At 36.8% G+C, this 72,089-nt stretch overlaps 5 protein-coding genes across 5 annotated transcripts; 2 read left to right on the top strand and 3 right to left on the bottom strand.

The window, feature by feature from the left end:
- Positions 1-12,409: 12,409 nt before the first annotated feature.
- LOC115979357 (probable xyloglucan endotransglucosylase/hydrolase protein 33) lies at positions 12,410-14,335 on the bottom strand. Its single transcript, XM_031101380.1, has 4 exons — positions 13,853-14,335; positions 13,659-13,759; positions 13,179-13,387; positions 12,410-12,934 (listed from the first exon to the last, which is right to left on the bottom strand). The coding sequence occupies exons 1-4, from the start codon at positions 14,079-14,081 to the stop codon at positions 12,538-12,540; spliced, it is 936 nt and encodes a 311-aa protein (XP_030957240.1). The 5' UTR covers positions 14,082-14,335; the 3' UTR covers positions 12,410-12,537.
- Positions 14,336-33,375: 19,040 nt separating this feature from the next.
- LOC115982664 (U-box domain-containing protein 19) lies at positions 33,376-35,832 on the top strand. Its single transcript, XM_031105331.1, has one exon. It carries the CDS (start codon positions 33,414-33,416, stop codon positions 35,502-35,504), a length of 2,091 nt encoding a protein of 696 aa, XP_030961191.1. The 5' UTR covers positions 33,376-33,413; the 3' UTR covers positions 35,505-35,832.
- LOC115981215 (probable serine/threonine-protein kinase PBL1) lies at positions 35,787-38,407 on the bottom strand. The gene is made up of 4 exons (XM_031103382.1): positions 38,377-38,407; positions 38,164-38,279; positions 37,842-38,057; positions 35,787-36,029 (listed from the first exon to the last, which is right to left on the bottom strand). Exons 1-4 carry the CDS (start codon positions 38,405-38,407, stop codon positions 35,787-35,789), a joined length of 606 nt encoding a protein of 201 aa, XP_030959242.1.
- A 479-nt stretch (positions 38,408-38,886) lies between these two features.
- Positions 38,887-41,679, bottom strand: LOC115981214. The gene is made up of 2 exons (XM_031103381.1): positions 41,585-41,679; positions 38,887-40,126 (listed from the first exon to the last, which is right to left on the bottom strand). Exons 1-2 carry the CDS (start codon positions 41,677-41,679, stop codon positions 39,451-39,453), a joined length of 771 nt encoding a protein of 256 aa, XP_030959241.1. The 3' UTR covers positions 38,887-39,450.
- Positions 41,680-53,063: 11,384 nt separating this feature from the next.
- Positions 53,064-56,806, top strand: LOC115982660 (equilibrative nucleotide transporter 1). The gene is made up of 2 exons (XM_031105323.1): positions 53,064-53,781; positions 55,788-56,806. The coding sequence occupies exons 1-2, from the start codon at positions 53,235-53,237 to the stop codon at positions 56,516-56,518; spliced, it is 1,278 nt and encodes a 425-aa protein (XP_030961183.1). The 5' UTR covers positions 53,064-53,234; the 3' UTR covers positions 56,519-56,806.
- Positions 56,807-72,089: the final 15,283 nt, after the last annotated feature.

Below are 72,089 nucleotides of genomic sequence, written 5' to 3'. Positions count from 1 at the left end.
AACCTTGACCGCAATAAAGTAAAGTTGGTAAAGCAAAGTATAGCTAGTAACCCCCAACGTAAAAAACCAAAATAAAAGGTTTTTTTTTTTTTTTGGAAAGCCTGCAGCTGAGTTCTACATCAAAAGTTTTTTATGGACAGCAAAAGATGTTAGATACATGTACGTGCTAGTACTGTAGTACATTAAATATCTTGTCATTTTATAATTGATTACGTGACATGAGTTGTAATTTTGACTAGAAGGTGAGTTGTAACTTTTACTAGAAAGTTCACTATCTTTCATGGACAGCAAAAGAAGTTAGTTACACGTCCGTGCTAAGCCGATGTGGCATTTTTTGCCAACTAATCACTGACATTGCCAATAAAATTTAGACACGTTATCATCTCATTTAATTTTTTAATATTAGACATGTCAACCTTACAAATTGTTTGCCACGTAGACATTTTTCGTTAATAAGTTAACGGTAAGGACCAAATTAACTGTATGTTAAAAATACTGTTGTCAAAATGTAAGAACCAAATTGACCATGACACCAAAATGTAGTGACCAAAGCAGTATTTTCACCAATAAAAAATGATAGTATTGTGCTACAATGCGATCTCAAAAATGAGAGCGCACTGTAGCAATATTGCAATTTTTTTAGCATATGCAATCTTTGATGGAGCAGGTTTTTGGGTTATAAATGCTAAAAAAAAAAAAGCATCTTTTGGCATATGCAATCCTTAATGGGAATGCTCTTAGTATTACAAATTTAACTATATAGGTCTAATAAATTAATGTATCACAAATCACAAAAAGTAATTCAAATAATTATTTATTATTTTATTAAAGTGTCACCGTGAGTTTCAGTTAGCTCAACTGGTAAAGTCTCTAATGGTTGTATAAGAGATCTAAGGTTCAATCTCTGCTTATCAGGAGCGGACGCCATAAGTTGAAACTCTCTCTCAAAAAAAAAAAAAAAAGTTACACCAATTATATTCATGATTACATTAGTTTGTAAGATTTTTGTACTAAAATTTATAACAGCTTTAGCATTTTCTCAAAAAAAAAAAAATATATATATATATATATATATATGTTGTAGGGACACAGTTTTGGAACCCAAACCCCTATCTTGTGAAGTCTTGATCCAAAAAGGCCCAACACAATGAATTTTGTAGAGTATGGGTTAAAGAACTAGGTTTAGATAAGTTAGACAGAGGCTTACATGGGATAAAGGTACACATGGACAGGAACAAAAGCCATTACATTGAAAGATCTCACGGTCCGAGGAGATTCAAAACTTAATTTATGTATACAAACCAGTACATTAGGATTTCTTTGCATGCCACAGTATTCTGCCTTTCTTTTTCTGCCCCCCCCCCCTTCCTTATGGGGGTTTCTATACATTTATATAGGCTCTTCCTTATCATCTGGGTTTTACACTTGTTAATCATCAAAGCCTCCACTTGAGCACCCATCCCATCAGACACTTCTTTCAGTCCTTTGTGAGTTATGGTAGCCAAGGTAATACTGTTCAGGGGTCTTCTCCACATTAATGCGGCCAGGAAAGTAGTTGTAGTGCATTCAATGTGGCGATGGCAGTTTTTGCTTAGATATTTTGTGTTTCCTTCCTTTTCACGTATTTAGGGGGTGGGTTTCAGTGGCTTGGACGTACATCCGCTCTAGATTTTCAATGTCTGAGGAGAAATTCCTCCTCGGACCTTTTTTCTTTGTTTCCAATGATAGGCTTAACATGAATCGCCTAAGCCACGTTGTCTCCTCGGACAGGCTGGAGTCCTCGGACGGGCCCAAGGCCCACCTCGTTACTTTGGGCCATAGTCCCCACAATAGCCCCTCAAAACTCCAGTTTTTATCTCCTTCCGAGGAGAAAAGCGGGGTTTTGACTTTTTTAAGGGATAAGATCAATTAGTTTCCGGTTTGCACGTGTGGGGACAGTTGCTTCTGATGTGTTACAAATTACGAGGCGCGGCTTATTACTCCAGGCGGCTTTATGTCTCCCCCATCCAGTAGCAAAGCGCAGATCTAACGGCTAGCATTCTTTCTAGAACTTTGGGCGGGAGTGACCTTCCCTTTCCTCCCTTGCTATATAAGGCCCTAGGGAAGCTCTTTCTGCTTTTCTTTTCTAATAATACCCAAGTCCACCAAAGAATCCCAGCGCTCAGTTTTTCATCAAAGTTCTAGGCCTTCGAATTTTCGTGACTACTCCAATGAGCAACCTTTCTCTGAAGAGATCTCTGAGAACTTCAGAGATTGTTGTAAGGATATTTGTAAGTTCTATCGGTTCGACTAGATAGGTAGATTCAAGTGTCTAGTAGATACTCCGGCTGCCATGGAGGCCTTTAGGGCAAAGTACCACATCCCACAAGGGGTGGTTTTGGAGTACTGTCCTCCAGAGCGAGTGCTAACCGATAGGGACGTGGGTCAAGTCGTCATTCCTATGATTGCTTTTATAGAAGGAGGAATGACGCTTCCCATGCGTAATATTACCCGGGACTATTTGCGTAACCATAGGTTGACACCGCACTAGTGCGCTCCCAACTTGTTTAGGGTCTTAGGCAATATAGATGTCCTGAACGAGCGGATGGGTTTAGGCCTTACATGGCATGACATAGTTCACTTGTACGAGTGCCACCATCTCGACAAAGCGAGGTACTACCTTAAATCTCGGTCCGAGATCATTAGGCTAATCTCCTGTCTTCCTAAATCCAATAAGAGTATGAAGGATGACTTTCTTATTGCCTCAGGAGAATGGAGCGATGGTCTTCATTGTCCAACTCGAGCAGGAGATCCAGGTGCGGTGCCTTTAGGATTAATTCCCTGGGAAGGGGGTTTAACCCTTTAGTTTTATTTTCCTTTGATTGAAGATTCAAAATTTTTATAATCTTAACTGTAATTTCCTTCTCGGTCGTTTTGCAGATAGAGCACACGTCGCTCCTCGGCTGAGGCACGTAAACATTCAGGCCTTGAACTATCTTTTGAGGTCAGAGATCTACGTTAACGAGGACGGACAACTTCGTGCGGCTCATTTGATTTTGGGTTACGAACCCTTGTCCCGCGCTTTCCTAGACGTCGGCCATTCCATAAGAGCTGGTAGTCCGAGGTTGGCGAGGATCGACGTGTCGAAACTGAGGTTTTTGGCTTGAGACGATCTTAGGCTAGTCGCTTTACCTAGTATTCAGAATCCTCAGCCAACTGCATAACTACTTCCACAAGATAATCCCGAAGTTGCAGCGCGTGTTGAAGAAGAGACTGAGTCATCTCGTCTTTCTCTTGAGGAGGAGCTAGATGAGTTCTACTTTAAAGAAGACATTCCAAAAGCTCCCTTGATCGAGCTTTTAGACGTTGAGGGAGAACAGGATAGAAACTCCGTGGTCGGCGCCCCTTTTATTATTGCCTGCTCGGACGACTCTTTAGACAAGGAAATGGACAACATGGCCTCCAACAAAGGAAAAAGTTTGCGAGAGCTAATGGCTGCCCGAGGCAAGGGCAATCATTGAAGGCGCCTGCCAAGTCCTAGATTTTTGTCCTTCCTCCTACTGCTCCACAAATCCCTACCGATCTCGGCTTGAAGGCTAATCCTGACCTAAAGAAGAAAAGGCCAGTTGAGTCCCTCGAGGACAGCGAGGTGGGTCCTTGCCAGGGGGGTAAACAACAAAAAACGACTCGGGAGCACCGGGACAAAAGGGCTCCCTCTGTGGAGAGCCGAGAAGAGATGGAACGGGCTGAAGTACGTGTGCCCCCACGCACTTGGAGCCCCCAACTCGAGGTGGACAGAGCAGCGATTCCCTATAACGCTTCAATCCGAGAGTATAATTGGGGCCGAGCAGGCTACATTGCTGAAGCCTTGGAGCAGCCTGTTCTCCTTCCCAGGGATATGGAGGCTTACAGGCGATTTTCACAGCCTAAACTCTTCCTATCCTTGAAGAGAGATCTTGCGATGGTAAGGCAATTCACCCTCTTATTGGTAAGATTATTGGATCATCTCATATTTTAACTTGTCATCTTCTCATTTCCTGAGCAAATCACTCAACAAGTATTTGTGGCCAAGGAGTGGTGTCGCAATAATCGTAAGTTAGCTGATGTCGAAGCCCTCTCTCGTGCTGAGGTGGAGAAGGCTCTAAGAGCCCTCAAGCAGGAGCACTCTGAGCTATCTGAAAAGCTCAAGGAGGCTGAATCAGGCCGTAAGAGTGCTGAGGCTAGATTGAAGACTGCTGAAAAACAGGCCGAAGATCAATGCCAAAAATTGTATGTGACTGAGACCAACCTTGCTACTGAAAAGCAAGCTGTGTTGGATCTCAAGGCCGCGTTGCAGAAAGCCCAAGAAGAGGTCCGGCTTGCCAAGGAAGCAGTTCAGCTAGTCAAGGAAGCAACTGAGGCCGAAAAAATGGCTGCCTACCAGCTTGGGGCGGAGGAGACTGAGGCAAGACTCTCCGAGGAGCTGCCAGAGGTATGCAAGGATTACTGCAGTATTTCATGAGCTCAGGCTCTTAATGCAATAGGGATACCTGTAGACTCTGCCTTGAGATCCCTGCCGATACCACAGAAGCTTCCGAGCAGCCAACGGTTGTTCCTGATGCCATCCCCTTAGCTGAAATTGCCGGGGGCTCTAGCCAGGTCGCCGTTCGGGTCAAGGATGTGGAGGAAGAGAATGGTAAGGACAAGGGTAAGGGAAAGAAACCCTCCTCCAAGGCCAAGGATCTAGCTAAGGAGACAATCACTGAGGCTGGGGACCATGAGGCAAATCCAAAAGCCAAGGATGTTCCTCCTCCTCAGTTAGAGCAAAAAGAAAGCAACTGAGGCCGAAAAAATGGCTGCCTACCAGCTTGGGGCGGAGGAGACTGAGGCAAGACTCTCCGAGGAGCTGCCAGAGGTATGCAAGGATTACTGCAGTATTTCATGAGCTCAGGCTCTTAATGCAATAGGGATACCTGTAGACTCTGCCTTGAGATCCCTGCCGATACCACAGAAGCTTCCGAGCAGCCAACGGTTGTTCCTGATGCCATCCCCTTAGCTGAAATTGCCGGGGGCTCTAGCCAGGTCGCCGTTCGGGTCAAGGATGTGGAGGAAGAGAATGGTAAGGACAAGGGTAAGGGAAAGAAACCCTCCTCCAAGGCCAAGGATCTAGCTAAGGAGACAATCACTGAGGCTGGGGACCATGAGGCAAATCCAAAAGCCAAGGATGTTCCTCCTCCTCAGTTAGAGCAAAAAGAAAATCCTCCTGCTGAGGCTTAGCTCCTAGGGTTCCTTTTATTATTACTATTTTTCTTTTATTTCGGACGGAAGTTGTATTGCCTTTTGTTCTTTTGCAAAGACTTCTTATTGTACTATTTTGGTTATTAATACAAATGCTCTCTTTTTTTTTTTTTTTTTTTTTTTTTTTTTTTTTTTTTTTTTTTTTTTTTTTTTTATCTTTATGATTGATGTTGATGGAATTTCATTATATTGTTCTAAGTCAATGTTACTATATCTTTAGTTGATGTTTGCAACAACCCTACCGATATAAACAAATGAGAAGGGGCAGGACCGTGTAATGAACTTAGAACAATAGATGCTATCATGCAAGACTGTGAACATACCTTAGAATTGCATAGAAGTCCTGAGTTATTAATTTCCCCTAAATCTGTGGTCCGAGGAGCCATGCGGGACTTAAGTTCTGTTTAAAACTTGGATAGATGTCATAAGTTGTTAATTTCCCCTAAGTCTGTGGTCCGAGGAGCCATGCAGGACTTAGGTTCTGTTTAAAACTTGGATAGATGCCATAAATTGTTAATTTCCCCTAAGTTTATGGTCCGAGGAGCCATGCAGGACTTAGGTTCTGTTTAAAACTTAGAAAGATGCCATAAGTTGTTAATTTTCCCTAAGTCTGTGGTCCGAGGAGCCATGCAGGACTTAGGTTCTGTTTAAAATTTGGATAGATGGAAGTGAGTCGACAAATGCGCGATGATCACGGGATACAATACAGGCATAGCTGTTTTCATTAATAATAATATCTTTTTAAATTATTTACATTCCATGGGCAAGGTACAGTTTTCTCGTCTAGATCTTCTAGATAATAAGCACCTATTCCTACCACTGAGGTGATGTGATATGGTCCTTCCAGTTGGGTCCCAGCTTACCCCAAGAAGGGTTCTTGGCACTGCCAAAAAATTTTCTCATCACGAGGTCGCTTGGCCCTAGTGGCCTTAGTTTTACATTAGTATCGTACCCTTGCTTTAACTTTTGGTGGTAATAGGCCAATTGAATCATTGCCTTTTCTCTTTTCTCCTCGGCTAAGTCTAGACTTCTCCCTAGTAACACGTCATTATTTCTTGGGGTAAAAATGCTGGATTTCAACGTTGGGAAGCTAGTTTCCAAGGGGAGCACAGCTTTGGCCCTATAAGTGATTGAAAAAGGAGTTTCTCCCGTTGACCGTCGCAACGTGGTTCGGTAGGTCCATAAGACGTGTGGTAGTTCTTCCACCCATCTTCCCTTTGCATCATCCAGTCTCTTTTTTAGCCCGCTCACTATGACCTTATTCACAGCTTCGGCTTGCCTGTTTCCTTGGGGATAGGCTGGAGTGGAATATCAGTTTGTGATTCCAAAGTCGCAGCAGTATTTCCTGAAGGTTTTATTATCAAATTGAAGGCCGTTGTCCCAGATGAGGGTGCGAGGAGTCCCGAAGCACGTAATGATGTTTTTCCAAATGAACTTCTTTGCATCCACGTCCCTAATGTTGGCTAAAGTCTCAGCCTCTACCCATTTGGTGAAATAATCAGTGCCAACTATTAAGTATCACTTGTTCCTTACTGCTTTAGGGAAAGGGCCAACAATATCCAAACCCCACTGAGCGAACGGCCAAGGACTGGAGAGGGGGTTGAGGACTCCTCCCAGCTGGTGGATATTTGGGGTGAATCTTTGGCATTGATCACACTTTTTTGCATATTCTTGAGCCTCTCTCTGTATGTTTGGCCACTAGTACCCCTGGGTGAGTGCTCTGTGTGCTAGCGATCTTCCTCCCGTGTGACTCCCACAAATTCCCTCATACAGTTCTTCAAGCTATGACTTTGATGCCTCTGGGTGCATGCACAGTAAGTATGGCCCAGAGTAAGAGCACTTCTATAGCTTGTGGTCCTCTGACAACCAAAACCGAGGAGCATTCCTCTGTATCTTCTCAGCCTCCAATTTCCCCTCGAGTAATACATCATCTTTGAGGAAGTTCATTATGGGATCCATCCAGCTCGGATTCCTTCTGACTTGATGGATCCGAACTGTATCCCTTTCGATTGTACCTGTCTTGCATAAATCCTCAACAAAGATCATTCGTGGTAGATCCTGTGCAAAGGACGTGGCAAGAGTGGCCAGCAAATCCGCATGTGTGTTCTCGCTTCTAAAGATATGTGTCAAATTAAAAAATTCAAAGTCTGATTGCAGGCGTTTGACTTGACCGAGGTATTCCTGCATTCTCGCATCTCTAGCCTCCAACTCGCCCCTCACCTGGCCTACGACCAGTCTGGAGTCTGAGAACACTTCAATTGCCTTTCCGCCCATTTTTCGCACCATGATCATTCCTTGTAGCAAAGCCTCATACTCGACTTCATTGTTTGTATCCGAGAACCTAAGTCTTAATGACTTTTCAATGGTAATCCTTTCGGGCGATATTAGAACTAGCCCTACCCCAGATCCTTTTTGGTTTGCCGCACCATCCACATAGACTTTCCATCACAAGGCTCCTTGTGCAGAGATTATGCCAACCGATTTTCCATCCATGTTTTCCTCCTCGGCTACTGCTTCTAAAGAGGGTTCAGCAAATTCAGCGACTAGATCCGCGAGGACTTGGCCCTTGAAACAGGTTCTAGGCATATATTTAATATTGAAAGCCCCTAGAAGCGTACTCCACATGAAGATTCTTCCTGTGTAATCGGCGCTTCGGAGCACCGATCGGGGAGAAAGTTGAGTCAGGACAATGACCGTGTGTGCTTGAAAATAGTGGGAAAGTTTTCGCGTGGCATGCACTACTGCAAGAATTGCCTTTTCCAATGGTAATTAGCGCACTTCAGCTTCATGTAACGATTTACTTACATAATATATTGGTCGTTGTATCCCATTATCAACCCGTATTAATACCAAGCTTACAGCGTGGAAGGCCACTGCTATGTATGCAAACAGAACCTCGTCGGCCTCAGGACTAGACATGATGGGTGGCCGTGACAGGTATTCTTTAAGTTGTTGGAAGGCTAGGACAAAATCCTCGGACCATTCAAATCCTTTTCACTTATTCATCAAGAGGTAGAAAGGTCGGCACCGGTCTACAGATCGAAAGATAAACCGATTCAATGCTGCGATCATTCCAGTGAGTTTCTGTACTTCTTTTGGGTTCCGAGGAGCTTATAGGCTATTAATTGCTTTGATTTGGTCCAAGCTTACCTCTATTCCTCTATGAGTTACCATATAGCCTAGAAATTTCCCAGACCCGACCCCAAATGAACACTTAGAAGCATTTACGCGTAGCTTGTGCTCCCTTAAGATGCCAAAAATGCCTTCAAGGTCTTTCACTTGCTCGGACACCACTTTACTTTTTACTACCATATCATCTATGTAGACTTCAATAGCCTTGCCTAGTTGTGGTTTGAGCATTCTGGTCATCATCCTTTGGTAAGTTGACACTACATTCTTTAAACCGAAAGGCATCACCTTATAGTGGTAGTTTCCAACGAGTGTCATGAACGCTGTTTTCTCCTGATATTATAGAGCCAGTGGTATCTGATGACAACCCTGGAAGGCATCCAGGAAGCTCATTCGGGGGTGGCCTACAGTCGCATCTACCAACCAATCTATCCGAGGCAACGGGAACGGGTCCTTCGGGCACGCCTTGTTTAAGTCTGTGAAGTCTACGCAGACTCGCCACTTCCCCGTCTTCTTTCTTACCACCACCGTATTTGCCAACCACTCGGGGTAAAAGACTTCTTTGATAGCCCTTGCCTTTTTCAGCTTCATCACTTCATCCTTAACAGCGTCGACATGCTCTTTCGACGGGCGTCGGGGTGGCTGCTTCTTTGGAATAAAAGATGGGTTAATGTTTAGGTAGTGACAAATGAGACTAGGGTCAACCCCCGAGCATCATAGGCGTCCCATGCAAATACATCAACATTCCTCCTCAGAAACCCGATCAGTTCCCCTTTTTCTTGAATAGGTAATTCTGAGCCGACTTGGAAAAATCTTTCTAGATTATTGTCAACGGTAACCCTTTCTAAACTTTCACATTTTATCTCCTCAGCTAGTTCACTGACTTGTGCTGTCGAGGTGGTTGATTGCTATAAATTCTTCACAAAAGCCGAGAACTCGGCATTGGACAGGCGTGAGATGGCGGCCACCATGCATTGCCTAGCCATCGCTTGATCTCCACCAATCTCTTCCACTTGGCCCCCCGACGGGTATTTTACCTTCTGGTGAAGTGTAGAAGATACGACTCCCAGGGCGTGGAGCCAAGGTCTGGCTACTATGGCCGTGTAGGGTGAGTAGGCGACGACCACGATAAAATCCACCTCCACCTCCACCACCTCTGATCCAGTCTGTATGGGCAATTTGATCTGCCTTTTTGGTATGACAGTCTTCACTTCGAAACTTATAAGAGGAGAAGTCATAAGCTGTTAAGTCCTCAAGCTTTAGGTTCAGCCCCCTGTATAGATCAGGGTACATCACTTCCACAGCATTGCCCGGATCTACTAGTACCCTCTTCACGTCGAACCCTCCAATCCTCAATGTAATTACCAAAGCATCGTCGTGAGGTTGGATAGTTCCCATCTTATCCTCGTCCAAGAACCCCAGCACTAGTGAGTTTCCCTTTTTAGATCTTTTGGACTCCTTCTCACCATCCTCGGCGGGGAGCCGAGCCACAGACAACACCCCGGAGGGAAAAGAGCCGGTCCTCCCTGGAGCGGCGAAGATGACGTGTATCGTCCCTATGGGAGGTCTCAAAGATACATCTTTCCGAGGCTCTTGAACTGCCTAGCCCAGATGACCACTTGAGGGGTGTAAAAGGTGTCGTAATTTTCCTTCTCGGACTAATTGATCTAGGTGATTCCATAGATTCCTACAATCCTTGGTGGTATACCCGTGGTCTTGATGATAAGGACAATACAGGTTCTAGTTGCGCTTTGAGGAGTCTCCGGCCATTTTCTCGGCCATTTGAAGAAAGGCTCATTTTTTACTTTCTCCAGAACCTGTTGCACTGGCTCTCTGAATACAACATTAATCGCTTGCATGTTGGTTTGTCCAGCCTGTCTCGAAGAATCCCTTCTCGGCTGATTACTGTTATATCGTTCCAACCTATAATCATTCCCTTTGGAGGGGATGATCTTCTCCTTTCCTTTCCCTTGTAGCTGGTCCTCTTCCACCCTTTTGTATTTGTCAATCCTGTCCATCAGTTGGCGAATGCTGGTGACGAGTTTACCAGTTAGAGACTTCCTTAAACCGTGCTCAGTGGGAAGACCACTTTTGAACGTGCTGGTGGCGATGTCATCGTGGTTTTCATCCATCTCATTATACATCTCCCAATACCTATCTGAATACGCCTTTAAGGTTTCCCCTTCGTGCATAGACAAAGATAATAACGAACTTAAGGTCGAGGGACTCTGCTGTTTGTAATAAAGCGAGAGCAAAAAGTTTAAGTGAGCTGCTTATAGGAGTCTATGGAGTTCGTCTTTAAGCTGTTGAACCATCTCATCGCCACGGGCCCCAAGCTGGACGGAAAAACTTTGCACATCAGAGCCTCATTTTGGGAATGGATAGTCATTCTTTAGTTAAACTGGCTCACATGCTCTACAGGGTCTGCTCGGCCGTTGTAGATGGTAAATGTAGGTTGATGGAAACGCCGAGGTAATTTAGCCCCTTCTATCCTGTGTGCGAAGGGTGATCTGGAAATCTGATCCAATGCTTTGTTCATGGCATCATTACCCAAACCCTTACTAGATGGGCTCTTATGTCTCCATTCAGGACGCGATTCCTTTTCGTAGGAAAAGGTTTCACTTGGGGGAGTTCTTGACCTCCGCTTGTAACTGACATCCTCTTCCTCGTTAAAGGATGTGTCTGAGCTAGAAAGGAACCGCCTTTGCTGTGCATAGCACAACTTCTTTTTCAGGTTGTCTATCTCTTGCTGCATGGCCTGATAGTTGTTTTGCCTTTGGGATATACGACTACCTACTTGGGAGTGGCTTTGGCTCGACTGAGTAGTATGTACACTTCCCTCTCGGTTTCTTCCATTGCCTGGATTTAGCCCAGGATCAGGAGGATTATTTTGCCGCTGAGGCCCAATAGGTTCTGTCTGCTGAGGGTCAACTTGGCGTGGATTTTCTTGGTGTGGACTTGATCTTGCCATGCTTAACTGTCGTACTTACTGACACTCAAGTTCTTCCCACAAACGGCGCCAATTGTAGGGACACAGTTTTGGAACCCAAACCCCTATCTTGTGAAGCCTTGATCCAAAAAGGCCCAACACAAAGAATTTTGTAGAGTATGGGTTAAAGAACTGGGTTTAGATAAGTTAGACAGAGGCTTACATGGGATAAAGGTACACATGGACAAGAACAAAAGCCATTGCGTTGAAAGATCTCACGGTCCGAGGAGATTCAAAACTTAATTTATGTATACAGACCAGTACATTAGGGTTTCTTTGCATGCCACAGTATTCTGCCTTTCTTTTTCTGCCCCCCCTTCCTTCTGGGAGTTTCTATACATTTATATAGGCTCTTCCTTATCATCTGGGCTTTACACTTGTTAATCATCCAAGCCTCCACTTGAGCACCCATCCCATCAGACACTTCTTTCAGTCCTTTGTGAGTTGTGGTAGTCAAGGTAACACTGTTCATAGGTCTTCTCCACATTAATGCGGCCTGGAAAATAGTTGTAGTGCATTCAATGTGGTGGTGGCAGCTTTTGCTTAGATATTTTGTGTTTCCTTCATTTTCATGTATTTAGGAGATGGGCTTCAGTGGCTTAAACGTACATCCGCTCCAGATTTTCAGTGTCCGAGGAGAAATTCCTCCTCGGACCTTTTTTCTTTGTTTCTAGTGATAGGCTTAACATGAATCGCCTAAGCCACGTTGTCTCCTCGGACAGGCTGGAGTCCTCAGACGGGCCCAAGGCCCACCTCGTTACTTTGGGCCATAGTCCCCACATATGTATTAATAGAAATCCAACTTAATCATCAAAGTGAATTAGCCCTATTAAAAGATAATAAAAAATAATGAATTTTAAATAAAAAATTATAATATCGAACATTAACTAAATAAATATTATTTAAATGATATTTAAATATTAAAGGGCACATTTTGTTTGATTTCTTACCGTTGTGCTCTTATTTAATGTGACAATGCCTTCGATGTTATGATTAACTTTGACTTTGTGGAGAACAAAAAGAATAAAGAGAGAGTACCATATAAACATTTTGGTTTATTTGATATCTATCAGTAGTGTTCTTAGTGTGAAAATGCCTTTCAACGTTATTCAATTGCACTTTCACAAATGAATAAATAATAAATATGAATGCCAAAATATCTTTTACTTGCACTCAGGTGGCAGGACCTTAAATCTGGATGTATCTTTACAATAAGAGTAGAACATTAGCTTCCTTCTTGCCCAGTCCATTGCTTCAATCTGCTGCTTTGATAGCTTAACAAACTCTGGTCCCTCAACAGGGTCATAACTAGAAGTACCAGCCTTAGAACATGAAGAAACTGGAGCCGTTGGATTCCATATGCAGCCACTCATTTCCACATTCGCAAAAGAAACTACAAATGGAGCATATTTGTAATTTACTGGGTATTTTCCTCCATGAGTTGCCCACTCTGAGCCATCCCAAATTGTTGCATAAACTGACATGGGTTTTGATGGATAAACAAAAGAGAAGGCACTGTTGTGAATAAACTCTCTTACAGGTATGTTGTCCACTAGAAACCTGCATTAGGTATGTTACAATATCAGCTAAAATGATTAAATTCATCATTTTCATAATAGTTTTAAGCTTTTGGGACTCATAATAGGTGGATCTGAGTTTGAACCAAAAGTTCAAACTCTCACATGTTGTGCTCCACTTATTAAAGGGAAGTCTAGGCTCACACGTGAGACGAAATGTTAGAATAATGGTAATAAACTTGCGCGCAGGCATGTCTGTGTATGTAAGTGAGTTTTGATTGTCTTACACTGTATGATAGCTGTTCCAGATGATGCTGTATTGATGATGCTGCTCTGTTGGGTCAAACCAGAGATAGAATTTCTCTTCCCTTCCAGTGCTTACACTTCCATTAGCGTATATATTTGTTTGGAAGGCCCAGTCGTTTCTTTTATCATGACCAAGCAGCTCTATGTCAACCTCATCATGGGTATGAGGGAAAGTATCTGCATTTGACAACTGAAAATTCCCCTTTCTAGTCAACATATTTGGATACATATTCTCATGTTCAAATGGATGCATTTTGTACACTGCAATCATAGCCACATGTTTAAAATAAATACATGCATGCAAATTGAAAAAAATTATGTCTAATGTACAATTCTATATGCTAAGGCAGAAGATGTTACACATACAGTTTGCCTTAGGCATGCAACATGTACAATATTGCAGTCAAATGTGATATGTTGCATTTAAGTGCGACTTCTTGTATGTGAATGAAAGAGCTTACATAGAAGGCTACTACAACTCCAGATGAGAGACCAGATGGCAGCTTAATTGCAGCACTGAAGAATCCATAGTAATATTTGTTTTTTGAGACCAATCCAGCTCCTATAAAACAACATAAAGGGATACACATTAGAGCAAATTCTGAAAATACAATTTCATGTATCAATATAAGCCATAATATTTAAAGGACTTTACCTGATGTTTTGTCAAGAGCAAGATTGGCCATGGAACCATTACTGATTAGCTGGATGTTTGAGCCTCCAAAGGACTTAGAAAAGCCTTGATCAATTGAGACATGTGGAAAGTAATCTGTTAAATGTGCAACACTTGGAGGCGAGTAAGGTCTACTATGTGAAGACACCAATATGGTCATGCAGAAGACTAAGAGACCTGAATAGAGTATTTTGTCTTGCAGAAAAGCCATTCTTTATTGGATAGATGCAAAGAAAATATGAATAGTTGGGTTATATATTGAGAGTTTTTAGTTAGAGAGGTTCAAAATCATGCTTAGTTGTTACTAGCTGGCTCTCTCTCTTTGCCTAGTATGTCTTTCAGTAGTTACTTTGGATCTTAAAGACAATAATGATTAAGAACAATCATGTGGGGGTGACTCTGAGAAGTATGGCAGGGCTTGTGGGGCTGCCTAAAAGTTAGGGGCATGACTAGACAATTACTTCATTGATGGGTTCCATACTGCTATTAGTATTACCTTCAAAGTCCATTGAATATGTTTCCTTTCTAGTACTGCGTGTGGACCATAAGCTACGTATGTCCACGGGTTGGCATGGGCCAAAATGAAAACAGATTTTTTGTCTGTAACTGGTCATCCTATGCCAATGTTGCTGGCTTATGCACACCAATAAGCAAGCACCACCACTGATGTCAAGTCCCCATCATTTTGATTCAATTGATAGGTTTTTTTTTTTTTTTTTTCAATTAAGAGTGTTGATTTTTTCCATGAATATTGACATGATCTGTTATCATTGAAGTAACATCATTTTAACTTCAGTCAACCACAGCAATCAAAACAAGTTATGCCAATAATTGTAAAATACAATCAAATCTAATTGACACATGTTCGGGTCAATTGCATATAATTTTTTCTTTTATTTGATTTTATACTCTCTATTTGTACTTCTAATTAAGATGTTCTTTTTTATTACTTCTATTAATGTTATTTTTCGTCTCCTTAACTTGAATCAACTCAAATTTTCTCATTGGTGAAGTAGTTGTTCTTTTTTCTAATATGAATAAACCATTCAAGAGACTCCATCATCTTTTTACCAATAAGGGTTACTTCTATCTTAAAGTGACTCAAGTGTTGTGAAAAATATTATATTTAACTATTTTTATTCCCTCCTCCCCCTCTTTTGTATTTTCCTTATTTTGTCTGGGTATTGAATGAGGCATGTAGTCATGTAGAACTTACATTCAATTAGGTGGGGAAACACCTGAAATTGACTAATTGGTTTACAAACTTTATTATGGTAAAGAAAATTTCATACAAAAAAAAGCTGATACTGACCAGCAATGTCTATTTCTTTTTATTGTAATGGTCAATTTGCCAGTAGATTTCTAGCTGGCTCCGAGTGATATTTGATATGACAACTAACAATATTGGCATCTAGTGCACCGAAAGTCCTTGGAAGTACCCTTAATATTTATGGTATTATTAATATTAGTGGTTTCCATCTGCCAAATTCTGTTTAGTAATTTGTCACTTTAAAACAAATTGAAGACAGCAGATGATCTTGAAAATCTTGGCTAGTCTGTCAAATAGGATGGTGTCTGGGGACAATTTGCTATTATTAGCTGGTGAGAGTGCCTAGAAGAAGATAGGAGAGGATCTTATCTCTCAGATGCATATGTTTTTAGCTTCTGATGTTAATTGTTGTCAATATAACTTCCTGAACCTAACACAACTTGCAGTGTAGCACACTGTCTTGCATAGGAAACACACATGCATGGATGTGCACATGTGCAAGTGGATAAAGGGCAGTGAGCCTGTGAGTGTAGTCATTACACATAAAGCTTTTGGACAAATCTTATCAGAATTGAATGGTTACTGTGGGAGACTGGGAGGGGAATGTAGCCATTACCAGGGCCGAGATCCAAAGGCCCGAGAAAGGCATAAAGAAGGTCTGGAGGCCTAGTGCAACCAATGGGTCCAGAGGCCCACTCCAAAGTATCCCCCTTCGAAGGTCCAAATCAAAAGAACAATGTTCCCTGGCCTGCATGGCTTAAGTAACACTGGGTTACCTCAACCACAAGCAACACTACGACCGCCAAGGAGCCGAAAGGGGTAGCAACTGAACAGGCAACAGTTACCTGTGCATTAATTAGGCAACCCTATCTAACTTGAGTGACATTTATTACTAAATGACCGAAGTGCAACATTCACAATATTTTTTACAACAAATCCTAGATTTTAAACTAGAAAATATCGCCATCAACAATAGGCTGTAATAACCTACTTAATTAGTTGTAAAAGTGTTGTGAAAAATATTGTGGACGACGTTGCATTTTTCTCTATTTTTTTATTTGTTTTTCATCTAATAAAAAAAATTATTTTATTTATTGATTATAAATAATCCTATTGGTTAAAATTTAGGGGCCTTTTTTTTACTTGGGGCCTTAGGCGGTTGCATTTTTTGCTCCACCATAGAGCCGGCCCTGTTACCTGTGCATTAATTAGGCAACCCTATCTAACTTGAGTGACATTTATTCCTAAATGACCGACTTGAATAGCGTCTCAAACCTAAAATCTCACTCAAGTCCACGGAAGGAGAAAGAGACACCTAATGGAACAAGTATCTCTCTGCCACCATCACCACAACCAACCTACTGAGAAGGGGACTCCTCCACAATAAATAGGAAAATACCCCTATCTAAGAGGGAATTTGGAAAATAGGGAAGTTAAGTGCATATTGTATTAGTAAAAAAAGAGTGAACCTGTAATAATCTGAGGAGAGTTATAACCTTAAATTCTTGTGTTAATTTCCACATTCTAATCTATTTCTGCCTTCCTTTTATCATCTCTTGGTTACTTGTTTTCTTGAATCTTTTTCTTTAGTTCTCCCATTGTCCCAATTCCAACAATTAAATTGTGTTCATCAAAGGTTCCTATGGCCCACCTTGGAAGTTTTGACTCGCATAGTTACCAAAGTCTTTAGAACCTAACAAACTCCCCATTTGACAATCCATGACAAAACACAACTAGAAACTCAAAGTTTACAAAGAAAAGCCCTTTACAAAACAAATGCTCATAAAACAAACTCAATCCTAACTACTATCCATCAGTTGCAAGTGTAGACAGTAGCTCAATTGAATCAACCTGTATATTTCTTGAAACACTAAATAAAATGCATAACCGTATGTGTGGAAAAATACAAGTAAACAAAATAAATTCTTGATTTCAAACAATACACAATAAAGACAAATATCAATGAAAAACTCATAAATATAAATCAATAAACAGTTGAAAACAAGAAACATATAAAGCAATAAAAGTAACTCCCCCTAACATGAATATCCCAACAAAAATATGGCAAAAGCTAAAAAGATAAAATACAATGTGAAGCACCTAGATACAATCTAAACTCCACAAGCTCCAACCAACAAAAATACTCTCCCCTTGAAGACAAAAACTATACAGGGCTCAAATATGTACTCCCCCTTTTTGTGACGGAATGCCAAAGGGCAAACAAAATCCATCATCAAAAGGGAGGTGGCGGAAAAGATCGTCTAAACTATGCCAACTCTGCGCGCAAAGCACGGATCTCATCGAGCACGTCCACCAAAATCTGTCCATGAGCCGCCTTAACGGTCAAGACATGATCCAACGTACGTCAAATGTCTGAATCATCCGAAGTAGTCGGTGGAGGAACATCAACATCAGCAACAGCAGCACCGAACGTCTCAGCATCATCAACACCTGTAGAAGATGGAGGAAGGGGAACAGCACCAGATGACACACATCTAGGACGCGAAGGAGCAACTCTCAAGTAAGCAGCCCTCTGCTGAAGAAAGGTGACACCTATGGGAGCAACAACATGAACAGGCTCATCGGAAGGAAAACCATCTAGACCCAAAAACAGCAGAATCCTATGAATGAAAATAGGATGAATAAGCGCATGCCCTACGGCAAAACTCCTATGAACCTCGTTCAAAGAAAAAAGGAACAGATGAGGGAAACTGATAGACGCACCATAAACAAACGCATACAAAAACACACATCGCTCTAGAGAGATGGTGTGGAGATGAGAAATAGGCCACAACGAATGACACGCTATCCTAAAGAAAAGATAGGCAGTCTCGGTAAGCTCAGCGGACATGATTCGAGGATCAGAACCCCACTGGATAGAAGACCCAGTGATGTATGACATGACAACATCTAAGGGAGGAGACTCATCATAGGGATAGTCAGGCTCCCGAACAACTGGAACCCCAAGAGTTTCAACCACTACCCAAGGGGTAATGGTGAACTCAACACCTTGTATCCAACTCCTAACAAGAGTGTTGGAATCATAGACGTGGCAAGAGAGATTCGAGAAGAACTCTCTGATCAGGGAGGTCGGGAGTGGATAATCTATCTCTAAGAGAGACAACCAACCTCTAGACTCAAAGTTAGCCCTAATGGCCGAATCAATCTCATCTAAAATCACAGCACGCTCAGCCCAAATCATACGCTTACAGTTCAAAGTCTCAAAGGCCTCTCTACTTTTATCATTCCTAAATACCTTACTCCTAGAGGGAAACTCAGAGGAAGTGGAGGGGGTCCTATGGGCTCTAGTTTTCCTAGGCATGGTGCTAGGATAAGGACCAAGATACAAAGCAAAGGAACAAAACAAAAAAAACACCAAGGGCAGACTGCAAGTTAGCACAAAAAAAATATAGAACAAAAATCTATATGATGCATGAACAAATTAAATGGCATGATGCATGTCCTAATGCAATGCAATTAAGTTCAAATTCACAAAATTGGCTTGAACATAGAGTTTCTAACACAAAAACCCCAAAATTTTGAAAAACCACTTGATCAATTTGAAAGAAATTGACTAATTGATCATCATACAAGATAGATTTCAGAAAATAATGACCAATTACATCAAATCAACAAGCCAATTTCATCAATTGAACCAAATTTGAACAAAATCCCCAATTCGGGTTAATTACAAGCCCTAGAATTTTCAATTCCTCAAAAACCACAAAATTGATCAAATTAAACCACAAGGATCATGATTATAACATCCTAGAACAAAAATCCAATGATCAATTTCACAAAATACGGTTTGAATCATCAAAAACCCCCAAAATATGCTAATAAGTCCGAAAATAACCCTTCAATGCATGAAAAAATGCATGTAAAGCATAAAATAATTGAAAAAGAGAGGGTAATATGGACATACCGACTTATGGAGAGAAAAACCTTACAAAAAGATTGGCCGAAAACGACAAAAAAATCTCTGTGGAGCCTTGCCAAGTCGGAGAGAAAGAATGTTTTGAAAAAATGAGAGGAACAAGTCAAAACTGATATTTTTAAAAACCTGATTCATGAGTTTCGATTGTTCGAAAATTAGTTTCGATCGTTCGAAAATCAGTTTCGATCGATCGAAAGAGACAGAGGCTCTTTAAAAAAATTTAAAACAATTTCAAAACAATTTCGATTGATCGAAAATTAGGTTGGATCAATCGAAATGGGCAGAGACTCACAAAGTTTGAGAAAAAAAAAACACAGTTTTTGAAAAGACATTTAGGAACAACTCAAAGCATTGACATGAGGAACAAAATGCATGAGTATGTAATGATATGATTTTCAAAAACAAGAATTTAAGCCCAAATTTCCCAAAGTTAAAATTTCTTGCATTCTCCATAAATTTTCAAGCATCAAATCAATTTTACAGAAAATTCAAAGTATTTGCAAAACTTGGTCGGTCAGACCATAAACACACACAATAACATGTACAATATTTAGCAAAGAGTAACTTGTGTAGTGTGTGCAACTAGCAAAAACTTGAGATACATGTGAGATGATATGTGAATAGCAATCAATCACAAAGTCTACAAAATTCATCACATAGAATTTAAAAGAGACTATCACCTAAAGAGTTACATCATATAACTCCCACATCTCCTAGATCATAAGCTTGCAATCATATAAATTTCTTAAATTTTGCCTCATAATATACATACCAATTTTAATTTATTCAGAAACTTATTAAAAAGCCAGGATAATGTACACACCAATTTTAATTATGTGATTTTGGCATCAAGCCTAATAGTACACACCAATTTTAAGGATTAAGCAATTAAACCGAGGCTACACCTTATGTTCTTTTTGTGCATGTGCTACACTTTTTTGAACACAAAATCTTACGATATGCACTAAGGTGTTCATGATTGGCTAGTGAACAGTGATGAGATGGTTATTTATGCCTTTCTCTAATAGTTCAAGTCCAACAATCAAAGACATGTGACTTCAAGATCAAGACAAAGTGATCAAAAACTATAAACATTTCCCACACAACATGCACTACAAAGCTCAAACTAGTAAAGTGCAATAAAAGAAGCTCATCCAAGCTAAATAAGGTACAAAAAAAAATGTTATGTGAAAATAAATTGACCAACCTTATTCTCAAAAACCAAGAAAATAATAAAAAACACAATTTGCTTCCTTTTTCTTCCCTTTTCCTTTTTTTTTTTTTTATTATTAAAAAAACACCTAGAATGAAATGCATGAATGTTATGCAATGCAAATCCTAGAAAAAAAAAAAAAAAAAAAAAAAAAAAAAAAAAACAAAAAAACCAAAGAATAATGGTCACAAAGGGTAGAGCAATGAAGTACAAGGACTAAGAAGGCCAAGACAGATCAGGGACACAGAATCACACCAATTACTTGACAAAGTGTCTCAAACTTACTTCTATCAAAAGGTTTGGTGAAGATGTCGGCATTCTGACGTTCAGTAGGAATATACTCAAGACACACAATCTTTCTTTCAACAAGATCCCTAATGAAGTGATACCTAATCTCTATGTGCTTAGTCTTAGAATGTTGAACAGGGTTCTTAGATATGTCAATAGCACTAGAGTTATCACAGTAAACAACCATGGTATCTTGGGATATCCCATAATCAGTTAAAACCTTTTTCATCTAAAGAAATTGTGAGCAACAACTTCCAGCAGCAATATATTCTGCCTCGGCAATAGACAATGACACAGAATTTTGCTTTTTACTCATTCAAGCAACGAGATTGGCTCCAACATAAAAACACCCACTAGTGGTGCTTTTTCTATCATCAGTATTACCAGCCCAATTAAAATCAGAAAAACTAGCTAGAGACAGATTAGATTCTTTACTAAAAAATAATCCATAATCACAAGTTCCACCAACATATTTAATGATTCTTTTGACAGCATTTAAGTGTGAAACTTTAGGATTAGATTGAAATCTAGAACAAACACCAACACTAAAGGCAATGCCAGGCTGACTAGCAGTCAAATATAGAAGGCATCCAATCATATTTCTGTATAATGTAACATCAACAGACTCACCTAACGGATCATTTGTTAGTTTTGCATTGGCGGCCATTGGTGTTCTGGCATGTGCAGCATTGTCCAATCCAAATCTCTTAACTAGATTCCTTGCATATTTTGCTTGGTTAATGTAGATCCTTGAGTCCGTTTGCTTCACCTGTAATCCTAAGAAATAAGTTAGTTCACCAACCATACTCATTTCAAACATAGCCTTCATTTCATCTGCAAAAGAATGGGTAAGAGAGTCATTAGTAGCACCAAAAACAATATCATCAACATAAATTTGAGCTACAACAAAACTATTCTTATCCTTTCTTATAAAGAGAGTAGTGTCTGCAAATCCCCTTTTGAAGCCATGCTCAGTGAGATATGCAGTCAATCTATCATACCAAGCCCATGAAGCTTGTTTCAAACCATACAGAGCTCTCTTCAATTTATACACATCATCCGGTCTATGAGGGTTAACAAAGCCTTCGGTTGTTCAACATATACTTCTTCTTGCAACATTCCATTCAAGAAAGCACTTTTGACATCCATTTGATATTGCTTGAAGTTCAGATGACTAGCTATAGCCAACAGTATCCTAATGGATTCCAATCTTGCTACCGGTGCAAAGGTCTCATCAAAGTCAATCCCTTCCACTTGTGTGTAACCTTGAGCAACAAGCCTTGATTTATTTATGATAACAGTGTCATGTTCATCTGACTTGTTCTTAAAGATCCATTTAGTTCCAATTATATTTACACCCTTTGGTCTAGGAACTAATTCCCACACATTATTCCGAACAAATTGATGAAGTTCTTCATGCATAGAGTTTACCCAATTAGCATTTTAAAGTGCCTCATCTATCTTTTTCAGTTCAAATTGGGACAGATAGCATGAGTGTGTAATTACACTTAAAGCTTTTGACCTTTCATGTTATCATTCAGACTTCCCAATATATTTGAGGAGGGATAATTAAGCCATACTCTAGAGGAAGGACCTTTAACTAGAGATATGGATGTACCTTTCTATTCTGATGAAGGACTAAATTCATGTTGAGCCTGTTGAGTCTCATGAACTGGAATGGATGGTTCAGGACTTGATGGCACAGAAATTGCATCATTCAACACCATTAACTCCTCATCACTGTGTTTCCCAACATAATCAACAAGAAGTGAGTCATTAACCTCCATAGACTTATCTTAAACCGAAGCAATACTTTCTAAATGTACTTCTGGACATACTTCATCATTAATCACAACATTTGACGATTCCATGATAGTTTTGGTTCTCAGATTATACACTCTATATGCTCTACTAATAGAGGAGTACCCTAGAAAATATCATTTGTCACTCTTTGCATCAAATTTTTCTAAGTTCTCTCTATCACGTAGAATGTAACAATCACTACCAAATATCCTGAAATACTTAACAACCGGCTTCTTTCCTCTCCAGAGTTCATAAGGAGTCTTCTTGGAATCAGGTCTGAAATACACCCGGTTGAGTGTATGACAAACAGTGTTAACTGCTTCTCCCCAAAAGGATTTTGGCAACTTTTTATTGTGTAGCATAACACGTGCCATCTCCTGAACAACCCTATTTTTCCGTTCAACTATTTCATTTTGTTGTGGTGTCTTGGGTGAAGAGAACTCTTGATGTGTGTCTTGTTCATTGCAGAAGGTAGCTAGCTTGGTATTCTCAAATTCTCTTCCATGGTCACTTCTAATCCTGGCTATCACAGTATCTTTTTCAACCTGTAATTTCTTACACAGATGTATCATCTTCTCAAGAGCCTCAGCTTTATCTTTCAAAAGCACAACCGAAGTATATCTGGTAAAATCATCCACAACCACTAGAATATATTTCTTTCCTCCTAAACTCTGAACTCGAGCAGGACCCATAATATCAATGTGCAGTAACTCCAGAGGTCTTGAAATTTGAACACTAGCTACAGACGGATGTTTAGATTTTATCTATTTACTTATCTGACATGATCCACATATGCACTTATCTATCTTCTCAAACTTAGGTAAACCAACAATAGCATCACATTTGGAAATCTTTTCTAATTGCTTATGACTTGGATGCCCCAACCGTTGATGCCACAAATCAACTTGATCAATCTTTGCACTAAAACACTTGTTACTTATGCTTGGTGTCAATCCATAACAATTGTCCGCTGTCCTTACACCAACACACATACAGTCACCTCCTCCATCAAGAATCTCACATTCATACATAGTGAAGAGAACATTCAGTCCATTGTCGCAAATCTGACTGATGCTGAGTAAATTTGCCTTCAGTCCATCAACATACCAAACATCTTCAAAGACCGGTAACCCTGGAATGTCCACAGTTCCAATGCCTCTGATCACAGATTTGCTTCCATCTCCAAAAGTAATTGTCCCAATCTTTCCTTCAAAGAGGGTCTTGAATAATCTTTTGTTTCCTGTCATATGCTTGGAACAACCACTATCCAAATACCAAAGACAAGAATCACGTGCCTTTAAGGCGGTTAAGGTAGTATAACACAAATAATTATTATCACATATGATAAGACCAAGACGTCCAAGGAAAGATTTAACAAAAACAACAAGCGACAAATACACAAAGTAAGCAAGTTGATAAATAAGCAAAAAGAATTTCCAAGAATCTATAACAACAAGGGTCAAGGATCATCTCAGTGATCAAAAAATCAACAACAAGAGAGCAACCCGCTCTGATACCACTTGATGGTTTTTAGACCCCTTAAAACACAATTGAATTAACCTAGGTAATTATCCAAATTGTTACTTAGTCCAATTTAACAAATCTAGGTTATCACAATCACAGAAAACATATCATGCAAAGCAGCGGAAAGATAAATAACACAAAGATATGATCACCCAGGAAACCAAACCGGTAAAAACCTGGGGAAGATTTAACCTAACTATCTTCAAGGTAAACTTGAATCCACTATCTTGAAAGAATCAAAGTTCATACAATAAGACTTACAAGCCCCCACGCTCGACTTCTTATTGCTACCCACCAGTAGAACTTACTAACACGACCACGTGCAAACTCCAAATCCACGGACTCCTTCTTTCTTGGATTCACCACCAGATACAAGCATACCCGCTTGTGTTTCTTTAAGCTTCAATGGCAGCAACTGAGTTGATCATCAAGGTGTAGATAAAATCTCTTCCTTAAAAACCCTAAGTTTGTGTAAAGGAAAGTTCCTTTAGATCTCACAAGAGATTTACACACACTAGAGTTCTAAATACATAAAAAACCTAAGTCTTTAGAACCTAACAGACTCGCATAGTTACCAAAATTTGTAGTTACAAGATTTGGTATTTTCAATAGTATGAAATGTTTTTGCTTCCAATAAATTCAGAATCATAAGAATAAATTTAGGCATACATCAATTTGTGTATTACCTTAAAGCTACAGAAACCCTGCGATGTGACATGAATGTGGTCAGGAAGCTCAACATGGAGTACGAGTTCAACTAGGAGAATCCCAGATTTTCCATCAACACGTGTTAATCCTCCATATGATATAAAAAAAAATAAAAAATAAAAAGGTTAACCATTAGAAAGTCGAGGTATACTGTCTCTTTCAAGCTAAATGGAATTAAAATATGTGATTCTAACTGCATGGAAACCATTTAAGTCACAATAATCGAAACTAATTTATTTCTTTGAATCGAAACTAATTTATAAAGAAAAAAATGTAGAACACTTTGGTGTGGAATTCTTTTAAAAGCTGCAGTGTCCCCAAGCAGATTTAGAAACACTTTTTGCAGGACCTTTTAACGTTTTGTTTCCTTGCTGTTTTGTTTTTGTAAAGTGCATCCACATCTAGGCCGAAAGGTGATGAGTCATGAAAGGTGTGTGAAGCCTGATTTATTGAATTTTTTTTTTTTTTTAATTGATGAATACATCAATTGTGTGAATTTAATTTTGCTAGGAGTTCAAATCAACATGTCCAAAAGTGTTGTCCGTACAAATATTTGGGGCATATATTTGTTTATATTTACGTGCACTTTAGATACCTAGATCCTTTATTGTAATTTTTCACATGCCTGTGGCACAAGTAATAGGGGATAGGGCAGTATATTTATATTAATGATATAGGTAGCTTCATTACATCTTTTTTTCTCTTTCTTTTCTACTGTTCACGTCCCATAAATCTTGGGTTGGATTTCTTGTTTCCTAACAAAAGGGGCAACTGACTTCTGTTAGGAAACAAAAATTGTAAATCATAAGGGTATCATTAAGTATATTCCAGTATATCATAAACAACAACAAGAAGTATTTATAGTAGATCTAATCATAAACAACAACATATCATAAATTTCCCAGTTGATTGTCAACTTATTGCAACCCTCCTCTTCTCTAATATATTGGGCCTTAAACCTAAAATAAAAGGCTTTTAAATCGGCTCCTATACCCTTAAGCATATAATTAAAAACATCAAAATATAACAATATACCCTAAAAATGTAAGTCTTAAACCCTAATCCTCTTTTTTTTTTTTTTTTTTGGTTACTAATCCTCAATCTTTAAAGTTGAATAAATATTATTTTAAGAGTAAATACATCTCAAATTTTCTCAATTGAAAAAGGTATATGTTTTAATTAATTTTGAACTTTAAAATATCTTTACTAATAATTCTTTTATACACTTTTTTTTTTTTTTTTTTTTGAGAAGATGGGGGAGGAAGATTCAAACCTTTAGACGTCTCCAATGAAAATACAAAGTAGTACTAGTTGACCTAAAATTTGTTATCTACTAACGATTATATTAACCAAACCAAAATAGACATTTGACGTTTAGAGATAATTATTTGAGAGTCGAGACTACACTAGCTATTTGCATTTCTACCAATTCTAGTCAAAAGGATAGGTGAACATTTTCACCAGCATGTGACTAGACTAGTTTATATCATTCCCATATAATTAACTATCAAATTATCAGAAGTGTGCATCAATTTTCACCATGTATTGTTGTGAAATTGGAGTCCTCACCTCATAGCACCTCATCAGTTATCAAATCTCTAGCACATGCAGACACTTGGATATGAAAATATGGGTTTCTTTCAGGACCAGATAGTTCTTCAACCTCACTTCAAGAATTCTTATTTTGGTTGGACAGATGGACTTGAGTGGCAGAGGTGTAGAAGGCCGTACTACTACTAATGATATCATGGATTTTATGATACGAAAGTGATTTGGCCCAGCTTTGTGACCCTTCCAGTTTTCATGTGGTTGGTTTGTTACATCTTAGTTGGATTCAATGTTGCGTGTACTAAAATCGTTAAGATCGTGACATATGATCAATAATAAACACGTATCATCGTCTTAATAAGATCCGTGTACAAGAGCACTCGACCCATGCTTTGCGTGTGAATTAATGGGTAGTGCACTATTGTGGTGACCCACAACTTAACTCATTAGGCTGACTCTAATAATAACTCATTCTGGCCCATTCCCTTGTCCTTATCTTCCCTTTGATTCTTTCCCTTTCTCTTCTCTTTAATGAAATAGGAAGCTTTATTCACAAACTAGACTTCATACGAAGTGAAAAGTGGGGCCAATTCAATTGCAAGGATCATTCATACCACAAGTTTTCCACACTTAGTTGTTACTTGTAAGCAAGTCTATAGGACTTAGCTTTCGGTAAGATATTGTGGATCTCAACTCGTCATGTCTGAGACTTGAGAGAGGAGCCTTCTGTAATCATTCACAATAACAGGAAATTATGGGAGTAGTAAACGAGAACAACATTTTAAAGTGATGTTTCTAAATCCCATATTTCCCAATAGTATATTTAGACTAGTGGTTTTCATCTACCAAATTCTGGTTAGTAATTTGTCTCTTTAAAAAAAAAATTAAAGACAGCAGATGATCTTGAAAATCTAGGCTAGTCTGTCAAATAGGATGGTGTTTGGGGACAATTTGCTAGTATTAGCTGGTGAGAGTGCCTAGAAGAAGATAGGAGTCAGGAGAGGATTTCATCTCTCAGATGAATATGTTTTTAGCTTCTGATGTTAATTGTTTTCAATATAAACTTCATGAACCCAACACAAATTGCAGTGTAGCACACTGCCATGCAGAGAAACGCACATGGATGTGCACATCAGCACATGTGCAACAGTGCAAGTGAATGAAGGGCTGTGAGTGAGTGTAGTCATTGCACGTAAAACTTTTGGACAAATTTGATCGGAATTGAGTGGTTACTGTGGGAGGGGTTTGTAGCCATTACTTGGGCCGAGACCCAAAGGCCCGATAAAGGTTTGAAGAAGGTCTGGAGGCCTGGTGCAACCAATGGGTCCAGAGGCCCCTCCTAAGAATCCCCCTTGGAAGGTCCAATTCAAAAGAACAATGTTCCCCACCTTGGCTGAAGTAAGACTGGATTCCTGGCCGAGGAGAAACCCGAGAACCACAGCCATCCCAGCAACCGCTGCCAAAAGGGGTAGCGGCTAAACATGACAAAAGTCACCTCCACATTAATTAGTCAACTTTACCTAATTTGAACTGCATTTATTACTGAATAACCAATCTGAATAATATCTCAAATATAAAATCTCACCTAGATTTATAAAAATGAGAAAAGACACTTGATGAGACAAGTATCTCTTTGCGACTATCACCATAATCCACTAAGAAGGGTACTCCTCCGCTATAAATAGAGCAATACCCCATCTAAGAGGGGATTAAAAAAAAAATAGGAAGGTTAAATGTGTATTTTATCGGTGAAAAAATAATGAAACTGTAACAATATGAGGAGAGTTATGACCTCGGATTTTTGTATTAATTCTCATATCCTAGTCTACTTCTATATTCCTTTTATCATCTCTTGGTTACTTTGCTTGAATCTTTTTCTTTAGTTCTTCCACTGTAAACTAATTTTCCCAACCCCCAACAAGTAAATTGTGTTCATCAAAGGTTCCTAGACCCCGACCTTGGAAGTTGTTACCCGCACAGTAACCAAAATTTGTAGTTACATGGTATTTGGTAGTAATATGAAATATTTTTGCTTCCAATAAATTTATAATCATAAGAATAAACTTAGGCACACATCAATTTGTATATTACCTTAAACCTACAGAAACCATGCGATGTGACATGAATGTGGTCAGGAAGATCAACATGGAGTACGAGTTCAACTAGGAGAATCCCAGATTTTCTATCAACACGTGTTAATCCTCCATATGATATAAGTAATAAATAAATAAATAAACAGGTTAACCATTAGGAAGTTGAGGTATATTGTCTCTTTCAAGCTAAATGGAATTAAAATATATGATTTTAAATTCATGGAATCCATTTAAGCAAAAATAGTCGAAACTAATTTATTTCTTTGGATCAAAATATAGAAAAAATGTAGAACACCTTGGCAAGGCCGGTTCAAGGTATTGTGAGGCCTAAGGTGACTACTTTAAGTGATTTCTATTCTTATACTTTGAATATTAATAGAATATTTATTTAACTTTTGGTTTTTTTTTTTTCATTTAAAATCAATTTTTTTAAAAAAAAATATTACAAATTAAAACGAACACATCGCATTACTCAATAACTATACAACTAAAATAAACACTATTTATTGAATGAAGTAACCAAATACTTAAAAATTATGATTGAAAATTTTAATAAAGTTATATATTTGATATCTCTAAATAAAATTTGAGTATAAATTTATTTACTAGTGTAAGATTAATGAGTTCTTTTAACATTTATGTGTGAGAGATTAAATGATTGACCTATTACTACCACACACCCTTTATGTGATGGTTACTCCACAAATATAAGTGCTTGTAAGGTGTGGGGGTAAAGGCCGGGATTCAAGTCTCCAAGAGGGAGCTTCACACACATATACACTTAAATTATGTTAGAGTAGAATTCTATCTTGTATCAAAAAAAAATTATTGACCTATTCAATGAAAACATTTTTCTTTAACAGGTTTTTCTTTGATAAAAACAAATGTTTAGGGCTTAATTAATACTTCCATTAATACAAGAATATCTCTATTGGTAAAAATTTAGGGGTCTTTTTTAATTTGGGTAGACGATTGACTATTTAGCTCAGCCATTGAGCCGGAAGGTGACCTTGGTGTGGAGTTCTTTTAAAAGCTGCAGTGTCCACAAGCAGATTTAGAAACAATTTTTGCAGGACTTTTGAACCTTTTGTTTCCATGATGTTTTTTTTGTAAAGTGCATCCACATCTAGGCCAAAAGGTGATGAGAGGTGTGTGAAGTCTGGTCTATTGAATTTTTTATTTATTTATATATAATTAGATCAATTGTGTTAATTTTATTATGCTAGGAGTTCAAATCAACATGCCCAAAGTGTTGTCCGTACAAATACCTGGAGTATCATGTTTATATCTAAGTGCACTTTATTGTAATTTCCCACATACGAGTAGCCGAAGTAATAGGGCAGTATATTTATATTAATGATACAAGTAGCTTTGTCATAATCGTCATCATAAGACTACAACAACTCATAAACATTGCCCTAGTTTTTGGAGAACCATGTAAATCTAAGTGTTTGTGTGCATAAGCTGATCTTTCTTGCTCTTTGTTTTCTATTGTTCGCATCTCAAAAATTTTGGGTTGGGTTTCTTGTCTCCTAACAAAAGGGGCAATTGGCCTTTGTTAGGAAACAAAATTTATAAATCATAAAGGATATCATTAAGTATATTCTAGCATATCATAAACAACAACAATAAATATTTGTAATGGATTTATTCATAATAGAGTGACTAAATTTTACCGTTGACTGTTAACTTATTGCAACCCACTTCTTTTTCCTTAACATGATGGGCCCTAAACCTAAAATAAGAGGCTTTTAAAAATGGCTCCTAAACCCTTGAGCATAAAATTAAAAACATCAAAATGCAAACAATATAGCCTGAAAATTGTAAGTCTTAAATCATAATCTTCAATCTTTAAAGTCAAATAAATATTATTTTAAAAGTAAATACATCTCAAAATTTCTCAACTGAAAAAGGTATATGTTTTGTTAACTTTAAAATATTTTTACTAATAATTTTTTTATACATCTTTTTTTTTTTTTTTTTTTGAGAAGATGGTGAAGGAAGATTCAAACTTTTAGACATCTCCGATGGAAATATTAAAAAGTACTATGTGACCTAAATTTTTTTAGCTACTAACGATCATACTAACCAAACCAAAATAGATCTATGATGTTTATAGATAATTATTTGAGAGTTGAGACCGCACTATTTGCATTTCTACCAATTCTAATAAAAAGGATGGGTGAACATTTTCACCAACACATATGCTTAGACCTGATTTAAGAATGTTAATGACTAGACTAGTTTATATTGCTCCCATATAATTAACAATTCCGCCGACACCAAAAACCGATTGGTGTCTTGGTCTGATGATAAAAAGCTATTATTAAGAGCAGACACCATAAGTTGAAACTTTCTCAAAAAACAAATCAATCTAATTGCACAATTTTCACCATGTATTGTTGTGAAATTGGAGAGTCCTCATAGCATCTCATCATTTATTAAATCTCTAACACGGAGACTTGGATATGACCATAGGGTTTCATTCTGGACTTGATATTTCTTCAACCTCACTTCAAGAATTCTTAGGAAGGGTATTTTGGTTTAAGACAGATGGACTTGAGTGGCAGAAGCCGAGAAAGCCATACTACTACTAATGATATCATGGATTTGATGATACACGAAAGTGATTTGAGCCTCTTTTGGACCCTTCTACTCTTCCAGGTCCATTTATTGCTAGCTTCCTCTAGTTGATTTGTTCTTGGTTTGGGTTCAATGTTATATGTACTTAACTTGTTAAGATCGTAATATGTGACCAAAAGTAAACACGTGTCATTATCTTAATAAGACAAGAGGCCTCGACTTTGCGCGTGAAGTAAGGGACTCATTATTGTGGTGGCCCCCAACTTAACTCATTAGGCTTGACTCTAATAACTCCTTCCTGGCCCAATTCCCTTGTTCTTATCTTTTCTTTGATTCTTTCCCTTTCTCTACTCTTTAATGAAATAGGAAGCTTTATTCACAAACTAGAGTCCATATGAAGTGAAGAGTGGGGTCAATTTAATTGCAAGGATCATTCCCACTAAAGTTTACACTCAAAAAGAATTGGATAAGCCAAAAAAAAAAAACACCATACCACAAGTTTTCCACTCTTATCTATAAGACTTAGGGACCGTTTTGTACATGTGTTTAAACACATGTTTTCAGTTTTTAAACAACATTACACGTATTTTTACATACTTTTTCACCTACACACATATTTCCAAAAAATACAAACAACATTATTAGAACAACGTTACCAAATGACCCCTTAACTTTCGGTAAGATATTGTGGATCTCAACTTGTCATGTTTGAGACTTGAGAGAGGAGCCTTCATGCAATCATTCACAATAACAAGAAATTATGGGAGTAGTAAACGAGAAAAGCATTTAAAAGTGATTTTTCTAAATCCCATTTGTCAGCCGGTAATTACCAGCCGCACGAGTTCCTAATAACTTATTTGTATAATATTTATCAAAATATATTATTTTTATGTTTAATGTGTGACAAAATGTTATGAGATTCACTTAACCAAAAAGTTAAAAATTTTGACCTAACAGACACTTAACCCGACAAGTATTTACTATTTATCAAGAAGGAAATTTTTTGTATTCAACAACACAAAAATTGCCATGTATAGCAACAGGAAAACTTTACATTCAGTTAGCAACAAGAATATAAGGATTTGCAGTGAAGCAAAGTTAGTAACCCCCAACGTAAAAAACCAAAATACAAGGATTTTTTTTTTTTTTTCTTTTATGAAAAGCCTGCAGCTGAGTTCTACATCAAAAGTTTTTTATGGGCAGCAAAAGAAGTTAGATACATGTCCGTGCTAGTATTATAGTAGTAGTACATTAAAGGTCTATTTGGTAAAAAAATTTGAGTAATATTATTTGTTTGAAATATGTGTGGATAAAAACAATACATGAAAATATATATAATGTTATTTAAAAATTAAAAACAGTAGCTAAATTGAGCCTAAATATCTTGTCATTTTATAATTTATTATGTGACATGAGTTGTAATTTTTACTAGAGGGTGAGTTGTAACTTTTACTAGAAGGTTCACGATCTTCTTTTTTGGCTGAAGAAGGTTCACGATCTTCTTTGGACAGCAAAAGAAGTTAGATACATGTCCGTGCTAGTACTGTAGTACATTATATATCTTGTCATTTTATAATTTATTACGTGACATGAGTTGTAATTTTGACTAGATGGTGAGCTGTAACTTTTACTAGAAAGTTCACGATCTTTTATGGACAGCAAAAGAAGTTAGATACATATACGTGCTAGTACTGCAGTACATTAAACATTTTGTCATTTTATAGTTTATTACGTGACATTAGTTGTAATTTTTACTAGAAGGTGAGTTGTAACTTTTAGTAGAAAGTTCACGATCCTTATAGCAACTCATTCTTATCCCTTTATCGGTGATAAGATTGTGAAGTTTTATCACTCGAAGGTCGTAATAAGCTGTCAAATATCAACCAAGTCCATAGTTTTTCTTTCTCTCTTTCTTTTTTAGATCTAAACATATCATTGATTACTATTTTGTTTCCTTTATCCTCTCTCTTCTGCACCAAACACATCATTTCAAATTAATCCCGATACCCAAGATATAAATGCCAACACATGCAATGCAACACCCCCACACACACATGACATGACAAATCTTCACATTTTCCTGCCTTTCTTTCTTTGTACAAACTGGACTTTCTAAACTAATATTTGACCAAATGCTAGCCATATAATATCATTGCTTCACATAATTGTCAAAACTTCAATTCAAATAATTGGCCACAACCACAATAATAATACCACTACAAAAAAAAAAAAAAAAAAAAAAAAACACGCAAATTTTGCAATAATTTCACGTTATTTCACACACTCCTTGTCGGCTACCACCTTTCACGTACCTTCACAAACACGAGCCCATCCCATACTTATCGCACCACGTGTCACTCTACTGTCACTCTCAGAACCTAGCTACGAAGCCGCTTTCATTTTTCTTCTGCCACGTATCACATTTCAATGTCAAACTCTCCAAAATACCTAATCTTCTGACACGTGTCCCTCTGATCTCCTCTCCCTCTATATAAACCCCCCAAACCCAAACAAAATTTAGATATCAAAAATCCAAAATCCACAAAAAAGAAAAAAAAAAGACTATATTTGTTCACATGAGCCAAAAACAAAACGGGTCGGGTCGACGGGTTCTTACATACCCGGCTGTACATCCCTGCGAGTCTATTTCTCCAACCACACTCCTCAACTCCTTAATCAATCTCGCCCACTTCATTTCATATTCCAAACCCGAATCCTTCACCACCAACAACCGAAACGCACGCGAATCGGTGCGACAAATCCGGATCCTCCATATTTTCCTCTCGGAGCTACGAAACTCCCACCCAAATCTTCCCGACTCGTTGGTCCTGGGCCTCTCGGAGCTCCACCTTACTTTCCAGAAGCTCCAGCACTTATTGCAAGACTGTTCTCGCAAAGACGCTCGGCTATGGATGCTAATGAATTCGGAGCGGGTCGCGAACCAGTTCCGACTCCTGACCCGATCCATCTCAACCGCCTTGGAAGTTTTACTCGTTCCGTTAGAGACAATCGAGCTCTCACTCGAAGTCATGGAGTACGTTGAGTTAATACTAAAGCAGACGAGGAAAACACCGTACGAGGTCGAGCTAAACGATAGGGCAACGATGAACGATGTTTTGTCGGTTCTGAGTCAGTTCGAGTACGAGGTTGTTCCAAACAAGAGTGTCCTCAAAAGGGTTCTCGATTATCTAGGAATCGTGACGTGGGGCGAGTGTAACAGAGAAGTGAAGTTCTTCGAGACAGAAATCGCATTCGAATCGACGAACGAGAAGAGAAAGGTCTGGTTTCTCAGCAGTTTAATGTCGTTCATGAGTTACTGTCGTTGCGTGGTTTTCGAAGTTGTCGAAGGCAACGAAGCCACACCCACCCGACAATTCAGCAACAGAGAAACGATCAGTGAGTTGCTGCGTTCTGTGAACTCGGACGATTTTCGGTGTCCGATTTCACTCGAATTCATGGTGGACCCTGTGACATTATCAACTGGGCACACCTACGATCGAGCTTCGATTATGAAATGGTTTAAAGGTGGGAAAAAGATCAAGACTTGTCCCAAGACGGGTCAGAAGTTGGTTGATTCAGAATTGGTTCCGAATTTGGTGCTAAAGAGGTTGATTCAGCAGTACTGTTTGGAAAATGGGATTCCAGTCGCGGCGGAATCGGTGTCAGGTCGGAGGAGTCGTGACGTGGCGGCTGCGTCGGAGGCGAGGAGTTTGGTGGCTGAGAGGGTGATGAGAATGGTGGCAAGTTACGTTGTGGAAAGAGTTGAGGTTGGAACAGAGGAAGAGAAGAACAGGGCTGTTTATGAAATCAGGGTTCTTTCGAAAACAAGCGGTTTTAATCGGGCTTGTTTGGTGGAATCCGGCGTGATTCCTCATTTGTTGAGGCTGTTGAAGAATGTTTCGACACAGGAGAATGCTATTGCGGCGTTGTTGAACCTTTCGAAGTGTTCGAAAAGCAGGGTTGTGATTGGGGAATGTGGTGGTGGGGTGGGATTGGTTGTGGATGTGATGAAGAAGGGAGTGAATCTATCAGTTAGGCAGCATGGTGCTGGTGTGCTGTTTTACCTCGCGTCGGTTGAGGAGTGCCGGAGATCGGTGGGGGAAAATCCAGAGGCAATTCCGGGTTTGATTGAGTTGATTAAAGAGGGAAATGATCGTGGGAAAAAGAATGCATTGGTGGCGATCTTTGGACTGCTTTTGCACCATGAAAATCATTGCAGGGTGGTTGCGGCTGGGACGGTGCAAGTGTTGGTTAATCTCTTGAAGTGTTGTGATAGAGAAGATCTTGTCACGGATTCTCTTGCAATTCTAGCAACTCTTGCAGAGGAACATGATGGAACAGTTGCTATTTTGCGTGGTGGGGATTTGAATTTGAATTTGATTGTGGCGATTCTTGATTCTGATTCCTGCACTTCAAAGGCAGGAAAGGAGTACTGTGTGTCTTTGTTGCTGGCTCTATGCCTAAATGGTGGCGCAGATGCGATTGCTCTTTTGGTAAAGATTCCTTCTCTTATGGAATCGTTGTATTCCCTACTCAGTGAAGGCACATCTCGAGCAAGCAAAAAGGCCAGTACTCTCATCAGGGTTCTACATGGTTTTTATGAAAGTAGACCCTCTGGCTCAATGAGTCCAATACTTCCACAAGAACGATTCGTTCACGCATGGTAATCCCCACTTTTTTTTTCACGTTCCAAAAGAAGAACCCAACTTTTTTCGGGTTTTCTTTTATTATTTATTCTTTTTTAGCATCTGTAAAATGTAAATACATACCCTTGCTTTTCTTTCCAGTTTGATTTTTGTGGTATTAGCTCGGTTTTTAGAAGGGCTAATAGCTATATGAGCTTCTGTATTTTTTTATGAAGCTTTTGTACAAAAGTAATATTGTATTCAAGTTCTTTTTTCCAGGTTAATACCGATAAGATTGTGTTATAGTGCTGTAAACGTTGTCCATTATAAGTTTCGATCTCCATTGAATGCAAGACTAGGAGATGTAAATGACTTGACTTGCTTTGAAATTTCAAATGCCTTTTCTAGTCCTGAAACCACTTGCTCCATTGATGGCCTTTGCTGCTTGAGCCCTGTGCACGAGAATGCTAGTTTTAGTATGAGCTCAAATCCTTCCACAGAGTACTCCCCATTAAGTTTTGGATCAGCTAATTGTGTTATATCACCACCTCTTGCGAGGAATCTAGCCTGAGAACCAAAGAAATGCATATGAGCGTTTGGAAATTGTTAGAGATATATATTAGACATATATTAGCCCAATGTAATAGGCTCAAGCCCAGTCCTGCTTGTACTAGTAGTTTAGGGTTTAGTCGCCTATATATACTCATGTTAGGGTTCATTGTAACACAGGAGGTTATTGTACTACACTCTTATATAATAAAGATGTAGCCCTTAAGGGATTCCTCCGTGGATGTAGGCCATCAAGGCTGAACCACGTAACCCTCGTGTTCTCAGTGTTCCTCTTCTATGCTTTCTCTTCCGCATCCACTCTAGCATATACAACATGATATAACACATCGCATTGTTGCTAATAATATTTAACATGGTATCAGAGCTAAACTCCGTTCTTGGCATCAAACAAAACATCTCTAGCAAGCAAAGAAGATTCTCACGTGCATACCACCATCTGAAGTCACACATGTTTCTCTGCTGGATCTAGAATCCATGGCATCTCGCAGCCACCGTGGCGTAGTGCTGTGTCCAAGATCCACAAACTCAAGCAAAGTCAGGACTTAACTTATCAGATCTGTGCACATCAAGCCTTCGCCTGATGAAACCAACAAGACATACGTGCTCCACGGCAAATCGCGGCCAAAACCCAGAAACCCGACCTCCAACGGCAGCCGCACGCGCCACCACGCGCGACCAATGGCTCCTGGAACTCTCACACGCGCCGCCGAAGATTCTCGACTCCCAGCCCGGATCTCAGTCACACGCGCCGCCAAGCCGGCCTTGTCGTCCACCGATCCACTTGGCCTGAGAATCTGGTAATCATACGAGCTCTCACGCGCCTCCACGCGCCGCAGTAGCAACCTGAAAATCTCTCACGCGCCGCCATAGATTCTTGACTTCTAGATCGTCTTCTGGACGCACGCGCCGCCCTGTCAGCCTCCTCGTCCGCCGATCTACGAAACCTGAAATTACGGGCCTCAACCGAGATTACACGCGCCTCTGGCATCTCCTCCACGCGCCGGTGAACATCGCACGCTCCTGCCAGGCGCCGGAAAACGACCCAACCCGGACCACCCGGATCTGACCCGTGAGCACTTTGACTGTTGACTTGACTCTGGACCAGTTGACTTTGACTTTGACTTTGACTTTTTGCGTTGACCTTTGACCAAAAGTCAAAATTTCCAAAAGGGCCTATCTTGCTCAGTTTTTCCCGTAGATTCCGATTTTGGGCTCCGTTTCTGCATTTGAGACTCCGAAATTAGTCAGTTGGCACATTCTTCATTGTGGTTTCTTCAAAGGCATTCTTCAAGGCATCTCCAAGTGATCTTCTCATGCTTATCCAACCTCAAGCCTTCATCGAGCTTCCGCCTAGAGTTTAAGGGAGGGTGTTAGAGATATATATTAGACATATATTAGCCCAATGTAATAGGCTCAAGCCCAGTCCTGCTTGTACTAGTAGTCTAGGGTTTAGTCGCCTATATATACTCATGTTAGGGTTCATTGTAACACAGGAGGTTATTGTACTACACTCTTATATAATAAAGATGTAGCCCTTAAGGGATTCCTCCGTGGATGTAGGCCGTCAAGGCTGAACCACGTAACCCTCGTGTTCTCAATGTTCCTCTTCTATGCTTTCTCTTCCGCATCCACTCTAGCATATACAACATGATATAACACATCGCATTGTTGCTAATAATATTTAACAGAAATAAACAAGTGTTTGGAAATAAAACTTTCAGAAACAGATAGAATGCTGTTAATAGATAGAATGTTGTTTCTCACCATTTTATTTAGAGACATTGTTCCCTTTGAATCTAGATTAATTACCCTCTGCCCTGAGAGAAGCTGAAGGAGCACTACCCCAAAACGGTAAACATCACCTGAAGCATTTACATGGTGGTTTTTACGGTATTCAGGGTCAACATAACCAAATGTTCCTCTGACTTCTGAGCTAACATGGGACTGATCCACCTCCATAACTTTAGATAACCCAAAGTCTGAGAGTTTTGCTCGAAAGTTAGCATCGATGAGAATGTTTGTTGGCTGCAAATACAACATATGATGAGAACATTAATGGAATGGAGTAGAAATTTAAGTGAATGGAAGGGGGTGGTGGGTGTCAACAATGATTTCAATAGGATAAACCTACCTTGATATCACGGTGAACAATGCAGCCTTCTGGGTAAGTGTGGAGAAACCAGAGGCCCCTAGCACCATCAATTGCAATCTCAACTATTTGTATCCATGAGAGAACTTTAGCTTTTCCTGTTGTGCATCAGTTTCACTGAATGGCTATTTATGCAATGAAAATGGCACCAAAAAAAAAAACAAAAAAACAAAACAAAATCATAATTAAGTAAACGTAACAAACAGCCACTCTGAGAGGTTGCCATTGTGGCACAGCTCATAAACTAGGAAATATTCATCATGATTCTCACAATAGCCTATCAATCTTACAAGGTTTGGATGCCTGACATGAGAAAGACTTGTGACTTCCCTAACAAATGTCTCTACATGTCCATCGTTGATTATATGCTTCACTGCAATACGCTGACCATTTGAGAGCACGCCTTTGTATACTTTTCCTGGAGGAATTGCAAAGAGACATCAAAGTTTACCCCTCTAGAAGATAGAGATTTTCCATCTTCATGCTCCTCTTGTGTTGTTTCCTAATCTGTGTTTACCTTAAGGCTTGATTGCATTTGAACATTGAACCTTTTACATAAACAAATTGGCATTCAGCTAGAGTACTAAAAGGAAGCACTTTTTCATTCGACGGAAAGAAAAGCAAGGGTATGTATTTACATTTTACAGATGCACTTAGATTGTCTGTTGCTGAATAAACTTCCTTAGCTGATAACTTATGACAGGTGGAGTCCTCAGAGTGTATCAGTTGATGCTGTCAAAGAAAGCAAGAAGGTGAACACTTATCTAGGAAAAAGAATGCAAGATGGGAAGAATTTACCACTGTCATACATTGCAAGGTGATTACCATAAATTATTGTCGATATTTGAGATGTACTATTATTTCTTGTTGGGTATCTTTTTTTAGTCCTGGATCTAAACAAGATGCATGTTACTACGAGAACTATTACTGCAACTGCCACCACACCAGCAATTAGAATTGAGAGACCTGTTTATCATTGGGAATATGATACAAAATTAGTGAATTCCACAGAAACTCAAAAACAAACAAGGCTATGATTACTGTTGTCAATGAGGAGTCACCTGTTCTGGGCTTGATACTACCACTAGCTGTGCCTCCTGCTTCATCTGCAGAGGAAAATGGAATTGATCAACTAGATTTGATCAAGAAGGTGTAAACAATACAATGATGATTTATTAAAGGATTGATAGTTAGAAAGAAAAAGGATATGGAATTTTGGTTTGATTCATAAATTGACTAGGAAAATCAATTAGTAGCATATATCAATTTTCAATCCACTACACCTTTGGAAAGAACGTGCCCTCCAAGGCAGCCATAAACCGCGTCAATCCATTTCGTATCATCAATCTTATTACTTGTTAATGTTACCAATGCTGCAAACCTACAAACATCAGCTTCAAGCTTTGTCGATTCCCTTCCACTGTCTGATGCTGCAACAATCTCTTCCCACCCTCTCAAACAATCACAGCAATCCTGACTTGATGTTCCATCTGAATTCGAAAGTTTACAGCCTTCCCCGAAAATTTTCAATCTATTTCCTAGCTTAGTATCAACATCTGTGACAGCATAGTCAGGGCACCCGCCAGCTCCACTGGTTAGCTTTTCAATGCCACAGTCCGAAATACTTGGATCTCTAGTCTTCATTGAATTCAAGCACTTATTCTGCTCCGTGGAGTTTAAGAATATTTGTCCAGTTTGGTTGGCCTGACGCCCTAATGCATCCAAGTAGTCATCAAAAAATACACTGCAACAGTTGTTGATAAGACCACCCCAATTGCTTGCTTCACAGTTTGAGTTGTTCAGAGGTGATGAGAGCAGAAGGATGCAATCAGTAACTGGAGTTTCAGAAAGCAGAAGGATGCAATCAGTAATTGGAGTTTGAGAAAGCACAGAGTTCACAGTTGAGACAAAGGAAATCCAGATTATGCTTGGCCATGTGGGTGGTCTTTACTCGTAAGTGAGAATTATTCAATGAAAGAAAGCTTAAGGATGAGTTACTATAAGTATGCAATCTTTGGCACATAAGATGACCACTTAAAAATAAAGGAAGTGGATATATGAAGGAAGCTTCAATTGGAGAGACCAGATATCTGTCTGTGTTTATGAAAGGACGTTGAAAAGTTCAAAATGGGGTATTGCAAATTGGAATGGTTAACAATATCTGAGGGAATGAAAAAAAAGGGATATTGGAATAATGAGTAGGGGTTAGAGACGCTTAAATATTTCATTCATATTTAGCAAAAAAGAGACAGATTGAGAGACGTATAAGTTTCAAATTTATTATGTATAACTGAGAGAGAGGGTTTCTTGGATTTACTTGGGCTAGATATTGCAGAGGAGGCAAATGGCAATGTAATAACATCAATTTGTATTCTATGTAATTGTAATGTTAGGAAAAGAATAAAAATAAATTCTTGGGTGTTAGAAGGAAAGCAATGTTTTATGTATAATATAATGTATTATTAGTGCTCATGCAGGCTGATCAGAATACCTTATGAATATCTTGTCAAGACATGGTCCAAATAAGGCATTATTAATGACTTTTTTTTAAAAATTTTGCAACGTCAATTTGAATCTGATTAAAGAAATGGTGATTGCCGAACGTGGAACTAGGAAAACCAATGACATTGTTAGCTTATGGTTGATTAATGCAAAGCAATAGACAAACAACTTATAAGCCGGATATTAACATTGTTTCTGCTGATTCTGTTGGTTTTAGCAGTGTTTTCTTTTTCTTTTTCTTTTTCTTTTAATTTTTTGGTTGGGAGCAAAACTTATGTAAAGAATTGTTCAATTAGTTGGTGGGCCTTATGGCCTGCTCGTAGTCATGGGCCTGGTTCTTTTAGTCATGGCCTCACTCACTCTCATGGACTTTGCCATTTTGGATTTTTTTTTTTTTTTTTTTTTTTTTTTTTTTTTTTTTGAGAGGGGGATGTTTTTTGTTACTCTTAAGTGCATGAGTGAGCTAAAAGTCTGTGGGGGCATTTTCAGTCTTTTAATCATTCAATTCTAGATGCTTCCTGCCTTTTGAGCACACATTTTCTTTTTATTTTTCTTTTTTTGCGAGGTAAGTGCGGGGGATTGAACCCCTGAGCAATAGGTCATTAGGAAACCTAGGTACCAACTCGCCTACATGGCGATTGAATCCCTGAGCACACATTTTTCTTTTTCCTTTCTTATCCTAAATTATATTGTAAAAAATGTTACATACATAACATTTCTCATATATTAATAAAGAAAGATGACTATAGTTTTGCCAGAATGCCAAAACTAGAGTGTAAAATTGCTCATTGATTGATTTTCATGGATGAAGGGAACTTTAGTGCCAAAGGCAACAAACACTTGTCATGTTATTTGATCGCAACAGGCTTGAAAAAACCTTTGGTTCAACTAGTATTATTACATTAGAGGAGGTTGGTGAGCTAAATGTGGAAGAATGTTAGTTAAGATTGGAAGTGGATGCAAGTTGGGGTAATCGTTGGATTGTTTGGTTTCCATTGTTCAAATAGCTTGAGAGTTAACAGCATGCTGATCATGTTGAAATTGCAATGGACTTTGAGATTTGTACATTATGCTATGCTTAGAGTGGGACCTGGGATCATTGTGTATATTCTGCATGCAGAAGAAAATGAGTAACACAATGACACTTCGAAAAGAACTTAGAAGGGGAAGAGAACATGTGAGGGATTAGATGAAATATCTCAAAAACTTATTTTGGAGGTTTTAGATCTTGTTGGAAGGAAAATTTTCGCAAGATTCCAAAAACAATATTTTGAAATATCAATAAAAAATATCTCGGCCATCGTATTGGATATGCCAAAAATATGAGATTGGATTTATCGAAAAATATAAGTCGATCGGTTAGTGAGAGATTTTTGAAATTCGAAAAATACTATTCTTATATAATGATTAAGTAAAACAAAACTTAAAAGCTTTGTAATTTAAGTGTTTAACTAACTTTTTTGATATTTTCAATAATGATATTTGATGATGCCGAAAAATCACCAGTAAGTCTCACTAGTAAGTCACACGATCTTCACATACTCGAAACAATACCTGCACAACACAAAAGAGAAGACCTAATAGAGAGCACCGGTGTGGTGCCGGTCAAAAACCCTCCGAAAGTCAAGTTAGAACTTCTTACAACTCTAGAATATCAGAACTAGGCTGAATTATGCATACCTTGTTTTCTGAGGGTCTTTGGGTTTTTATAGTAGTATAGAACTGACTCTATTTCTTGTGTAGGAAGGCGTTTCCTTATAGAGAAGATTATCATTAATGAGCGTATATTACGGAATCCTCCTCATATTAGAATTCTATTCATATTGAGACTCTATGAGTTAGGGTTAACCGTTAGATGCAAGTTATTTCCATTTAGGATTCCTTGGAGACTACTGAAACCAGGTGGATGCCACATCTAGACCCGTCCACCTTGTGTCCATACACTTTGGATCTGTCTACCATCAACCCACTATTTCAAATCCATCATCCATACTTTTACCCTCTTCAATATTTTTCAGAATTTAAATATTCTCTCTTAATTATAGAATTTAAATAAAATGGGTAAAAAAATTTAAGAAAAAAGAAAAGGAAAATAAAATTATAAATAAATATTATACTAATAAAGAAAATATTTTTTAAGGAATAAAAAAATAAACACAGTCATGTAGTGGGTCGGATGGGGTCCATTTAGTACCTGAAGTCCGATTTTGTTCAACGCTCAAGACTTAAGTACAAAATTTAGGTGTTATTTTTTAAATTTTTATTTTAAAATTTTGTCATATAAATTTTTTCTCATAAAATAAAATAATATTTTTTAATTAAATAATCACGATCTTATACAAAAAATAAAAACTTTAAAAAATAACATTTAAAATACTATACTTAAATTTGATTCTTATCCAATTATATTCAAGTTGCAGTTGCAGATTAACAAAATATAATAAAAAAATCTCCACGTCCCTTCAGCAGTTCACTTTATTATTGCTCCCCAGCTAGTTGCCTAGTACGATGTCTGCCGCTTTTACCTATTTGGATCTGGCAAGTTGCCAATAATTAGTATCCATCGAGATCCAGTCCGATCACATCTCTGGTCAATCTCTGGTCAAAGCCCAACATTGTTAACATTTTCACGATAGATAATATGTGTTAAATGGTTGATAATTCTAATTTAAATCTATAACTTATATTATTTATTTGACTACCTGTAATAATTAATAATAATTTATTATTTATTGTAAAAATATTATGAATAGTATTTTTCGATACCTAATAGTTCATTTAAATTGAAAGGAAAAAAGAAAAGTAAATTAAAGTTAGCTTGAAATTAATATAATGTCCAACCGACTCTACTTTATTCTTCCATGCTCTCCTCTCTCTTCCTCAATCTAAAAAGTCATGACGGATGGATTCACTTTCCACCTTATTCACAATATTCAAAAGAACTACGTCATTTCATCAGTTCATCTCCAAACAAACAAAACAACTAAACAAGTAACAAGTAGACCTTGCTTGCACGTTTCACAACCACAAAACCCGTGCAGAGGAAAATGAGCAACACAGTGACAACTTAGCAAAGAAAAATAAAACACGTTTTAAATAACATGTGGTGATTGAAGAGACCAAGATATATAATTTTTCTTAAGAGTTTGTCCTATTGTGGCTTGAGGAATTTAAAGCTAAAATGTCTCTTTATTCATGAGCTGGTGTGGTTAAACGTAGGACATAGCTGTGACATTTGCCAAGGGTGCCCTGCCCTAAAGAAATTATTGGGCCCTGTTACAAGAAAGGTGGATACCAATATCACTCCGCTCGTGGTTCTTGGCAAAAATAGCCATATAGCACTTTTTTTGCAAATTATGTTGCAATTTACCACTATTTCAAAAATATAAAGGTATCTACTACTTTTTGGGTATTCGAAGTTAGCGAAATTGAGTTTTCCATGATATTCGAGTTCATGGAATTGAGTACCATGGAAAAATTTTCCAGCAAATTTGAAGGTATATTTTTTCAAAGAACTCAAGTTTTTGGAACTCGAATTTAATGACAAACTTGAGTTTCAAAAATGTGGTAAATTTCTACATATTTTCAAAACAATGTTAAATTGCTAATTTTTTTGCTAAATAGTAGTAGACTAGTAGTGGGCCATTTTCGCCACTACCAGTCTACTACTATTTAGCACATAAAAGGTCCACCACCCTACCTTAGGAGCTCAACAAACTTATACCAAAGGACAAAAAATTTCTCATGCCTAACCCATGAACAGATGCAATGTCTTGGGTGTCGGGAAGTTTCAAATCTCGCAAGATACTTTAACGTGCCTTTTTCTTTTTCTTTTTAAACCCCCAAGATACGAAGAATCGAGGATACTAATCTATATATATAATAATAAATAAAGCAAAGAGAAAATCCAATTAGATTTCAAATTGAAATTCAATTAAAATCTAATTTTACGCCTCGTGTTCCATCTAATATAAATTTTTAAATTTTTGTGCCAAGTAAGTTATTCAATATAAAAATTAGATTTCAATTAGAGTTTAATTTTGCGACATGTGTCCCATTTAATCTAAGTTTATTAATTTTTATACCAAATGAATTAATTTAGCATAAAAAACAATGAGTCCAATATAAGTAAACCATAAAATACATAATTTTTAAATGATTTTATATTTATGAGCCTTTTTTTATAGAACTAAAAATAATTCAAGTTTATAAGTCATCTCTCTCTCTCTTTATATATATATATATATATATATATATATAAAGTTATAAGTCATCTATTTATATAATAATAGGTAAAGCAGAGAGAAAATTCAATTATATTTCAAATTGAAATTCAATTAGAGTTTAATTTTGCACCACGTATCCCATCTAATATAAGTTTTTAAATTTTTGTACCAAGTGAGTTAATTCAATGTAAAAATTAGAGTTTAATTTTGTGACATGTGTCCCATTTAATCTAAGTTTATTAATTTTTATACCAAATTAGTTAATTTAGTGTAAAAAATGACGAGTCCAATATAAGTGAACCATAAAATACATAATTTTTGAATAATTTTACATTTATGAGCCTTTTTTTTCATAGAACTAAAAACAATTCAAGTTTATAAGTCTCTCTCTCTCTCTCTCTCTCTCTCTCTCTCTCTCTCTCTCTCTCTATATATATATATATATATATATATCAAGTTTATAAGTCATCTATATTTGTGTGTGTGTGTGTGTGTGTGTCCCATCTAATCGAAAATTTTTAATTTTTGTGTCAAATGAGTTAATTTAGTGTAAAAAAACAAGGAATCCAATATAAATAAATCATAAAAAATATAATCATGTATCTAACACTATATATAAAATTAGAGGAAGAGAGAGTTTGAATGATTTTATATTTATGAGCCTTTTTTTTGTATAACTAACAACAATTCAAATTTATAAGTCATCTATATATATATATATATATATATTAATAGGTAAAGTTTAGAGAAAATCCAATTAGATTTTATAATTGAAGTCCAATTTTGCGCCATGTGTCCTAAATTATTTATTTTTAGAGAGAGTTTTATTTCTTAATTATGGAGTCAAATGTGAGACCATATCATAAAAATCCATTCAAGTGAGTTATTGTGTACAAAAACCAAAGAGTTTAGATTTAATGAACATAAAAATATTTTAAAAAATGGACAATTTACATTTTCTACCTAATAACATTCTTACAAGACTTTTTAAAGAGTTAAAAAAAATATAAGAATGACTATCAATAATATTTAAATTATATATGTAAGAATTATATTATGTATCTTAATGTGTATCTTTTAAGTATATCCATGCATATGCATAGGGTTACAAGCTAATATCTTATAATATATCACTACAAAGATATATTTTTTAAATTATAAAAAAAAAAAAAAAAAAAGAGCCACGTCTCTCCTATCTAAACTCTTCTCTATTATTGCTCCCAGCTACTGCGATGTTGCTTTTTTAAGAATAATTCCATAAGTACAATATTTTTTTTAGGGTTTTACACTTTTACTAAAGTTTTAGTTATAAGTTGTTATTAGTTCTTGTTTAAATATGTTATTGGTGTGCGTCAAGGCCAATTCAATCTAGCGCACATTCAATACATTATGAGGCATAAGGTGAAACTTTTAATCGGCTTTTATAATCCTAATTATTAATTAAATACTATTGTAGGTATGATAGGCTCAGTAGTATATATCTATATATATGTTGGGCCAGGGGTCCAATCCGAGGACATCTAGTAGTCCGAGGACGGGTAAACGCTGTCATGGAAGTTCGCATTAGTGAATGAAGACATAGGGTTTGGTCGTGAGGGTCCAGGAAAGTGGTCTGAGGAGGAACGTCTCCTCGGCTAAGCAAAGTAGAGGTCAGAAGGTGTGATCTGCCATTCAGAACAATGTTCCGAGAGATTCTATTGATAAGGATGCACATCATGGAAGTACAGGACAAAGGGGAACTATGAAATATCTAAGAGAAAGCTTCTACCACTGCATTGAATACTCTGTAACTAACTCTCTGATCGCATTAATGTGGAAGTGATACTTGAACAGTAATTTTCAGTTTTACAGCTACTCCCAAAGATTTCAGGAAGGTGCTAATGGGACAGAGATCAACGCCAGTAACCTGATCTACACGTGGAGGGTGGAAATGAAAGGAGGAAGATAGTATAAAAGAGAAAGAATACCCTAAGGGAGAGGGATCAAAGAATTAAGAGAAAAATACTGTAGGAACAAGAACTAGACTTGTAACCAAATTCAAAAGAGATATATACAAGAACTAATCTCCTCGGATTGTGCCGAGGACGATTTTCTTTGGATAAAACTAGTTTATATTTGCTTTCTTATCATCTGGGCCAACTATAATTGTTGTCTAATTCATTAGAACCTAGTTTTCCAACCTATTCTCTACAAATTCATTGTATTGGGCTCTTTGGGCCTAAATCATTTAACCCTTTGAGCTCAAGGATCCAAACGTGCCCTTACAACTATTTATTTGACTTTTTATTTCATATACATTTTTTTTAAACTGTTCCTTTTTTTTAGATGTAAAATTGCTAATTAATCAAGTTTTGGTATTTAGGTTTTATTTACATCTCTTTCACAAGTTGTTAGGAAAACTTTTCATTATGAAATAGTTTATAGTTTCAATTGAGTTGGATTTCAATTGGCTAAATATTTTGGGAGCCTTCTTGCAAGTGGGGGGAATAAAATGCAAAACCCACCTGTATATTTTTTCTTTAAAAAAATAATTATCATTTTACAATTTCAAGACATTTTTATACAATCTTGGTTGCCTTTTGCTTATGCAATAGGGGTGCCTTAAGAGTTAAGATCCTCTTATTTTTTTGGAACAAGTGGGGCCTTGAGTTGCCCCTTGTAGGGGTGTGCGCAATTCGATCGGCTTGGTTATTTTTCAAATTTGTTATTGAACCGTGTGAGAGTGCTTTTTTCTTTAGCACAGGCCCAAGGATCCTGGGCCAAATAGTTGTATTTTGGTGGACTGGGCTTGGTTCACCGCAGCTAAATGGGGGCTGATTACGAACCAAGTTGTGCGCAAGTCACATAAATCTCCTCAAGGCAAAAATGCGATTCCTCCTAAGCAATAAAATACCATTATAAGTGTTTTAGTATCATAAAATGACCATTTACTCTTACAAAATAAGTAAAATAGATGTTCATAATATTCACAATGAGAAAGAGATTGAAATAGAATATTTAAGGCTTATCTTTTATCGTATAAACATTTTAAAGAATTCCTTCACTTGGTACCCCGGGCGTACTGTCGTGGGATCCCGGGACGTACTGTCGTGGGATCCCGGGGCGTATTAGGCCTGTAAGAACCCAGAATCTCTGGTTCTCTGCACTATACAATCTTTCTCCATGCTTGTTATGCAATGGAGTTTTGTCCTTTCCTTTTACCTCTATAGGTCCTACACAAGAACAACTATACAATGCACATATCTTCAAATAATTGTTAGTTTCTTAGATTAGGATATATATATATATATTAATACATATACATATATGTAAATGAATTTCATGAGAATGATTCAGCCACGAGGATCCTGGCCCCAATTCTCACAGACTTATGCTTTTGCACAAGACTTGTGGGATTTGGAACTCAAGTCTGAGTGGCTTTGCTTGGGCAGGGACTCAGCTTTACAAGCAAGAATATATATGTATTGAGCAGCAAGAAGCAGTAAAAAAATATGCAAAGTAATTGTTAGAAATTCTCAAATCAATATGAGATATTTCATTATTTTTCTTGATTGTGAATTACAAATGTGCTCACTAAGACGTGATACAAGGTTCAAATAAGTTCAAAAATTACAGACTTTGATGGCTATTCAAGCCTCTAAGACTTACAAAGTTTGAATCCTTTTGAATCCAAGTATGTGCTATAGTGGCTGTTTCTGGGATACCGGGAGACATTCCTCTGTTTTTCTTAAATTTTACAGAGTTCTAATGACTCTGTTATGATATTCTTCCTACTGAAAATCCTTCCCCCTTTCAACATGGGTTTTCTCTTCCTTTTATAGTGTGTTTTCTAGGGCTCCATGGTACTAGTGATTTCTCTCTTTTGCCCCTCAGAGCTCGTGCTGTGACAGTTGCTCAAGGGCTGGTCTCTTCCATTTTTTCTCATAGTTTTCATCTTTTATTTCTGTTTCTCTAAAAGTCATTTGCTGACTTTCCATTCCGGGGCGTCCTCAGCAATTAGCCTTCAATCTCTCTTCTTTCAAGGTTTCTCATTTTTCAGACTTAGCTGTCGGTGTTATTTCCTTGTTGTCATTATTCCCAAATAGTTGGAATCTTTTACTGTTGGGTTGAAAGTTCTCTTCCAGTTGCTTCTACGTATGATTTTCTCATTCTTGGTTCTTTGTGGTACAGCTCCTTTGTTCATGAATGTTTGCTTTATACTTTCTGATTCTTTGCTGCACCAGTGGGTACTTGAGAAGGACATCTCTGTTCTTCATTTCTTGTATTTCGTGGTACCTTTCTTGAGTTGTCTCAATCCTACAGTAGCTGTCCTACATTACCTGAAGATCCCGGGCGTCTGGCAGCCTCTGGGTATCCCGGCTCAGTTCTTTCACTAAATTTTGCTGGACTTTTTAATGACCTTTTTACTGGAAATCTGAACATAAATAGGGCCTTAATGTTGATTCTTCTTGCTGCTTGAATTGGGTCTTCTTTACTTTTCATGGAATGTGAAATTTTAGCCTTCAACAAACCGATAGGGATTGGTTTTGTAATAATTAAAACCGATGCATACGGATTAGGGTTGGTTTTCAAACCTATAGCGGTGCGGTTTAATCGGTTTGGTCAGTTTGATTTGAAACATTAACAATCTATTTTTATTTTATTTTTTTATAAAAAAAATCTGTTTAGTAGAAACTTTATAAAAAAAATCTGTTCACCCAAACAATATAAACTATTAACCAAAACCCAAACAGTATAAACTGTTGTTGAGGTCTAAAAAAAGGTCATAGTGAAACAAGCCCAAAAAAGAAGAACAAGTCAAGCCCAAAAGGAAAAATTCAGGCTAAGCCCAAAGTAATAGATACGGAAGACCCATGAGGGAATAAAAGAAAGGCCCAGAGGATCCTGAAGCCCAGAAAAAGAGAGGCATCCGAAAAAAAGAAGAAGACCACGGTAAAGTATAAGAAGCAGGGATCCTCAGGAACCATCAATAAGCACGGATCCCTTCAGGCACAAAGAAAAAGGAAGACTGGGACAGATTGACAGAAAGAAGACAGAAGAAGAAAATAAGAAATAAAAGCAAAACGCGAGCGACCTCTCATGGCACAGACAGAAAAGGCCTCGGGGAACCAGGACAAGGAAGAAGAATGATAACAAACGACTTTCAAAAATGGCAGAACAGGATTCCGCCCAAATAGGAAAGAAAAGGGAAAAGAGGAAGACGCTAGAAATGGGGATGCCGAGAAGGGCATACCTCAGCACGTCCCGAAGAGGATGGCCAACCAGAAGCTTTCAAAAGAATCAGAACCGAGAGAAGGAAAGAATGAGAGAAAACGAAAAAAGGGACTTACCGAGACGATGGGGACAGGACATGCTCTGTTTGCAAAAGAACAAAACAGGGGAACCAACGGTTTCCCGGGAAGCCCAGAAAACTCCATTATAAAAGGAGGGAATGGGTTGTGAAGAGGGCAGCGAGAAAAAAAGAAAGAAACACAAGAAAGAAGAAATTCTCTAGGAAAAACTATCAGAAAATCTGTGTAGAAAGAAAAAATACTAAGGGAAAAACAAAGATTGCTTCCCGGTATCCTGTAAAAGCCACTATTGCACCTACTCGGATTCAACGAGAATCAAACTTTGCAAGTTTTGAAGGCTGAAATAGCCATTCAAGACTGCAATTTTTGAGCTTAACTGAACCTTGTATCACGTCCTAGTGAGCTTTCTGTAATCCAACAGATAACGAATTAATGAAACATTGCTTCATATTTCCCAGGATCCCCGCAGCACTATTTTTTATTGCTTTGCTAATCCTGTTTCTTTCCTTCTGAACTTACCTTGTTAATTTTTTTGGCACTCTTCGATATCCTTGTTTGTCATTTTTTTTATATTGTTAGGAGTATTCTCTGCATCCTACTTGATTCTTAAACAGCTCGTTAGCTGCGGTGAGTCAAGGCCCGGTCCACCAAATCCTCCTTTTTCATTTAGGCCCGGGATCCTTGGGCCTAAGTGTCACGAAAAAGGCACCCTCACAACTGTTACTACTTACTATATATCACATTTTAGTGGATACTATCATTTCATTAACTAAAAAACATAAAATAAAATAACGCTTTTATAAACCAAATACAAATAGGTAACAGTAACAGGGGGGAATGGAACTTAGTATAAACTATAAACTTAGTAACAATATCAATATTAGTATAAACCAAATACAAATAGGCAACCCATAACAGTGTTAGTAACTTAGTATAAACCAACTTAGTATAAACCAAATACAAAACAATTTGTCCACTTTTTGTATAAACCAACTACAAAACACTGAAACAGTGTTAGTATAACTGTATAAACATACAAAATACAATGGACCTACGGCTATAAACGAATAAACCTTACTAGTGGTTTGCCTCGGTGAGCGGCGGTGACTAGCGAGCACCTGCTCAGGCCGGTAAGAGAGAGAGAGTTAAGGACCTCTAAGGCTCTGAGGGTGAAAGAAAGAATATATAGTGAGGGAAAAATCTGGAAACCTAGCAAAATAGAAAATACGACATAGTTTTGTACTTTTGTTTTTTTTTTTTTTTAATTTTTTTTTTACAACACCCAATACAACGTTGTTTTGTTAAAAAAAAATTAAAAGACATACTCGAAATGGCGTCGTATGAAGAACGGACCAAACCTTTGAAAAGACATGCTTCAAACGTATCGGTTCAGTTCGGTAGGGGCTCGGTTTTGGGCTCTCTGATCTGATGAATGCACCGCACCGACATCGAAAGTCCATTTAAGCTCTAATCATCGGCATCGGCTCCATTGGTCGGTGGCAGCAGCGGTGTGGGACAATTGGTGCCAGTCGATTGGATCGATGACAGCATCTCTATGCACACCCCTAGCCTCTAGTGTGTGTAGGTTGGATTGGGCTAGTTGATGGAAAAAAAAATTATCCAATCCACCCATCGACGTACAAAAATGGTGTGTCAGGTGAAAATTTGGATAATTCAAACTTGGCAGATTAGGCAAGTTTAGAAGGATAGTTTTAGTTATGTGTTGTATAATAATTTTTTTTTTTACCATTAACGGACAAATATAAAATTATTTCCTCTAAATCCTATAACCATTAAAGGACTTGCAACAAAAATATAAATCATTAAAGGAAATCATAGGAAGTATCCACTTTCTCTAAGATCAAAGTATACATGTCTTATGGTACGAGTATTTTTCTAACTTTTTCTCAAAAAAAAAAAAATTTAAGCATATTCACATCACTAATGCTTACAAATATGTTAGATAGATAGTATCACATTTTCCATATTACACCTGCGTAAGTCATAGAGTGGCAGAGCTGAGGTGGATTAAAATCCATGTAGAACTTGAGTTTTAGAGACCCGAGTTCTAGTTCTTGTAGTTCTTCCTAAACCAAACCAAAACACAACCCCACAAAGACCCAAATCCATAGTAGAAGAATCTAACCTAGAAGGAGTAACTGAAGAACCCCAACCCAAAAAAAAAAATAAATAAATAAACATAATCCCATGGTAGTTTCAATCTCAGCACCGAAGTGGCTTGGGTTTTTTGTTTCTCTCTGGGCTTGTTGTCTCCGGTGTCTCTCTGATATAGGTGAGCTATCAGGATTGATGTGGTAATTTCTCATAAAAAAGCTAGAATGATGAAGGCTTGTAGAATGCAAACTATCTTGATAGAGCTATGGGGATGAATAAATTTGGTTCTTTAACATCAAGACAACTATCTGGATTTTCTTAAGCTTGTTAATTTTGGGAGAATTTTTTGGTGCTTCTGTTCTTTCTTTGAAGGCATCGTCCAAGCCTTGGAGAATCAATCATTGGATTTCTTCATTGACGCAGTATGTTGAATCCTTTAGCATGGGTTGGGTATTATGTTGGGAACTCGAGTCTTTAAAACTCAATTTTCACATGGATAATTTTCAACTCAGCATTTCTAGCACATAAAACTTGAGTCTAAGAAACTTGAGATATTAGTTTCTTAAGTAGTTCGGAAACAATGTTAACTAACGAAATTGTTAGCATTTTGGTGTTAAATTACCCAAAAAAAAAAAAAAAAATCCAATTCGATTTCTCAAAGATTCCACTTTTGGATGTTGCCAACTTGCCATAATCAGTCCACCCATATTTTGCATTAAAAGATTGTTGGATCGAATCCACCACGTAATTCACACAATATTCAAAGAACGACATCATTTCATTTATCATCTGACCATAATAAGGCCTTAACGAACGAAACCAACAATAAGGAGCAAACAAACAAACAAACCACCACCTACCTAAAAGTCCCAAAAAACCGATCAGAAAAAAATCCGAATCGGAAACCTCCTCCGATCCGATGGGTTTCACCACCACAGCCAACGACGGAGACTCCGAATCAACCGTCCTCTTAACCACCACTTTAACTTCCCCAACCACCACCACCGCCGCCCCAATCCCCAAAGACAAATTCCACCTCGCCTACATAATCTACTTCACACTCGGCTGCGGCTACCTCCTCCCATGGAACGCCTTCATCACCGCCGTCGACTACTTCACCTACCTCTACCCCGACGCCAGCGTCGACCGCATCTTCGCCGTGGCCTACATGCTCGTCGGTCTAATCTGCCTCTTCGTCATCATCCTCTACTCCAACAAGTCCCACGTCTTCGTTCGCATCAACGCCGGCCTGGGCCTCTTCGTCGTCGCGCTCCTTATCGTCCCCTTGCTGGACGTGTTCTACCTCCGGGGCCGGGTCGGGTTGTACGACGGGTTTTACGTCACGGTCGCGGCAATGGGTCTCTGCGGCTTGGCCGATGCGTTGGTCCAAGGTGGTGTCATCGGCGCCGCCGGTGAAATGCCTGAGCGTTACATGCAAGCAGTTGTTGCTGGCACCGCCGCTTCAGGTCAATTTTGAGCTTTTGTGTCTAAATTAGGGCATTTAGATTTTTTTTTTTTTTCAAGGTATAGCTCATAGTTCATATAACAGCAAAATTGGTCTAATTTTCTGTCCATTTTGATGTATTAGATAGCTCATAATTCATACAAACTCTAATTTTTATGCCAAATAGTTTTTTGCATTTTCCTGTGTTTGATATTAGTATGCGCGATCACTTCGTTTAGGATATTGTACACCGTACTCATGTCATACCGGTGTTGTATTTGTCATTTTATTATATAATTTTTCTAAGATTGCTTATGTTACTGTATCATACCCATAACCCGTGTCTGTCCGTATCTGCACATCCTAGGATACCAAACACAGGAAAATGGGTCAAAAAGAATACTGTCTCTTAACTTTCCTTGTTTAGCTTGACATATTTCATGCTAAACTAAATAGGGAAAGTTAAGAAATAATTTTTGAACTCATTTTAAAGTCACTATTAAACATAAACAAATGATACGGTTTTCTAGAAAAAAAAATTGGAAAATAATTCATTTTCCAGAAAATGTTAATGTAGGAACAGTACTACACTTCTGCTGCTACATTCTTGTGGGACTTTAGTTAATGTGGGTATGTATATCTCCTTTCTGAATATATATATATATATATATATATTATGCATTAGGATTTGAACTTACAGCTTAGTTCATGCCAAGGCATCAATGAGATCCTTTATGGTGTAGGATCACAGCTCACAAGTTAGTTAAGAGACTTTATTAGTACTAGTTTTTTTTTTACTGAAATTCACGAATAGAGTAAAACTTTGCACTTGAGAGAATAGAAGAGTTTTTTTAATGCATTCTCTTTATTAGTTTGGTCTAATTTTCTGTCCATTTTGATTTATTAGATAGATCATAATTCATACAAACTCTAATTTTTATGTGAAATAGTTTTTTGCATTTTCCAGATGCCGTACCGGGGTCATACTGGTATCATACCTGCCATTTTATGTTATAATTTTTCTGAAATTGTAACCCGCATCCGTGTTTGTGCATCCTAGGATACCAAACATAGGAAAATGGGTCAAAAAGAAAACTGTCTCTTAACTTTCCTTGTTTAGCTTGACATGAGATAAAGTTGTTTCATCTCACATGAAACTAAATAGGGAAAATTAAGAGAGAGTTTTCTAACTCATTTTAAAGTCGCTGTTAAACATAAGCAAATGATACGGTTTTCTAGGAAAAAAAATTTGGAAAATAATTTATTTTCCAGAAAATGTTAATGTAGAAACAAACAATTATTGGTGTGTGTATTTTTAGTACTACTCTACTGCTGCTACATTCTTGTGGGACTTTAGTTAATGTGGGTATATTATCTCCTTTCTGAATATATATATATATATATATTAATGCATTAGGATTTGAACTTATGGCTTAGTTCATGCCGAGACATCAATGAGATTCTTTATGGTGTAGGATCACATCTCACAAGTTAGTTAAGAGACTTTATTAGCACTAGTTTTTTTTACTGAAATTCATGAATAGAGTAAAACTTCGCACTTAAGAGATTAGAAGAGGTTTTTTGAACAATGAGAGATTAGAAGTTAGCTAGTCATGTGGCTTTATTATCAATTCAAGCAATTTCGTTTAGTGTTCCATTTTGAGTATGTGTGTGTGTGTGTATAATTTGAACCTATGACGTCTATCTCATGATGATTGTTTGCTATTATCAAGTCAAGACATCAATGGGTTTGATAGGATTTGAGCTAAATAGAGTCTGAAACCCATATAAAAGAGTAAAATTCTGCAATGCTACTTTGTGTTTCATCTAGGACCGAATGGCATACATCAAAATATGAATACTATTGTCACGTCATTTTGAAGAAGGTTGGTACTTGTTAATTGTTAAGAATATCATTTTGGACATGCTAGAGGCTTGGGTTTCATGCGAAGCAATTTGTGCTGTTTATAACAGTTAAGGAGATGGTCATTCCCTAATGTGCAAGTTCATTCAATTTCACCTTTGCAGGGGTTCTTGTTTCTGTTCTACGGATCCTAACCAAAGCTGTATACTCACAAGATGAAGAAGGCCTTAGAAGCAGTGCGAATCTCTATTTCTCTGTTAGTATTGTGGTTATGGCCATATGCATTGTCTTTTACAATGTAGCTCATAAGCTTCCGGTTATGAGGTACTACGCTGACTTGAAGGTTCTAGCTGTGAATGTGGAAAAAGAAGAGAAAGGTCCCCTGACTGGGCCTGTTTGGAGGGCAACCCTGTGGAAGATAGTAGGAAATGTGAAGTGGTACGGATTTGGCATTGTTCTAATTTACATTGTGACTTTGTCAATATTTCCGGGATATATCACAGAGGATGTGTACTCTGAGCTTCTCAAGGATTGGTACTCAATCGTTCTCATCACGGGTTACAATGTGTTTGATCTGATTGGCAAGTGTCTCACTCCAGTATATTTCCTTAAAAATGCAAAGGTCGCGATTGGTGGATGTGTTGCAAGATTGTTGTTCTTTCCACTTTTCTACGGCTGCTTGCATGGTCCCGCATTCTTCCGAACAGAGATTCCAGTGACCATCCTGACTTGCCTTTTGGGGCTTACAAATGGATACTTAACTAGCGTGTTGATGATTTTGGCTCCCAAAGTTGTCCCATTACAACATGCAGAGACTGCAGGGATTGTGATGGTATTATTCTTAGTTTTAGGTCTGGCCATTGGTTCAATTGTATCTTGGTTTTGGGTAATTTGATATTAAAGTAATTCGGACGACATTAAAAACTGTCTAAAGTTACCATTATTGCAAGCTCCCCCAATAGCGGTTGGAAAGGGTTGCCTTGATGTTGTTTGCATTCTGTAAAGCCCTTGTAAACTTGATTGTTTAACAGTATCTGTAACGAGTGTGGTAGTCCCGTGATGAATGATTCTCCAGGCCTAGCCATGCTAGGAACTCAATCTGATAATTTTCTGACATGTCCAACTTGTTCGATGTTGGCCAATGACCATTGCTCCACAACAATTAATATTTGGGTTATTGCAATTCAAATTCTAGCTTGTTATCCCTCAGACTTTCACTACAACTCGGAGCACTTAACGCAATTCAAATTAAGAACATTATTGACCGTTACTTGTGAAAGGACACAGAGAAGCTCTAAAACTCACACAACACAGATTGTAACAAACACGAGAGGAAGAGAGAAAATCTTCTAACAGAAAATGTATTTCATAAAGAATCGTAATCAATCCAATTACAGAAGAGCAATCTCTAATATATACCCAAATACAAGACTGATCTATTCTAACTACTTCGCACACGTGCACGCGTGCCAGCACCTAAAATAAATACAGCTAAACGACATCGTGTTGGTTATGGCTATAGTGAAACGACATCATCTGGTGGCTTGCCCTGTTTCTTCTTGACCATTGGAACAGGACTTGAATCATCTTCAAGTTCTTCAAGTACACAACTGCTGCTACTGCTTTCAACTTGCAACTAATTATGTCACTCTGATCCCATTAGAATAGAAATAAACAAATACTCCTTCCAATTTCTCAAAAGGAAACCATATGCAATAATCAATATCCTTCAGACCTGTCTTTATATAACAAAATATTCTCAATTTAGTTTTGGTGTTGAGACCAAAATGTAGTATCAAGAAGAAAACCAAACTAGTGGAAGTTTTCGATCTTCAATTTAAGGACTGACACAATCCTTTAATGGAAATGGTTTCAAATTTTCAATGACAGGTCACAAGACTCAAGACCAACATGGCCTTCATATAGGGGCTATGCAAGATTCAACACTAGTGTCGTATGTACTATGTAGTATGGATTCCTTCTTGTTGTTAGCCCCTTCTCCCTTAAGTGGACCAAGGCGTGAGCTCTCTGGAGTAAGAGTCAAGACATGGCGAAGCTCATGGGTCCATTTGAATAGTTATATTGCACTGAGTGAATGAACCCATTGAAGTAGAGTCTAAGCTACAGGTGGAGTATGCTTTGGTTTGGAGGTTTATTGGGAACTTCAAATGGTTTAACTTGCCACTTTGCGTGGAAGTTTCAAAAGGGTACAAGTAGCAAGTTTTATTGGGAACTTCAAATGGTTTAAGGAGTTGTTTGGACTTTGGATGCTTCAAAGAAAATATACTTAAAAATTATTTTTGTGATTAGAAAAACCAATCCATAAATATTATATTTTATTGAAATTTATGTGAGGAAATACTCAATTTATGGGAGGGACTACTTCATTCATACTTATTGACTTATTGTTTTTTAGTTCATTTAATGATGATGATTGTTCTGTATTATTATGTGCAGACACTAAATTAGTTTACATGCAAAATTCAAATCCTAGTCAAGGATATATTATAATTTGGGTTTCTCAATTTGCTAGGGTTAGGGCATCCTAGCCGCCTGTAGAATTATGTCCTTAGCTTAGTCTAGGTTTTTTTGTTCCCATCAACCCTTGGATCGGTTTGATAGGACAGTGGTGTTTGTCTCAATGTAGTATTCTTGTCTAAGTGTGTTGTTCTCGGTTTCATCTCATGGCTAGTTTTGATGATTTATGGTCTCATTTTTATCTCATAGAAGAAGAGCAAGGTGGTGCGGAGGTTCCACTAAAGGAAGTTGCAGTGATTCATCCTTTGGCAGGGAAATTTTTTACAAAAAGAGTTGTGAACGTGGATGTAGTAGCACAGACCTTCAAACCTTTGTGGAGAGCGATAGGTGAACTTAAGATTTGAGATATTGGTGTGAACATTCTATTTTTTGAGTTTGAAGATTTGCTGGACCTTGAACGGGTGCTAGAATTTGAGCCTGGGTCCTATGAACAAAATTTGGTGGTGTTTCAATGAGTGGAGGTTGTTGAATTGGTTCCCTATTTGGATTACTCCCATGCCTCTTTTTGGGTGCAATTCCACAATGTGGCCGATGTTAAGGAAAAAAATTTCATGTCACATAGCTTTATTTCATTGGCAACCTACACAACATTAACATTATCATGGATTTTAGGAAAATCTACTTGAAAGCCCAAAAGAACCCATATTTACACAAAATGATGCCAAAGCTCACGGCCCAAAACCCATGGTAGTATTATCTCATCAAAGCCCATGGTTCAAGCTCATGGCACATCATTTCATTTTTGGCTCGTGATCCAAGCTTATGGGTCTCATCAGGGGATTTTTAGGAATCGTGGTTTGGAGAGCCAAAAAGTATGTTTAGTAAAACTCCAGCAGTTTAAAGTTGATAAAGAAAACATATTGTTTGGCATGTCTTTCCCAATTCCCTGAACTATAACAAGTCAGTGTGTAATATGTAACATCTAGTAAGCCTCTCATATCATATAACACTTAAAATAATAGAACTCCCCATTGCTCTTTACCTAAAACTTAATATTCATCATATAATCTAATTATATTATTTCATATAAATTATATTATTATTTTCATCATTCCCACACACATGCCTAAACCTTATTGGCTATCTCTAAATATAAAAAATCTATTTAATATCTCATCCAACATTAAATGTCCTCCTTGCTCTCCAAGATTTGGTTACAATACAAAAAGAGCATAATTATATCTCTAAAACTTCATCAAATATCAACCAATGAGTCTATTACTTACCAAAATTATATTGTAATAAAACCATGGAATAAACATATAATTTTTCAAAAGGGAAAACTTAGCCAAAAGTACAAGCAACTACTCCAACAGAAGTTGTGATAGCTCTAACAGAAGCTGCAGTAGCTCCAATAGAAATAGCAACAGCTCCAGCAAAAGCTACAGTAGCTCAAGTAGCAACTGCAATAGCTACAACTGCAGCTTTGGCAATTGACCCATGTCCAAAGTGACATCATCAACCCTTTAATGCCCATTCCCAGCAGTTTGTTGTCATACTCAAAGAAGCAAATATCCTATAAAAGAATTCCTACCATTTTAAGCTAAGATTCTTAGCCTCCAATTGCAGTACCAGAAATAGGAAGATCTCGTAAAAGTTAACTTACCATTTTTCGCCAAACCCATAAATTTAATGCAAAATATTTTCTACAGCAAAAGACCTCACACAGTTGACATCATCTAGCTGTGTCAGGACAGCTACTGTTGTAAAGCTGTCAGTTGTAGCAGCTATTGCTGCGTCAACTGCTATATAGCTAACTTTCTTCTTTTGGCTAAAAACCAAAAACCCATTAATAAAATCACTTACTTTGTCAAAGACTTTACCTTATTTGCTAAATTTCTCATCAACTAATTCTAATCTAATTACATATTTGGCTCTATATAAAGAGGACCAAGCCACACAATAACACACCCACTATCCATGTTTCTCTCACTCTCTTGTTCTGAAACTTCATCATTTTACCCATAAACACATCTTCATCTCCTTCTCCATCTCTCTTAAAAAATCTCTCTTCTTTGAAGGCAACATAACCCATAATATAACACAAAAAACCACTACAATAACAGCTATAATCTCATGTATTTACTATATTTAACCTCAATATCTCGTATACTTCCCTATATTCTACAAACACATTCCTCACAAATGTAAGAGACCGCGCCTCTGACCGTTTTTTTAGGATGTTGGGCCAAACCCATGTGAATGGGTGGAGTCGTGTTATTACCTCTCAAAATGGAGGTTCAACTAGTTATATTTTCCCCTTTAGATTAAGGGTTTAACAATGGAGTCGCCACTTATTTAATTATTCGAATAAATAAGAAAACCAAAATTGAAAAGTTTCTTATTTTATTAATTTGAAATTGAATTTACATTGATCATAGGAAATTATATGGCTTTGATCCTAGATACAATTTAAGGTAAAGTACATGGTTTTGTTTCCTAGTTACAATTTAGAAATTGAAAATTACAAGGATAAGCATTGGTCTATCAACCCTTGATTTAAATTTGGATGTTATGTTACAAGGTGGGAAAGTGTTAGGCACCCACCTTGCCCGGTGAAATTGGTCTTTTAGACTATGGTAGTTAACATTCATATCACTATACTATCAATCAATTTGCATGTTGAATTAATGTGTGTGCATGTGATAAACCCTAATTCAATTTATTAAGCATTGCATTTAGATTGAAAAATAAATTCTAATGAATATGTGTGGATGGTGATATCCTAGATTCAAGGATTTGAAAGAATTATTAAACAAACATGTTTTTCATATTTTTTATATGAATTTAAGATTAAAATTAGTATTATACATGAACATGTGATGAACAATTAAGAATATGTGAAAAGCATATAAGAACAATTAAGAATATTCAACATAATTTAAATGATTATTATCATGCTTTAATATTAAACTCTCATCATAGCAACGCAAAAAAACAATTAGGGAAAGAGATTATATCTTCATGCAAGATCCATATGGTGGAGGAAAAGAAGAGTTAGGAGAGGGAGAGTGAGTCTCACTCAATAACTTGAGTCTCAGGAAGACCAAGATATGACAAGATTACTCAACTTCACTAAAACTCAAGAGAGGAGAAGAGAGTGAGGTTTTTTGTGTGTTTTGGAATGAAGGAGATGGGGGGTATATATAGTAGTGGTGGAGGAAATATGAATGGAAGGTTATTTAATAAAGGTTGACAAAGAATCATGAATCTAGACCTCATTTTAGCATTTGAGGAAATCTGGTGCATTAGATGCGAAGATTGATGAGAGTGAGGAGCAAACCAAAATTTTGTTTTCCTGTAACTACTATAATAGTCTGTATAGCCAATTTCGAAAAATCATATCTGACTCAATTCTGATCTGAATTGTCTCATTCTTATGCTCAAATTGAAACCCTAGATGTCTAGTTTCTGGGAAAATTAATCTCATTCACAGATTCAAAATATTCTGAAAGATATTGATAAAATGGTGAGCAGATGTCATTTGTTAGAAAATTATTTCAGCACAATTAGGCACAATTGCACTTTTAGTCCCTATGTTTTGAAGTTTTTCCATTTTAGTCCCTACATTTTATTTTTTCCATTTTTAGTCCCTAAAACCAATTTACGCTTTCCGTTTTAGTCCTTTCCGTCAGTCAACCAACGGAAATAGCTGAGGTGGCAGCCGGAACAATTAAAATATTATAAAAAATGCCACATCACCCTGACAAATCAGCATATATATTTTAAAAATTAATTTATTAATTTTAACTAAATAAAAAAAATAAAAACAGAATTAAAAATCAAAATTCACCTTAATTAAGATTGTTCTTCATGTTCTTCAGATTGTTCTTCATTTTACAACTTGTTCTTCATGTTCTTCCCAAATCAAACCCAACAACCAAGAACTCAAATCCATCACAAGAACACAAACCCAGCAACCTAAGAACTCAAACCCAGATCATTAAGACATAAATGAAAACAAGAAGAAAAAACCCAAATTCAACACCTTAGAGATCATCAAACCAAGCAAACTATTCTCTCATCTCAACCAACCCAAACAAAAATTTATCATTAGATCGTTTTAGTTTTAAGTGTATTTACTTTTCTTTAAATGAGCTATTCAAAAGCATCAAACTAATTTTTTTATTTTTTTATTATCAGACCTTTTTAAACCATGATCTGAGTTTAGAGAGAGCTCTACCCAAAAAAAAGAGTTTAGAGAGAGGGAGGGAGAGAATGAGATTAGGCCGGCGGTTTGGAGCAGATCTAGAGGAAGGGGGCCGGCAGTGGTTTAGAGAGAATGGAACTCCAACAATGGCAACCACAACCACAGCCATAAGCACAGCTCTCCGAGACCCACCTCAAATCCACAGATTCCCATAAACCAAATACATCGACGTCGTCCGCTAGCTCCCTCAACTCTCCGCCCTCGACTGCTTCGCCGTCCTCTCTCTCTTCGACTCCGACTCTAACACCCCCTCTCTCGAAATCCACTCCCTCAATCCCCAATCCCAAACCCTAACCCTAACCCCTCAATCCACATTTTCTCCACCTTCCCGAATCCCCTCCCTCAACACCAACCCCAACGCAGAAACCCCTCATTGCCGCCTCCACCTTCTCTAACTCCTTCCACCTCCTCTTCGCCAACGCCGTCGACACCTCGCTTGAGTCCAAGTGCTCGGTCCCCGCGAAGGAGCTACACATTGGGGTTGTGTCTTGTGTCGATGTGAAGGACGGTGGGGCTGAGTGTGTGATAGTGGAGGGGCTGAGATCGGCGATGGTTTACCTCCAATCTCTCACAGATCAGTGGGTCTTTATAGATCGATGGGTTTAAAATTTCTGGGTTTGTTTACAGGTTTCTTGAATTTGGGTTTGAAATTTATGGGTTTGTTTCTGGGTTTGATGTTTGTATGGAGGATTTGATTTTTCATTTGATGTTTTGGGTTTGCTAGAGATTAAGGGTTGGGTTTGGGTTTGTGTTCTTTGTGTTTTGAATCTTTGAAGGTCTTTGTATTTTGTAGATCTGTGCCCATGTTGGCATGTTCTTGATTTTTTTAATTTCCTCAACAACCTTGAGGAAGAACTTGTTCTTCATGATGGCTGGGAAGAACATATTGTAAAGAAATTTTTTTTTTTTAATTTAATTTCTTTTTTAAATGATTCGTTTTTAATTTTTTTTTATTTAGTTAAAATTAATAAATTAATTTTTAAAATATATATGCTGATTTGTCAGGGTGATGTGGCATTTTTTATAATATTTTAATTGTTCCAGCTGCCACCTCAGTTATTTCCGTTGGTTAACTGACGGAAAGGACTAAAACGGAAAGCGTAAATTGGTTTTAGGGACTAAAAATGGAAAAAATAAAATGTAGGGACTAAAATGGAAAAACTTCAAAACATAGGGACTAAAAGTGCAATTGTGCCTTAACATTAATAGGTCTCAAATTAGCTCCCAATTAACATTTAATGACTCCAATCACTCCTATTTTAAACTTAATTGGTTCCAAATTTACCCTAATTAAAATGTGATTACACAAATTACTCATTGAATAATTAATGTTTATCTATTTAATTAATTATGTTATGCAATCTCACCATAAAATGTAGTTCTAACCAATCAAATTATGACACATCATTAATCTCAAATCGATTATAATTATAACCAATTGGAATCAATTGTTCATAATCACATATAGTTAGACTCAATTTGTGATAGTGCATTTCGACCATTAAAATTTGATTTGATGATAACTTTCAATCTGATGGTCGGATTAGGACTTATGACTAGTCGATTTGATCGTTACAACATCAAGACCATTTTGATGAAGTGGGATTAAGGACTAGTGACCAGAATCAAGATACATATTTTCAAGGTGAAATTACCTTTTTACCCTTCATGTGAGGTTAAGTGCAGGTTGCAAAATGAGGTGTCAACAACAAAATATTCATACATACTTCTCATATATCTCTAAACTCTATGTCTCACAAAGTATATAAATATATATATATATATATATAAGATCCATATTCAACAAAGTGTCTACATATACTCTCCATATATATTCCAAACACCATTTCTCACAAAACATGTATATTTCTTTTCATCTTCGTACACCTTAAAAGACATCAAACACTCTTTCAAGAACATATTACAAAAGCCCTTTCTCATGGGAGGCATATGGACATTAAAGACTAAAAGTCATTCTCCTAGAAAGCACAATGATTTCATATTAAAGTCATTCTCATGAAAGACATAAACTTCTAATACTAAAAATTTTTCTTATAGAAGTTAATATCACTCATATTTGACTAAAAACTAAAATAATATTACACGGAAAAAATCATTTAAATGCATGATAAAGAAGATAAACTTAACCAACCTATACACACGGTTGGACCTATTCTCTCTTCCTCCAGTTGCACTCATTTTTCCCATTCAATTGTGAAGTCACCATGAAATGACTCATAAAATCACATTGTACTGCTAGACTTATTTTATTATGCTGCTGAAATGTTATAAGTCTACTAATGTTATACGGTTGGAGCCACAAACTATGAAGATAAGTCATTATATTTTTATCTAAAAAATTATACTATTGAGTATATTTTAGTTTATTATAATTGTACTGCTGTACTCATATTATTATACTCACATTTCGCCAACCCCACCCTTCTAGTTTCCACACAAATTCTATGCGACATTGTTGCCTTTTTGTTTTCACAGGCCCCTCCAGTTAGAAAAACTCAGTGGCTAGTTCATTTGCATTGTCCTCAAAGGTCACAGCCCCCTCCAGCTTCCACCACACACACACACACACTACTCCACACGTATTCAATTAATGCAACACGGCATTCATACATTGCATTCCCCCCCCCCATTTTTTAATGCAAATTGCATCATTTGACTTAAATTCATTTCAGTTCTCTAACTTTATTTCTGTTCAGTTCTCCAAGTTTGAAATTTATTCAATTCAAGTCTTCTGTCCAAATTTGTTAAAACTTTGCCATTAAGTCTGCAATTAACTAATGAAACACTAGAAAATTCAACAAAACCTACCTCTTCACAAATCTAAACCCATCATCAACGAGACCCATAAATAGAAAACCTCCACCATCAATTTAAAAAAAAAAAAAAAAAAACCCACACAAATAATATTAAATCAAACCTTACAACCAAACTCAACACTTACCACAAGCCAAACCTCAAGTACAGTAGTGGAGAAATCAAGATTCACCTTCAATCAGTGGCAATAGGTCTTGTCGATTAAGTTTTGTTGGTTACAGCGATGGTTTGAGAGAGAAGAAAGGCTTAAGATAGAGTCAAAGAGGAGAAGAGAGAAGGGAGAGGCAAAAAATATTAACGTTCGTTACATTGTTTAGAGACTAAATTATACTTAAGACAAAATTGGTTAATTTTGAAAAGTTTTGAACTTGTTTGACATTACCCTAAACTTTCAGGTAAGTTAATGTATTTTACCCTATATCTTTTTATTAAATGTAAAATTTGAAATTTTAACTATTGAATTGCATGTTCTTATTTATATCTTCTATACTTGCAAAATTTTAAAAATATTAAAAATTCATAGCTACGTCATCAATCTAATATTTAAATTTCAATTTTTTTGTCTAAAATTATACATAAAAAATAAGTTTATTGATCAAATATTAAATAACATTTGATTTGAACAAGTGTTAATATGTGTATTTAAAACATTAAAAAAATGCAATCTAACAATTAAATTTTCAAAATTCATATCCAATAAAATGATATAGAACAAATTTTAAAAGGAAAATGGCCCAAACCAAAATTTTACAAAAAGTCAGGAAAAATAAAAAAATCGGACCAACCTTAAATCAGATAAAGCGGTTTGAGTTAGTTGTTTTATAAACGTTAACGTGATGATAAAAACGACGTCGTTTTTCTCAGCAGAAACAACATAATTTTTGGAAGAAAACCCAAAACCCTACAACCTTTTCCTCCTCCACAAGAACGCCGAGGAATACTACACTTCATCTTTGACAAAGCTCCACACAGACACACACACACACACACACACACACACTCTCTCTCTCTCTCTCTCTCTCTCTCTCTCTCTCTCTCTCTCTCAAACACACACACACTCAGGTATACTCCATCATCTTATGCTGGGTCATCTCAATTTTTCAAGTGTGTACATGTTTCTAGAATCTTAAATGTTCAAATTTTGCCTTTGATTTGCTATGGGGAATTACTCATTTTACATACTCATGATGTTTTTGGGAATTTATCATAGTTGGTCATTATGAATAGATGTTTGCATTTTACACTTTTTTTTTTCGATTACTCATGATGTTTTTGTTTACTTGCAATGTTTAGGGGCGGCCCTAGATATTTTAGGGCCTAAGGCGAGAACTAAAAAAATATGTGTATGTGCATGTGTGTTTATGTATGTATATGTGTATGAATGTGTATGTGTATGTGTATGTGTATGTTTATGTATATGTGCATGTGTGTTTATATTTATGTTCATTTATGTTTATGTATGTGTATTTGTGTATGTGTATGTGTATGTTTATATGTGTGTATGTGTATGTTTATGTGCATGTGCATGTGTGTTTATGTTTATGTTCATTTATGTTTATGCATGTTTATGTATGTGTGTATGTTTATGTATATTTATATTTATAAACATAAACACATATACACATAAACATACATGAACACAAACACAAACAAACATACACAAAAACAAACAAACATAAACACACATACACATAAACACGCATAAACAAAGATAAACAAAAACAAACAAATATAAACACACATACATATAAACACACACACATAAACATAAATATAAACATACATAAACATAAAAACACATACAGATTGAGAAAAATTAAACCCTCATATAGACTGGAAAAAATTGTAAACTAACACTAATCCTCAAACAATTTCATTAGTTACTTTGGTGTGCTAAATCGAGTTTTTATGTGTGTTTATGTTTATATTTAAGTTTATGTATGTGTATATTTACGTTTCTGTGAGTTTATACGTGTTTATGTGGATGTGTGTTTATGTTTATGTATATGTATATTTATGTTTATATGTATGTATGTTTATGTGTATTTGTATGTGTATGTGTATGTTTATATATGTGTGTATATGTATGCTTATATATGTGTATGTGTATGTGTATGTGTGCTTATGTATTTGTATGTGTATGTGTTTATACGTGCTTATATTTATGTATGTTTATGTGTATGTATATGTGTTTATGCGTGCTTATGTATGTGTATGTGTATGTGTATGTGTGCTTATGTATGTGTATGTGTATGTGTATACGTATTTATATGTGTATGTGTAGGTCTTTTTGTGTTTTTCAGATTTAAGTGTGATACCCTGATACAATTGTTATTAATGGCTGAGATTAAAAGTTGAAAAAACAACTTTCAATCTCAACCATTAAATAAAATATATTAAAAGAGAGTTAAAAAGTTAAAAAAAAAAGAGTAAAAAATGTAAAAAAAAATACATACGACAGTACACCTAATCTCAGTTTGTCTTTCTTCTCTCACTATTTTTCTTTTCTTCTTTTTTACGTGATGTTTTGTTTTTCTTCCTTTTATTTCTCTTTATACGTCGCTTAGGCTGATAGGAGAGGAGCGAGCGAAAGCCACATCAAGAAAGGAAATCGAAGATTGTGTTGCCAAGCCAAAGACTATGAAAATCTTTTCCTCTCAACTCAGACGATCATCTTAGGTGAAATTGTAGCTCATGAGACTTCACCAGATTATGGTGTATGATTTTTAGTTATTTATTTATTTATTTGAGATTATGAAGCAAATAGTTTTTATATTTTGCTTAACCTTTCTATTTTCTAAAAACACTTTTCTGGGAAATACAATTTATTTTGCTTTGCTTTCAGTCTATCATTCTTGCTTGTGGTATGTGTTTTATTAATTTGGATCTAAAATTAGTTCAACAAGATGATTCTTCTTCTAAAATATAATAACAAAACCAATATATATTTTTTTAACGGTGGGTTCACTTTCAGTGTTTTCATTTTGTGATTTTGGTTGTTTTGTGGGTTTTGTGCTTTGATTTCGGTGGGTGTGATTTGATTTGTGATTTGATAAACTTCTGGGTTTTTGTTGCGATTTGATTTTGGCTGGGTTTTAGCCGTGGTGATCGTCGTGATTTGATTTTGGCTGGGTTTCGACAGTGGTGCGTGGTTGGAGGTGATGAGCTTGAAAAGCTCCGGCTATGAAGGTTTAGAAGGAGAGCTTGGTGGTCAGCCATTGAGCACGGTGTGACGTGGGTTAAGGCAGAGAGAGGATGAGAGGGAAACAAGGTCGGCCCTAGACATTTTGGGGCCTAAAGTGAGAACTAAAAATTGGGTCTTTTTTATACTTATATATTAATTAAATTAATGTTTATTTAATATTTTTATATTATTTTTTTCATCATTATTTTCATTTTCTTCTAAATTATTTTGAAGTTCATTATCAAGATTTGTTGTATTGCAAAATTGAACATCATTTTCTTCTAAATTATTTTGGTGAATTTTTTGCTCATTTGTGATATTTTCATCTAAATTTTGTGTTATATTTTGTTTATTATTAATAACAAATTTATCCATTGATCATTTTTTAGACTCAATTAATTTTTATTCTTTTTATTCTTTTTTAAGTTTTTCATATCCAAATGCATATTTTCTAGTAGACATTTCTAATCAAACAATATATTTATAAAGACTAAAAAAAAAAAAAAACTTTCAAGTGTAGAGCAAATGAGAAATAGAACCCGATTTATCTATACTACAATTTAAGGGGTTACACCTGTTTGGACTAGATTTTTTTTTTATTCCAAAATACCTCTACAGCCTATGTTTAAGTAGAGACAAAAGTAAAGGATAGTCAGGTAAAAATATATGTTTAACTTGTACTAAAACATTGCCTACAAAATAGGACCACTTTTTTGATGGTTTTCAAATTGCTTTATCCATTTATAAAAAAAAATAAATAAATAAATAAAACACACGTGTGTTTGTGAATATATCTACCATTATAATTGATAAAAATAAAAAATAAAAAACACACCCATCTGCCGTTATTGCAACAAAAAAAAAAAAAATCAATTACCTTTATTAAAAAAAAAAAGGTATATTATTCAAACTTCTCTATTTCCCATTTTTCACGTTCTTTTTCAGGTTTTTTTTTTTTTTTTTTTTTTTAAACTCTCATTACCATCTCCATTCTAATTGCATCGTTTAAATTGTTAATGATGTTGATTTCAAAAGTCTGTCATTTCCTTCGCCAATTTGCGAAATCTCTTATACTTTCAAGAGTGCTGGCAAGTTTGATCTCATTCCTATTTCCTATGATATTTGCTTTTGTTCCTTCTACTTTTATGAAATAATTTTATGGAGTCTAATTTGATCTAATACGTTTTGCATGCCAGTTTGAATGAAAGGATTTTGGCTTCAAATTGGTGGATGAGGATGAATGGGCATTATCACTATTGGGAAACATGTACTAAAAGGTATGTTTGCATGGTTCAATCTATTCAAATTTTCTGTCAAAAATTTTCTTTTACTTTGTTTGGACCAAAAACTCTTGAAAAAAGATAGTAACATCCTTATTCCATTCACATTGTGGTTTGCAGATATATGTTTCAACTGAAAGCACTATAAAGCGGCCTTGATGGATCGATGACTGTTGCCAATCTAGGATTTTAGATTATAGCCAAACGAAAGTGTTAAGATTGCATGAACCCCAAGATTTTATGAAGAAGTTATCAAACTTTTACATTTCCTTTTCTTACTCATGTTTCACATTTGAGCCACTTAATTTTGAATGTGTAACTACATTTGAATCATGGAAAGCAACAATCAAATAATTGAATTATTTTTTGAATGTGTAATTACAATGTACCTATGGTGTTCCCTTCTTTCATTTTTATTTTATTTTATTTTTCAAATGAAGAGGGAAATTATTTATTTGTCAATTCCTAATCTTATATCTATGCTTCTGTTTACCTTTGCATGTTTATTTTGGAAATTTTGACTTCTGCATATGTGTATGGTGGGTGATTTTTTTTTTTTAATTAAAAAAAAAAGATTTTATGCTACCGATGTTCTTTAACAAGTTAACTAGGACCCCTCATTCTTCAGGATTCTCCATATGTTACAGGGTAATTTTTGTTAGGAAGTTGGGCCACTTTAACAGAGAGATCTAAAAATGAAGTACATGACAAGATTGAACTGTTGCTTTGTATTTTTCAATCACAAACCCAGTTTGAACAATCTTCTACATTTTCAAATTCTAATTATATTAAGGTTCTCAAAATTTATCTATTAACATTCACATTAGAAGCAACACAAAATTTGGATGATATATAGGAGCACGTGTGATGAGGCTCTTTTTTATTTTTTGGTTTTAATGTTATAATTTTCTATTTATACCCAGTTGAAGTTTACATGTTTGTCCATTAATATTACACATTTGTGAATGATTGATATTACACATATAACATTTTTTTTTTTGTTAAATATTTCGTCGGTCACCACATGTATTTTGTAAGTAGTTTTATTGTTATGATTTCATTATGCATTTTCATTATATGCACTATTTATAAGATTTATTCAATGGATCTTTTTTTCCTCCCCCTACAGGTTAATACTAAATTATAGCATCATCTTCCAATTAATAACACGTTGATTAATACATAAACAAAATTGGCAAAAAATGATAATAATTACGGAATACTAGCCTCTGAGCACGAGCTCACGCGCGTGCTTATAGGCTCTTCTATTTTTTGGATAAAGGTTAATTTTGAGCAGTTATTATAATTTGAGATTACTTTATTTTCCAATCACAAAAAAAATCTAAGGGTGTGATGAAAAAATTATTTCACTTGCTAGATTTTGTGATATTTTTAATTTTTTCATCACACCTCTAGATTTTTTTTGTGATTGGAAAATAAAGTAATACTAAATTATAATAAATGCTCAAAATTAACCCTTATCCAAAAAATAGAAGAGCCTATGAGTAGGGATGGCAATGGGGCGGGGCGGGGCCGAAGGATGGGATCTTCACCCCCGCCCTGCATGGATTTTTCTTACCCCATCCCCGCCCCGCCCCCCATGACGGGGAAAATTTCTTGTCCCATCCCCACCCCTTAAGGCCCTGCGAAGACCCGCAAAGCCCTGCCCTACACTGTAAAACTTTATTTCTTGTTAATTTTCCCTACAACTATTACCATTTTTTCAAATAAAATGACATGTTTCAATAATAAAAATATACTTGAAATTATAAATAAATTTATCCTATCAAATCAAACTAATTTTTAGCAAATACTAAATAATATTATCTAAATGTTTAACAAGATAATATCACAACAAAAATCTCATTGTATGACACAATAAAATAATCCAAACTCCTAATACATAACAAAATAAAAATTGCCTAGTTCTTCAAAAAGAATCTCCACTTAAATAAAATAAGATGATGATATTTTTGTTTAAATAGTAGGGTTTTAGGGTATGAAAAAATTACCTTTTAACCCTTATAAATGTGGGGCGGGACAGGGTGGGTCTAAAAAGTGTAAACCCATCCCCGCCCTGCCCCGTGGTGCGGGTTTAAAATCTCGCCCCATCCCCGCCCCACCACCTTTGCGGGGCGGGGAAAACCCATACGGGGCGAAACGGGGAGGGACGGGTCAAGCGGGACGGGGTAAAATTGCCATCCCTACCTATGAGCGCGTGCTCAGAAACCAGTATAAAAAGTATTGTTGTAGTTTCACTAAACAATAACAAATTTTTAGAAATTTCAACCAATTAAGCACAAATATAACAAAAATTCAAACACAGCCATAATACTGACACAAGACTTATTAATAAGACCCACCCACCCAAAAAAAAAAAAAAAAAAAAAAAACCTTGAAGGCCCAAACTTAATGCCCA

This window comes from Quercus lobata, chromosome 3 (assembly GCF_001633185.2).
Source record: "Quercus lobata isolate SW786 chromosome 3, ValleyOak3.0 Primary Assembly, whole genome shotgun sequence".
Taxonomy (NCBI): Eukaryota; Viridiplantae; Streptophyta; class Magnoliopsida; order Fagales; family Fagaceae; genus Quercus; species Quercus lobata.
Note: the sequence above shows the minus strand (reverse complement) of the source record. Positions and strands in the feature narration are given on the sequence as shown.

What these genes read in the sequence shown, in the direction of transcription:
- LOC115979357 (XM_031101380.1), bottom strand. Translation starts at nt 14,081, where the DNA reads ATGGCTTTTCTGCAAGACAAAATACTCTATTCAGGTCTCTTAGTCTTC. An exon ending in GAGTTGTAGTAGCCTTCTAT is followed by an intron (nt 13,388 to 13,658) that starts GTAAGCTCTTTC and finishes GGGAATTTTCAG; the next exon opens with TTGTCAAATGCAGATACTTT. An exon ending in TGGAACAGCTATCATACAGT is followed by an intron (nt 12,935 to 13,178) that starts GTAAGACAATCA and finishes TACCTAATGCAG; the next exon opens with GTTTCTAGTGGACAACATAC.
- LOC115982660 (XM_031105323.1), top strand. Translation starts at nt 53,235, where the DNA reads ATGGGTTTCACCACCACAGCCAACGACGGAGACTCCGAATCAACCGTC. An exon ending in TGCTGGCACCGCCGCTTCAG is followed by an intron (nt 53,782 to 55,787) that starts GTCAATTTTGAG and finishes TCACCTTTGCAG; the next exon opens with GGGTTCTTGTTTCTGTTCTA.
- LOC115981215 (XM_031103382.1), bottom strand. Translation starts at nt 38,407, where the DNA reads ATGGCAACCTCTCAGAGTGGCTGTTTGTTAC. An exon ending in TCAGAGTGGCTGTTTGTTAC is followed by an intron (nt 38,280 to 38,376) that starts GTTTACTTAATT and finishes GATGCACAACAG; the next exon opens with GAAAAGCTAAAGTTCTCTCA. An exon ending in AGCTTCTCTCAGGGCAGAGG is followed by an intron (nt 36,030 to 37,841) that starts GTAATTAATCTA and finishes TTTGGTTCTCAG; the next exon opens with GCTAGATTCCTCGCAAGAGG.
- LOC115982664 (XM_031105331.1), top strand. Translation starts at nt 33,414, where the DNA reads ATGAGCCAAAAACAAAACGGGTCGGGTCGACGGGTTCTTACATACCCG.
- LOC115981214 (XM_031103381.1), bottom strand. Translation starts at nt 41,679, where the DNA reads ATGGAAACCAAACAATCCAACGATTACCCCAACTTGCATCCACTTCCA. An exon ending in GCTCACCAACCTCCTCTAAT is followed by an intron (nt 40,127 to 41,584) that starts GTAATAATACTA and finishes TTACGAGTAAAG; the next exon opens with ACCACCCACATGGCCAAGCA.